Here is a 71,548-nt window from a genome sequence, read left to right as displayed (position 1 = left end):
CATGGGTTAGAAATGCTAAAAATGGCTTGAAAGTGCTTAGAGATTAGCAAAAAAGGGTTAGAAATGGCCAAAAATGGCTTCAAAATGGTTAGAGATGCACAAACTGCATAGAAAAGGACAAAAAAGTCTTAAAAATGCTTAGAGATCTGCAACAATGGGTTAGAAACGGCCAAAAATGCCATTCAAAATTGCTTAGAGATGTGCAAACATGGGTTACAAATGCCAAAAATGGCTTTAAAGTGCTTTGAGATTTGCAAAAATTGGTTAGAAATTGCCAAAATGGCTTTAAAGTGCTTAGACATTAGCAAAAAAGGGTTAGAAATTGCCAAAAATGGCTTTGAAATGGGTAGAGATGTGCAAACTGGAAAGAAAAAGCCAAAAAAGGCTTTAAAGTGCTTAGGGATTTGCAAAAATGGGTTAGAAACGGCCAAAAATGCCATTCAAAATTGCTTAGAGATGTGCAAACAAGGGTTAGAAACGTCCAAAAATGCCATTCAAAATTGCTTAGAGATGTGCAAACATGGGTTAGAAATGCTAAAAATGGCTTGAAAGTGCTTAGAGATTTGCAAAAATGGGTTAGAAATGCTAAAAATGGCTTTAAAGTGCTTAGAGATTTGCAAAAAAGGGTTAGAAATGGCCAAAAATGGCTTCAAAATGGTTAGAGATGTGCAAACTGGATAGAAAAGGCCAAAAAAGGCATAAAAGTTCGTAGAGATCTGCAAAAATGGGATAGAAACAGCGAAAAATGCAATTCAGAATTGCTTAGGGATGAGCAAACATGAGTTAGAAATGGCCAAAAATGGCTTCAAAATTGTTAGAGATGTGCAGACGGGATAGAAAAGGCCAAAAAAGGCTTAAAAGTTCGTAGAGATCGGCAAAAATGGGTTAGAAATGGCCAAAAATGTCATTCAAAATTGCTTAGAGATGAGCAAGCATGGGTTAGAAATGGCCAAAAATGGTTTAAAAGTGCTTAGAGATGTGCAAAAATGGGTTCGAAATGGCAAACATGGCTTTAAAGTGCTTAGAGATTTCCAAAAACGGGTTAGAAATGCCAAAAATGGCTTTAAAGTGCTTAGGGTTTTGCAAAAATGGTTAGAAACGGCCAAAAATGCCATTCAAAATTGCTTAGAGATGTGCAAACATGGGTTAGAAATGGACAAAAAATGGTTTAAAAGTGCTTAGAGATGTGCAAAAATGGGTTAGGAATGGCCAAAATGGCTTAAAAGTGCATAGAGATGTGCAATAACGAGTTAGAAATGCTGAAAATGGCTTTAAAGTGCTTAGGGATTTGCAAAAATGGGTTAGAAACGGCCAAAAATGCCATTCAAAATTGCTTAGAGATGTGCAAACATGGGTTAGAAACGTCCAAAAATGCCATTCAAAATTGCTTCGAGATGTGCAAACATGGGTTAGAAATGCTAAAAATGGCTTGAAAGTGCTTAGACATTAGCAAAAAAGGGTTAGAAATGGCCAAAAATGGCTTCAAAATGGTTAGAGATGCACAAACTGCATAGAAAAGGACAAAAAAGTCTTAAAAATGCTTAGAGATCTGCAACAATGGGTTAGAAACGGCCAAAAATGCCATTCAAAATTGCTTAGAGATGTGCAAACATGGGTTACAAATGCCAAAAATGGCTTTAAAGTGCTTTGAGATTTGCAAAAATTGGTTAGAAATTGCCAAAATGGCTTTAAAGTGCTTAGACATTAGCAAAAAAGGGTTAGAAATGGCCAAAAATGGCTTTGAAATGGGTAGAGATGTGCAAACTGGAAAGAAAAAGCCAAAAAAGGCTTTAAAGTGCTTAGGGATTTGCAAAAATGGGTTAGAAACGGCCAAAAATGCCATTCAAAATTGCTTAGAGATGTGCAAACAAGGGTTAGAAACGTCCAAAAATGCCATTCAAAATTGCTTAGAGATGTGCAAACATGGGTTAGAAATGCTAAAAATGGCTTGAAAGTGCTTAGAGATTTGCAAAAATGGGTTAGAAATGCTAAAAATGGCTTTAAAGTGCTTAGAGATTTGCAAAAAAGGGTTAGAAATGGCCAAAAATGGCTTCAAAATGGTTAGAGGTGTGCAAACTGGATAGAAAAGGCCAAAAAAGGCATAAAAGTTCGTAGAGATCTGCAAAAATGGGATAGAAACAGCGAAAAATGCAATTCAGAATTGCTTAGGGATGAGCAAACATGAGTTAGAAATGGCCAAAAATGGCTTCAAAATTGTTAGAGATGTGCAGACGGGATAGAAAAGGCCAAAAAAGGCTTAAAAGTTCGTAGAGATCGGCAAAATTGGTCAGAAATGGCCAAAAATGTCATTCAAAATTGCTTAGAGATGTGCAAACATGGGTTAGAAATGCTAAAAATGGCTTTAAAGTGCTTAGAGATTAGCAAAAAAGGGTTAGAAATGGCCAAAAATGGCTTCAAAATGGTTAGAGATGTGCAAACTGGAAAGAAAAAGCCAAAAAAGGCTTTAAAGTGCTTAGGGATTTGCAAAAATGGGTTAGAAACGGCCAAAAATGCCATTCAAAATTGCTTAGAGATGTGCAAACAAGGGTTAGAAACGTCCAAAAATGCCATTCAAAATTGCTTAGAGATGTGCAAACATGGGTTAGAAATGCTAAAAATGGCTTGAAAGTGCTTAGAGATTTGCAAAAATGGGTTAGAAATGCTAAAAATGGCTTTAAAGTGCTTAGAGATTTGCAAAAAAGGGTTAGAAATGGCCAAAAATGGCTTCAAAATGGTTAGAGGTGTGCAAACTGGATAGAAAAGGCCAAAAAAGGCATAACAGTTCGTAGAGATCTGCAAAAATGGGTTAGAAACAGCGAAAAATGCAATTCAGAATTGCTTAGGGATGAGCAAACATGAGTTAGAAATGGCCAAAAATGGCTTCAAAATTGTTAGAGATGTGCAGACGGGATAGAAAAGGCCAAAAAAGGCTTAAAAGTTCGTAGAGATCGGCAAAAATGGGTTAGAAATGGCCAAAAATGTCATTCAAAATTGCTTAGAGATGTGCAAACATGGGTTAGAAATGCTAAAAATGGCTTGAAAGTGCTTAGAGATTAGCAAAAAAGGGTTAGAAATGGCCAAAAATGGCTTCAAAATGGTTAGAGATGTGCAAACTGGAAAGAAAAAGCCAAAAAAGTCTTAAAAATGCTTAGAGATCTGCAACAATGGGTTAGAAACGGCCAAAAATGCCATTCAAAATTGCTTAGAGATGTGCAAACAAGGGTTAGAAACGTCCAAAAATGCCATTCAAAATTGCTTAGAGACGTGCAAACATGGGTTAGAAATGCTAAAAATGGCTTGAAAGTGCTTAGAGATTTGCAAAAAAGGGTTAGAAATGGCCAAAAATGGCTTCAAAATGGTTAGAGGTGTGCAAACTGGATAGAAAAGGCCAAAAAAGGCATAAAAGTTCGTAGAGATCTGCAAAAATGGGTTAGAAACAGCGAAAAATGCAATTCAGAATTGCTTAGGGATGAGCAAACATGAGTTAGAAATGGCCAAAAATGGCTTCAAAATTGTTAGAGATGTGCAGACGGGATAGAAAAGGCCAAAAAAGGCTTAAAAGTTCGTAGAGATCGGCAAAAATGGGTTAGAAATGGCCAAAAATGTCATTCAAAATTGCTTAGAGATGAGCAAGCATGGGTTAGAAATGGCCAAAAATGGTTTAAAAGTGCTTAGAGATGTGCAAAAATGGGTTCGAAATGCCAAACATGGCTTTAAAGTGCTTAGAGATTTCCAAAAACGGGTTAGAAATGCCAAAAATAGCTTTAAAGTGCTTAGGGATTTGCAAAAATGGTTAGAAACGGCCAAAAATGCCATTCAAAATTGCTTAGAGATGTGCAAACATGGGATAGAAATGGACAAAAAATGGTTTAAAAGTGCTTAGAGATGTGCAAAAATGGGTTAGGAATGGCCAAAATGGCTTAAAAGTGCATAGAGATGTGAAATAACGAGTTAGAAATGCTGAAAATGGCTTTAAAGTGCTTAGGGATTTGCAAAAATGGGTTAGAAACGGCCAAAAATGCCATTCAAAATTGCTTAGAGATGTGCAAACATGGGTTAGAAACGTCCAAAAATGCCATTCAAAATTGCTTAGAGATGTGCAAACATGGGTTAGAAATGCTAAAAATGGCTTGAAAGTGCTTAGAGATTTGCAAAAATGGGTTAGAAATGCTAAAAATGGCTTTAAAGTGCTTAGAGATTTGCAAAAAAGGGTTAGAAATGGCCAAAAATGGCTTCAAAATGGTTAGAGATGTGCAAACTGGATAGAAAAGGCCAAAAAAGGCATAAAAGTTCGTAGAGATCTGCAAAAATGGGATAGAAACAGCGAAAAATGCAATTCAGAATTGCTTAGGGATGAGCAAACATGAGTTAGAAATGGCCAAAAATGGCTTCAAAATTGTTAGAGATGTGCAGACGGGATAGAAAAGGCCAAAAAAGGCTTAAAAGTTCGTAGAGATCGGCAAAAATGGGTTAGAAATGGCCAAAAATGTCATTCAAAATTGCTTAGAGATGAGCAAGCATGGGTTAGAAATGGCCAAAAATGGTTTAAAAGTGCTTAGAGATGTGCAAAAATGGGTTCGAAATGCCAAACATGGCTTCAAAATGGTTAGAGATGCACAAACTGCATAGAAAAGGACAAAAAAGTCTTAAAAGTGCTTAGGGATTTGCAAAAATGGGTTAGAAACGGCCAAAAATGCCATTCAAAATTGCTTAGAGATGTGCAAACATGGGTTAGAAATGCTAAAAATGGCTTGAAAGTGCTTAGACATCAGCAAAAAAGGGTTAGAAATGGCCAAAAATGGCTTCAAAATGGTTAGAGATGTGCAAACTGGAAAGAAAAAGCCAAAAAAGGCTTTAAAGTGCTTAGGGATTTGCAAAAATGGGTTAGAAACGGCCAAAAATGCCATTCAAAATTGCTTAGAGATGTGCAAAAATGGGTTAGGAATGGCCAAAATGGCTTAAAAGTGCATAGAGATGTGCAATAATGAGTTAGAAATGCTGAAAATGGCTTTAAAGTGCTTAGGGATTTGCAAAAATGGGTTAGAAACGGCCAAAAATGCCATTCAAAATTGCTTAGAGATGTGCAAACATGGGTTAGAAACGTCCAAAAATGCCATTCAAAATTGCTTCGAGATGTGCAAACATGGGTTAGAAATGCTAAAAATGGCTTGAAAGTGCTTAGACATTAGCAAAAAAGGGTTAGAAATGGCCAAAAATGGCTTCAAAATGGTTAGAGATGCACAAACTGCATAGAAAAGGACAAAAAAGTCTTAAAAATGCTTAGAGATCTGCAACAATGGGTTAGAAACGGCCAAAAATGCCATTCAAAATTGCTTAGAGATGTGCAAACATGGGTTGGAAACGTCCAAAAATGCCATTCAAAATTGCTTCGAGATGTGCAAACATGGGTTAGAAATGCTAAAAATGGCTTGAAAGTGCTTAGAGATTAGCAAAAAAGGGTTAGAAATGGCCAAAAATGGCTTCAAAATGGTTAGAGATGCACAAACTGCATAGAAAAGGACAAAAAAGTCTTAAAAATGCTTAGAGATCTGCAACAATGGGTTAGAAACGGCCAAAAATGCCATTCAAAATTGCTTAGAGATGTGCAAACATGGGTTACAAATGCCAAAAATGGCTTTAAAGTGCTTTGAGATTTGCAAAAATTGGTTAGAAATTGCCAAAATGGCTTTAAAGTGCTTAGACATTAGCAAAAAAGGGTTAGAAATGGCCAAAAATGGCTTTGAAATGGGTAGAGATGTGCAAACTGGAAAGAAAAAGCCAAAAAAGGCTTTAAAGTGCTTAGGGATTTGCAAAAATGGGTTAGAAACGGCCAAAAATGCCATTCAAAATTTCTTAGAGATGTGCAAACAAGGGTTAGAAACGTCCAAAAATGCCATTCAAAATTGCTTAGAGATGTGCAAACATGGGTTAGAAATGCTAAAAATGGCTTGAAAGTGCTTAGAGATTTGCAAAAATGGGTTAGAAATGCTAAAAATGGCTTTAAAGTGCTTAGAGATTTGCAAAAAAGGGTTAGAAATGGCCAAAAATGGCTTCAAAATGGTTAGAGGTGTGCAAACTGGATAGAAAAGGCCAAAAAAGGCATAACAGTTCGTAGAGATCTGCAAAAATGGGTTAGAAACAGCGAAAAATGCAATTCAGAATTGCTTAGGGATGAGCAAACATGAGTTAGAAATGGCCAACAATGGCTTCAAAATTGTTAGAGATGTGCAGACGGGATAGAAAAGGCCAAAAAAGGCTTAAAAGTTCGTAGAGATCGGCAAAAATGGGTTAGAAATGGCCAAAAATGTCATTCAAAATTGCTTAGAGATGTGCAAACATGGGTTAGAAATGCTAAAAATGGCTTTAAAGTGCTTACAGATTAGCAAAAAAGGGTTAGAAATGGCCAAAAATGGCTTCAAAATGGTTAGAGATGTGCAAACTGGAAAGAAAAAGCCAAAAAAGTCTTAAAAATGCTTAGAGATCTGCAACAATGGGTTAGAAACGGCCAAAAATGCCATTCAAAATTGCTTAGAGATGTGCAAACATGGGTTACAAATGCCAAAAATGGCTTTAAAGTGCTTAGACATTAGCAAAAAAGGGTTAGAAATGGCCAAAAATGGCTTTAAAATGGGTAGAGATGTGCAAACTGGAAAGAAAAAGCCAAAAAAGGCTTTAAAGTGCTTAGGGATTTGCAAAGATGGGTTAGAAACGGCCAAAAATGCCATTCAAAATTGCTTAGAGATGTGCAAACAAGGGTTAGAAACGTCCAAAAATGCCATTCAAAATTGCTTAGAGATGTGCAAACATGGGTTAGAAATGCTAAAAATGGCTTGAAAGTGCTTAGAGATTTGCAAAAAAGGGTTAGAAATGGCCAAAAATGGCTTCAAAATGGTTAGAGATGTGCAAACTGGATAGAAAAGGCCAAAAAAGGCTTAAAAGTTCGTAGAGATCTGCAAAAATGGGTTAGAAACAGCGAAAAATGCAATTCAGAATTGCTTAGGGATGAGCAAACATGAGTTAGAAATGGCCAAAAATGGCTTCAAAATTGTTAGAGATGTGCAGACGGGATAGAAAAGGCCAAAAAAGGCTTAAAAGTTCGTAGAGATCGGCAAAAATGGGTTAGAAATGGCCAAAAATGTCATTCAAAATTGCTTAGAGATGAGCAAGCATGGGTTAGAAATGGCCAAAAATGGTTTAAAAGTGCTTAGAGATGTGCAAAAATGGGTTCGAAATGCCAAACATGGCTTTAAAGTGCTTAGAGATTTCCAAAAACGGGTTAGAAATGCCAAAAATGGCTTTAAAGTGCTTAGGGATTTGCAAAAATGGTTAGAAACGGCCAAAAATGCCATTCAAAATTGCTTAGAGATGTGCAAACATGGGTTAGAAATGGACAAAAAATGGTTTAAAAGTGCTTAGAGATGTGCAAAAATGGGTTAGGAATGGCCAAAATGGCTTAAAAGTGCATAGAGATGTGCAATAACGAGTTAGAAATGCTGAAAATGGCTTTAAAGTGCTTAGGGATTTGCAAAAATGGGTTAGAAACGGCCAAAAATGCCATTCAAAATTGCTTCGAGATGTGCAAACATGGGTTAGAAACGTCCAAAAATGGCTTGAAAGTGCTTAGACATTAGCAAAAAAGGGTTAGAAATGGCCAAAAATGGCTTCAAAATGGTTAGAGATGCACAAACTGCATAGAAAAGGACAAAAAAGTCTTAAAAATGCTTAGAGATCTGCAACAATGGGTTAGAAACGGCCAAAAATGCCATTCAAAATTGCTTAGAGATGTGCAAACATGGGTTACAAATGCCAAAAATGGCTTTAAAGTGCTTTGAGATTTGCAAAAATTGGTTAGAAATTGCCAAAATGGCTTTAAAGTGCTTAGACATTAGCAAAAAAGGGTTAGAAATGGCCAAAAATGGCTTTGAAATGGGTAGAGATGTGCAAACTGGAAAGAAAAAGCCAAAAAAGGCTTTAAAGTGCTTAGGGATTTGCAAAAATGGGTTAGAAACGGCCAAAAATGCCATTCAAAATTGCTTAGAGATGTGCAAAAATGGGTTAGGAATGGCCAAAATGGCTTAAAAGTGCATAGAGATGTGCAATAACGAGTTAGAAATGCTGAAAATGCCTTTAAAGTGCTTAGGGATTTGCAAAAATGGGTTAGAAACGGCCAAAAATGCCATTCAAAATTGCTTAGAGATGTGCAAACATGGGTTAGAAACGTCCAAAAATGCCATTCAAAATTGCTTCGAGATGTGCAAACATGGGTTAGAAATGCTAAAAATGGCTTGAAAGTGCTTAGACATTAGCAAAAAAGGGTTAGAAATGGCCAAAAATGGCTTCAAAATGGTTAGAGATGCACAAACTGCATAGAAAAGGACAAAAAAGTCTTAAAAATGCTTAGAGATCTGCAACAATGGGTTAGAAACGGCCAAAAATGCCATTCAAAATTGCTTAGAGATGTGCAAACATGGGTTGGAAACGTCCAAAAATGCCATTCAAAATTGCTTCGAGATGTGCAAACATGGGTTAGAAATGCTAAAAATGGCTTGAAAGTGCTTAGAGATTAGCAAAAAAGGGTTAGAAATGGCCAAAAATGGCTTCAAAATGGTTAGAGATGCACAAACTGCATAGAAAAGGACAAAAAAGTCTTAAAAATGCTTAGAGATCTGCAACAATGGGTTAGAAACGGCCAAAAATGCCATTCAAAATTGCTTAGAGATGTGCAAACATGGGTTACAAATGCCAAAAATGGCTTTAAAGTGCTTTGAGATTTGCAAAAATTGGTTAGAAATTGCCAAAATGGCTTTAAAGTGCTTAGACATTAGCAAAAAAGGGTTAGAAATGGCCAAAAATGGCTTTGAAATGGGTAGAGATGTGCAAACTGGAAAGAAAAAGCCAAAAAAGGCTTTAAAGTGCTTAGGGATTTGCAAAAATGGGTTAGAAACGGCCAAAAATGCCATTCAAAATTTCTTAGAGATGTGCAAACAAGGGTTAGAAACGTCCAAAAATGCCATTCAAAATTGCTTAGAGATGTGCAAACATGGGTTAGAAATGCTAAAAATGGCTTGAAAGTGCTTAGAGATTTGCAAAAATGGGTTAGAAATGCTAAAAATGGCTTTAAAGTGCTTAGAGATTTGCAAAAAAGGGTTAGAAATGGCCAAAAATGGCTTCAAAATGGTTAGAGGTGTGCAAACTGGATAGAAAAGGCCAAAAAAGGCATAACAGTTCGTAGAGATCTGCAAAAATGGGTTAGAAACAGCGAAAAATGCAATTCAGAATTGCTTAGGGATGAGCAAACATGAGTTAGAAATGGCCAACAATGGCTTCAAAATTGTTAGAGATGTGCAGACGGGATAGAAAAGGCCAAAAAAGGCTTAAAAGTTCGTAGAGATCGGCAAAAATGGGTTAGAAATGGCCAAAAATGTCATTCAAAATTGCTTAGAGATGTGCAAACATGGGTTAGAAATGCTAAAAATGGCTTTAAAGTGCTTACAGATTAGCAAAAAAGGGTTAGAAATGGCCAAAAATGGCTTCAAAATGGTTAGAGATGTGCAAACTGGAAAGAAAAAGCCAAAAAAGTCTTAAAAATGCTTAGAGATCTGCAACAATGGGTTAGAAACGGCCAAAAATGCCATTCAAAATTGCTTAGAGATGTGCAAACATGGGTTACAAATGCCAAAAATGGCTTTAAAGTGCTTAGACATTAGCAAAAAAGGGTTAGAAATGGCCAAAAATGGCTTTAAAATGGGTAGAGATGTGCAAACTGGAAAGAAAAAGCCAAAAAAGGCTTTAAAGTGCTTAGGGATTTGCAAAGATGGGTTAGAAACGGCCAAAAATGCCATTCAAAATTGCTTAGAGATGTGCAAACAAGGGTTAGAAACGTCCAAAAATGCCATTCAAAATTGCTTAGAGATGTGCAAACATGGGTTAGAAATGCTAAAAATGGCTTGAAAGTGCTTAGAGATTTGCAAAAAAGGGTTAGAAATGGCCAAAAATGGCTTCAAAATGGTTAGAGATGTGCAAACTGGATAGAAAAGGCCAAAAAAGGCTTAAAAGTTCGTAGAGATCTGCAAAAATGGGTTAGAAACAGCGAAAAATGCAATTCAGAATTGCTTAGGGATGAGCAAACATGAGTTAGAAATGGCCAAAAATGGCTTCAAAATTGTTAGAGATGTGCAGACGGGATAGAAAAGGCCAAAAAAGGCTTAAAAGTTCGTAGAGATCGGCAAAAATGGGTTAGAAATGGCCAAAAATGTCATTCAAAATTGCTTAGAGATGAGCAAGCATGGGTTAGAAATGGCCAAAAATGGTTTAAAAGTGCTTAGAGATGTGCAAAAATGGGTTCGAAATGCCAAACATGGCTTTAAAGTGCTTAGAGATTTCCAAAAACGGGTTAGAAATGCCAAAAATGGCTTTAAAGTGCTTAGGGATTTGCAAAAATGGTTAGAAACGGCCAAAAATGCCATTCAAAATTGCTTAGAGATGTGCAAACATGGGTTAGAAATGGACAAAAAATGGTTTAAAAGTGCTTAGAGATGTGCAAAAATGGGTTAGGAATGGCCAAAATGGCTTAAAAGTGCATAGAGATGTGCAATAACGAGTTAGAAATGCTGAAAATGGCTTTAAAGTGCTTAGGGATTTGCAAAAATGGGTTAGAAACGGCCAAAAATGCCATTCAAAATTGCTTCGAGATGTGCAAACATGGGTTAGAAACGTCCAAAAATGGCTTGAAAGTGCTTAGACATTAGCAAAAAAGGGTTAGAAATGGCCAAAAATGGCTTCAAAATGGTTAGAGATGCACAAACTGCATAGAAAAGGACAAAAAAGTCTTAAAAATGCTTAGAGATCTGCAACAATGGGTTAGAAACGGCCAAAAATGCCATTCAAAATTGCTTAGAGATGTGCAAACATGGGTTACAAATGCCAAAAATGGCTTTAAAGTGCTTTGAGATTTGCAAAAATTGGTTAGAAATTGCCAAAATGGCTTTAAAGTGCTTAGACATTAGCAAAAAAGGGTTAGAAATGGCCAAAAATGGCTTTGAAATGGGTAGAGATGTGCAAACTGGAAAGAAAAAGCCAAAAAAGGCTTTAAAGTGCTTAGGGATTTGCAAAAATGGGTTAGAAACGGCCAAAAATGCCATTCAAAATTGCTTAGAGATGTGCAAACAAGGGTTAGAAACGTCCAAAAATGCCATTCAAAATTGCTTAGAGATGTGCAAACATGGGTTAGAAATGCTAAAAATGGCTTGAAAGTGCTTAGAGATTTGCAAAAATGGGTTAGAAATGCTAAAAATGGCTTTAAAGTGCTTAGAGATTTGCAAAAAAGGGTTAGAAATGGCCAAAAATGGCTTCAAAATGGTTAGAGATGTGCAGACGGGATAGAAAAGGCCAAAAAAGGCTTAAAAGTTCGTAGAGATCGGCAAAAATGGGTTAGAAATGGCCAAAAATGTCATTCAAAATTGCTTAGAGATGTGCAAACATGGGTTAGAAATGGCTAAAAATGGCTTTAAAGTGCTTAGAGATTAGCAAAAAAGGGTTAGAAATGGCCAAAAATGGCTTCAAAATGGTTAGAGATGTGCAAACTGAAAGAAAAAGCCAAAAAAGTCTTAAAAATGCTTAGAGATCTGCAACAATGGTTTAGAAACGGCCAAAAATGCCATTCAAAATTGCTTAGAGATGTGCAAACATGGGTTACAAATGCCAAAAATGGCTTTAAAGTGCTTAGACATTAGCAAAAAAGGGTTAGAAATGGCCAAAAATGGCTTTAAAATGGGTAGAGATGTGCAAACTGGAAAGAAAAAGCCAAAAAAGGCTTTAAAGTGCTTAGGGATTTGCAAAAATGGGTTAGAAACGGCCAAAAATGCCATTCAAAATTGCTTAGAGATGTGCAAACAAGGGTTAGAAACGTCCAAAAATGCCATTCAAAATTGCTTAGAGATGTGCAAACATGGGTTAGAAATGCTAAAAATGGCTTGAAAGTGCTTAGAGATTTGCAAAAAAGGGTTAGAAATGGCCAAAAATGGCTTCAAAATGGTTAGAGATGTGCAAACTGGATAGAAAAGGCCAAAAAAGGCTTAAAAGTTCGTAGAGATCTGCAAAAATGGGTTAGAAACAGCGAAAAATGCAATTCAGAATTGCTTAGGGATGAGCAAACATGAGTTAGAAATGGCCAAAAATGGCTTCAAAATTGTTAGAGATGTGCAGACGGGATAGAAAAGGCCAAAAAAGGCTTAAAAGTTCGTAGAGATCGGCAAAAATGGGTTAGAAATGGCCAAAAATGTCATTCAAAATTGCTTAGAGATGAGCAAGCATGGGTTAGAAATGGCCAAAAATGGTTTAAAAGTGCTTAGAGATGTGCAAAAATGGGTTCGAAATGCCAAACATGGCTTTAAAGTGCTTAGAGATTTCCAAAAACGGGTTAGAAATGCCAAAAATGGCTTTAAAGTGCTTAGGGATTTGCAAAAATGGTTAGAAACGGCCAAAAATGCCATTCAAAATTGCTTAGAGATGTGCAAACATGGGTTAGAAATGGACAAAAAATGGTTTAAAAGTGCTTAGAGATGTGCAAAAATGGGTTAGGAATGGCCAAAATGGCTTAAAAGTGCATAGAGATGTGCAATAACGAGTTAGAAATGCTGAAAATGGCTTTAAAGTGCTTAGGGATTTGCAAAAATGGGTTAGAAACGGCCAAAAATGCCATTCAAAATTGCTTAGAGATGTGCAAACATGGGTTAGAAACGTCCAAAAATGCCATTCAAAATTGCTTCGAGATGTGCAAACATGGGTTAGAAATGCTAAAAATGGCTTGAAAGTGCTTAGACATTAGCAAAAAAAGGTTAGAAATGGCCAAAAATGGCTTCAAAATGGTTAGAGATGCACAAACTGCATAGAAAAGGACAAAAAAGTCTTAAAAATGCTTAGAGATCTGCAACAATGGGTTAGAAACGGCCAAAAATGCCATTCAAAATTGCTTAGAGATGTGCAAACATGGGTTACAAATGCCAAAAATGGCTTTAAAGTGCTTTGAGATTTGCAAAAATTGGTTAGAAATTGCCAAAATGGCTTTAAAGTGCTTAGACATTAGCAAAAAAGGGTTAGAAATGGCCAAAAATGGCTTTGAAATGGGTAGAGATGTGCAAACTGGAAAGAAAAAGCCAAAAAAGGCTTTAAAGTGCTTAGGGATTTGCAAAAATGGGTTAGAAACGGCCAAAAATGCCATTCAAAATTGCTTAGAGATGTGCAAACAAGGGTTAGAAACGTCCAAAAATGCCATTCAAAATTGCTTAGAGATGTGCAAACATGGGTTAGAAATGCTAAAAATGGCTTGAAAGTGCTTAGAGATTTGCAAAAATGGGTTAGAAATGCTAAAAATGGCTTGAAAGTGCTTAGAGATTTGCAAAAAAGGGTTAGAAATGGCCAAAAATGGCTTCAAAATGGTTAGAGATGTGCAAACTGGATAGAAAAGGCCAAAAAAGGCTTAAAAGTTCGTAAAGATCGGCAAAAATGGGTTAGAAATGGCCAAAAATGTCATTCAAAATTGCTTAGAGATGAGCAAGCATGGGTTAGAAATGGCCAAAAATGGTTTAAAAGTGCTTAGAGATGTGCAAAAATGGGTTCGAAATGCCAAACATGGCTTTAAAGTGCTTAGAGATTTCCAAAAACGGGTTAGAAATGCCAAAAATGGCTTTAAAGTGCTTAGGGATTTGCAAAAATGGTTAGAAACGGCCAAAAATGCCATTCAAAATTGCTTAGAGATGTGCAAACATGGGTTAGAAATGGACAAAAAATGGTTTAAAAGTGCTTAGAGATGTGCAAAAATGGGTTAGGAATGGCCAAAATGGCTTAAAAGTGCATAGAGATGTGCAATAACGAGTTAGAAATGCTGAAAATGGCTTTAAAGTGCTTAGGGATTTGCAAAAATGGGTTAGAAACGGCCAAAAATGCCATTCAAAATTGCTTAGAGATGTGCAAACATGGGTTAGAAACGTCCAAAAATGCCATTCAAAATTGCTTCGAGATGTGCAAACATGGGTTAGAAATGCTAAAAATGGCTTGAAAGTGCTTAGAGATTAGCAAAAAAGGGTTAGAAATGGCCAAAAATGGCTTCAAAATGGTTAGAGATGCACAAACTGCATAGAAAAGGACAAAAAAGTCTTAAAAATGCTTAGAGATCTGCAACAATGGGTTAGAAACGGCCAAAAATGCCATTCAAAATTGCTTAGAGATGTGCAAACATGGGTTACAAATGCCAAAAATGGCTTTAAAGTGCTTTGGGATTTGCAAAAATTGGTTAGAAATGGCCAAAGTGGCTTTAAAGTGCTTAGACATTAGCAAAAAAGGGTTAGAAATGCCCAAAAATGGCTTTGAAATGGGTAGAGATGTGAAAACTGGAAAGAAAAAGCCAAAAAAGGCTTTAAAGTGCTTAGGGATTTGCAAAAATGGGTTAGAAACGGCCAAAAATGCCATTCAAAATTGCTTAGAGATGTGCAAACATGGGTTAGAAACGTCCAAAAATGCCATTCAAAATTGCTTAGAGATGTGCAAACATGGGTTAGAAATGCTAAAAATGGCTTGAAAGTGCTTAGAGATTTGCAAAAATGGGTTAGAAATGCTAAAAATGGCTTGAAAGTGCTTAGAGATTTGCAAAAAAGGGTTAGAAATGGCCAAAAATGGCTTCAAAATGGTTAGAGATGTGCAAACTGGATAGAAAAGGCCAAAAAAGGCATAAAAGTTCGTAGAGATCTGCAAAAATGGGATAGAAACAGCGAAAAATGCAATTCAGAATTGCTTAGGGATGAGCAAACATGAGTTAGAAATGGCCAAAAATGGCTTCAAAATTGTTAGAGATGTGCAGACGGGATATTAAAGGCCAAAAAAGGCTTAAAAGTTCGTAGAGATCGGCAAAAATGGGTTAGAAATGGCCAAAAATGTCATTCAAAATTGCTTAGAGATGAGCAAGCATGGGTTAGAAATGGCCAAAAATGGTTTAAAAGTGCTTAGAGATGTGCAAAAATGGGTTCGAAATGCCAAACATGGCTTTAAAGTGCTTAGAGATTTCCAAAAACGGGTTAGAAATGCCAAAAATGGCTTTAAAGTGCTTAGGGATTTGCAAAAATGGTTAGAAACGGCCAAAAATGCCATTCAAAATTGCTTAGAGATGTGCAAACATGGGTTAGAAATGGACAAAAAATGGTTTAAAAGTGCTTAGAGATGTGCAAAAATGGGTTAGGAATGGCCAAAATGGCTTAAAAGTGCATAGAGATGTGCAATAACGAGTTAGAAATGCTGAAAATGGCTTTAAAGTACTTAGGGATTTGCAAAAATGGGTTAGAAACGGCCAAAAATGCCATTCAAAATTGCTTAGAGATGTGCAAACCTGGGTTAGAAACGTCCAAAAATGCCATTCAAAATTGCTTCGAGATGTGCAAACATGGGTTAGAAATGCTAAAAATGGCTTGAAAGTGCTTAGACATTAGCAAAAAAGGGTTAGAAATGGCCAAAAATGACTTCAAAATGGTTAGAGATGCACAAACTGCCTAGAAAAGGACAAAAAAGTCTTAAAAATGCTTAGAGATCTGCAAAAATGGGATAGAAACGGCCAAAAATGCCATTCAAAATTGCTTAGAGATGTGCAAACATGGGTTACAAATGCCAAAAATGGCTTTAAAGTGCTTTGGGATTTGCAAAAATTGGTTAGAAATGGCCAAAATGGCTTTAAAGTGCTTAGAGATTTGCAAAAAAGGGTTAGAAATGGCCAAAAATGGCTTCAAAATGGTTAGAGGTGTGCAAACTGGATAGAAAAGGCCAAAAAAGGCATAAAAGTTCGTAGAGATCTGCAAAAATGGGTTAGAAACAGCGAAAAATACAATTCAGAATTGCTTAGGGATGAGCAAACATGAGTTAGAAATGGCCAAAAATGGCTTCAAAATTGTTAGAGATGTGCAGACGGGATAGAAAAGGCCAAAAAAGGCTTAAAAGTTCGTAGAGATCGGCAAACATGAGTTAGAAATGGCCAAAAATGTCATTCAAAATTGCTTAGAGATGTGCAAACATGGGTTAGAAATGCTAAAAATGGCTTTAAAGTGCTCACAGATTAGCAAAAAAGGGTTAGAAATGGCCAAAAATGGCTTCAAAATGGTTAGAGATGTGCAAACTGGAAAGAAAAAGCCAAAAAAGTCTTAAAAATGCTTAGAGATCTGCAACAATGGGTTAGAAACGGCCAAAAATGCAATTCAAAATTGCTTAGAGATGTGCAAACATGGGTTACAAATGCCAAAAATGGCTTTAAAGTGCTTAGACATTAGCAAAAAAGGGTTAGAAATGGCCAAAAATGGCTTTAAAATGGTTAGAGATGTACAAACTGGAAAAAAAAAAGCCAAAAAAGGCTTTAAAGTGCTTAGGGATTTGGAAAAATGGGTTAGAAACGGCCAAAAATGCCATTCAAAATTGCTTAGAGATGTGCAAACAAGGGTTAGAAACGTCCAAAAATGCCATTCAAAATTGCTTAGAGATGTGCAAACATGGGTTAGAAATGCTAAAAATGGCTTTAAAGTGCTTAGAGATTTGCAAAAAAGGGTTAGAAATGGCCAAAAATGGCTTCAAAATTGTTAGAGATGTGCAGACGGGATAGAAAAGGCCAAAAAAGGCTTAAAAGTTCGTAGAGATCGGCAAAAATGGGTTAGAAATAGCCAAAAATGTCATTCAAAATTGCTTAGAGATGAGCAAGCATGGGTTAGAAATGGCCAAAAATGGTTTAAAAGTGCTTAGAGATGTGCAAAAATGGGTTCGAAATGCCAAACATGGCTTTAAAGTGCTTAGAGATTTCCAAAAACGGGTTAGAAATGCCAAAAATGGCTTTAAAGTGCTTAGGGATTTGCAAAAATGGTTAGAAACGGCCAAAAATGCCATTCAAAATTGCTTAGAGATGTGCAAACATGGGTCAGAAATGGACAAAAAATGGTTTAAAAGTGCTTAGAGATGTGCAAAAATGGGTTAGGAATGGCCAAAATGGCTTAAAAGTGCATAGAGATGTGCAATAACGAGTTAGAAATGCTGAAAATGGCTTTAAAGTGCTTAGGGATCTGCAACAATGGGTTAGAAACGGCCAAAAATGCCATTCAAAATTGCTTAGAGATGTGCAAACATGGGTTACAAATGCCAAATATGGCTTTAAAGTGCTTTGGGATTTGCAAAAATTGGTTAGAAATTGCCAAAATGGCTTTAAAGTGCTTAGACATTAGCAAAAAAGGGTTAGAAATGGCCAAAAATGGCTTTGAAATGGGTAGAGATGTGCAAACTGGAAAGAAAAAGCCAAAAAAGGCTTTAAAGTGCTTAGGGATTTGCAAAAATGGGTTAGAAACGGCCAAAAATGCCATTCAAAATTGCTTCGAGATGTGCAAACATGGGTTAGAAATGCTAAAAATGGCTTGAAAGTGCTTAGACATTAGCAAAAAATGGTTAGAAATGGCCAAAAATGGCTTCAAAATGGTTAGAGATGCACAAACTGCATAGAAAAGGACAAAAAAGTCTTAAAAATGCTTAGAGATCTGCAACAATGGGTTAGAAACGGCCAAAAATGCCATTCAAAATTGCTTAGAGATGTGCAAACATGGGTTACAAATGCCAAAAATGGCTTTAATGTGCTTTGGGATTTGCAAAAATTGGTTAGAAATTGCCAAAATGGCTTTAAAGTGTTTAGACATTAGCAAAAAAGGGTTAGAAATGGCCAAAAATGGCTTCAAAATGGTTAGAGATGTGCAAACTGGAAAGAAAAAGCCAAAAAAGTCTTAAAAATGCTTAGAGATCTGCAACAATGGGTTAGAAACGGCCAAAAATGCCATTCAAAATTGCTTAGAGATGTGCAAACATGGGTTAGAAATGCTAAAAATGGCTTGAAAGTGCTTAGAGATTTGCAAAAATGGGTTAGAAATGCTAAAAATGGCTTTAAAGTGCTTAGAGATTTGCAAAAAAGGGTTAGAAATGGCCAAAAATGGCTTCAAAATGGTTAGAGATGTGCAAACTGGATAGAAAAGGCCAAAAAAGGCATAAAAGTTCGTAGAGATCTGCAAAAATGGGTTAGAAACAGCGAAAAATGCAATTCAGAATTGCTTAGGGATGAGCAAACATGAGTTAGAAATGGCCAAAAATGGCTTCAAAATTGTTAGAGATGTGCAGACGGGATAGAAAAGGCCAAAAAAGGCTTAAAAGTTCGTAGAGATCGGCAAAAATGGGTTAGAAATGGCCAAAAATGTCATTCAAAATTGCTTAGAGATGAGCAAGCATGGGTTAGAAATGGCCAAAAATGGTTTAAAAGTGCTTAGAGATGTGCAAAAATGGGTTCGAAATGCCAAACATGGCTTTAAAGTGCTTAGAGATTTCCAAAAACGGGTTAGAAATGCCAAAAATGGCTTTAAAGTGCTTAGGGATTTGCAAAAATGGTTAGAAACGGCCAAAAATGCCATTCAAAATTGCTTAGAGATGTGCAAACATGGGTTAGAAATGGACAAAAAATGGTTTAAAAGTGCTTAGAGATGTGCAAAAATGGGTTAGGAATGGCCAAAATGGCTTAAAAGTGCATAGAGATGTGCAATAACGAGTTAGAAATGCTGAAAATGGCTTTAAAGTGCTTAGGGATTTGCAAAAATGGGTTAGAAACGGCCAAAAATGCCATTCAAAATTGCTTAGAGATGTGCAAACATGGGTTAGAAACGTCCAAAAATGCCATTCAAAATTGCTTCGAGATGTGCAAACATGGGTTAGAAATGCTAAAAATGGCTTGAAAGTGCTTAGACATTAGCAAAAAAGGGTTAGAAATGGCCAAAAATGGCTTCAAAATGGTTAGAGATGCACAAACTGCATAGAAAAGGACAAAAAAGTCTTAAAAATGCTTAGAGATCTGCAACAATGGGTTAGAAACGGCCAAAAATGCCATTCAAAATTGCTTCGAGATGTGCAAACATGGGTTACAAATGCCAAAAATGGCTTTAAAGTGCTTTGGGATTTGCAAAAATTGGTTAGAAATTGCCAAAATGGCTTTAAAGTGCTTAGACATTAGCAAAAAAGGGTTAGAAATGGCCAAAAATGGCTTTGAAATGGGTAGAGATGTGCAAACTGGAAAGAAAAAGCCAAAAAAGGCTTTAAAGTGCTTAGGGATTTGCAAAAATGGGTTAGAAACGGCCAAAAATGCCATTCAAAATTGCTTAGAGATGTGCAAACAAGGGTTAGAAACGTCCAAAAATGCCATTCAAAATTGCTTAGAGATTTGCAAACATGGGTTAGAAATGCTAAAAATGGCTTTAAGGTGCTTAGAGATTTGCAAAAAAGGGTTAGAAATGGCCAAAAATGGCTTCAAAATGGTTAGAGATGTGCAAACTGGATAGAAAAGGCCAAAAAAGGCATAAAAGTTCGTAGAGATCTGCAAAAATGGGTTAGAAACAGCGAAAAATGCAATTCAGAATTGCTTAGGGATGAGCAAACATGAGTTAGAAATGGCCAAAAATGGCTTCAAAATTGTTAGAGATGTGCAGACGGGATAGAAAAGGCCAAAAAAGGCTTAAAAGTTCGTAGAGATCGGCAAAAATGGGTTAGAAATGGCCAAAAATGTCATTCAAAATTGCTTAGAGATGAGCAAGCATGGGTTAGAAATGGCCAAAAATGGTTTAAAAGTGCTTAGAGATGTGCAAAAATGGGTTCGAAATGCCAAACATGGCTTTAAAGTGCTTAGAGATTTCCAAAAACGGGTTAGAAATGCCAAAAATGGCTTTAAAGTGCTTAGGGATTTGCAAAAATGGTTAGAAACGGCCAAAAATGCCATTCAAAATTGCTTAGAGATGTGCAAACATGGGTTAGAAATGGACAAAAAACGGTTTAAAAGTGCTTAGAGATGTGCAAAAATGGGTTAGGAATGGCCAAAATGGCTTAAAAGTGCATAGAGATGTGCAATAACGAGTTAGAAATGCTGAAAATGGCTTTAAAGTGCTTAGGGATTTGCAAAAATGGGTTAGAAACGGCCAAAAATGCCATTCAAAATTGCTTAGAGATGTGCAAACATGGGTTAGAAACGTCCAAAAATGCCAGTCAAAATTGCTTCGAGATGTGCAAACATGGGTTAGAAATGCTAAAAATGGCTTGAAAGTGCTTAGAGATTAGCAAAAAAGGGTTAGAAATGGCCAAAAATGGCTTCAAAATGGTTAGAGATGCACAAACTGCATAGAAAAGGACAAAAAAGTCTTAAAAATGCTTAGAGATCTGCAACAATGGGTTAGAAACGGCCAAAAATGCCATTCAAAATTGCTTAGAGATGTGCAAACATGGGTTACAAATGCCAAAAATGGCTTTAAAGTGCTTTGGGATTTGCAAAAATTGGTTAGAAATGGCCAAAATGGCTTTAAAGTGCTTAGACATTAGCAAAAAAGGGTTAGAAATGGCCAAAAATGGCTTTGAAATGGGTAGAGATGTGCAAACTGGAAAGAAAAAGCCAAAAAAGGCTTTAAAGTGCTTAGGGATTTGCAAAAATGGGTTAGAAACGGCCAAAAATGCCATTCAAAATTGCTTAGAGATGTGCAAACAAGGGTTAGAAACGTCCAAAAATGCCATTCAAAATTGCTTAGAGATGTGCAAACATGGGTTAGAAATGCTAAAAATGGCTTGAAAGTGCTTAGAGATTTGCAAAAATGGGTTAGAAATGCTAAAAATGGCTTGAAAGTGCTTAGAGATTTGCAAAAAAGGGTTAGAAATGGCCAAAAATGGCTTCAAAATGGTTAGAGATGTGCAAACTGGATAGAAAAGGCCAAAAAAGGCATAAAAGTTCGTAGAGATCTGCAAAAATGGGTTAGAAACAGCGAAAAATGCAATTCAGAATTGCTTAGGGATGAGCAAACATGAGTTAGAAATGGCCAAAAATGGCTTCAAAATTGTTAGAGATGTGCAGACGGGATAGAAAAGGCCAAAAAAGGCTTAAAAGTTCGTAGAGATCGGCAAAAATGGGTTAGAAATGGCCAAAAATGTCATTCAAAATTGCTTAGAGATGAGCAAGCATGGGTTAGAAATGGCCAAAAATGGTTTAAAAGTGCTTAGAGATGTGCAAAAATGGGTTCGAAATGCCAAACATGGCTTTAAAGTGCTTAGAGATTTCCAAAAACGGGTTAGAAATGCCAAAAATGGCTTTAAAGTGCTTAGGGATTTGCAAAAATGGTTAGAAACGGCCAAAAATGCCATTCAAAATTGCTTAGAGATGTGCAAACATGGGTTAGAAATGGACAAAAAATGGTTTAAAAGTGCTTAGAGATGTGCAAAAATGGGTTAGGAATGGCCAAAAAGGCTTAAAAGTGCATAGAGATGTGCAATAACGAGTTAGAAATGCTGAAAATGGCTTTAAAGTGCTTAGGGATTTGCAAAAATGGGTTAGAAACGGCCAAAAATGCCATTCAAAATTGCTTAGAGATGTGCAAACATGGGTTAGAAACGTCCAAAAATGCCATTCAAAATTGCTCCGAGATGTGCAAACATGGGTTAGAAATGCTAAAAATGGCTTGAAAGTGCTTAGACATTAGCAAAAAAGGGTTAGAAATGGCCAAAAATGGCTTCAAAATGGTTAGAGATGCACAAACTGCATAGAAAAGGACAAAAAAGTCTTAAAAATGCTTAGAGATCTGCAACAATGGGTTAGAAACGGCCAAAAATGCCATTCAAAATTGCTTAGAGATGTGCAAACATGGGTTACAAATGCCAAATATGGCTTTAAAGTGCTTTGGGATTTGCAAAAATTGGTTAGAAATTGCCAAAATGGCTTTAAAGTGCTTAGACATTAGCAAAAAAGGGTTAGAAATGGCCAAAAATGGCTTTAAAATGGGTAGAGATGTGCAAACTGGAAAGAAAAAGCCAAAAAAAGGCTTTAAAGTGCTTAGGGATTTGCAAAAATGGGTTAGAAACGGCCAAAAATGCCATTCAAAAATTGCTTAGAGATGTGCAAACATGGGTTAGAAACGTCCAAAAATGCCATTCAAAATTGCTTAGAGATGTGCAAACATGGGTTAGAAATGCTAAAAATGGCTTGAAAGTGCTTAGAGATTTGCAAAAATGGGTTAGAAATGCTAAAAATGGCTTTAAAGTGCTTAGAGATTTGCAAAAAAAGGTTAGAAATGGCCAAAAATGGCTTCAAAATGGTTAGAGGTGTGCAAACTGGATAGAAAAGGCCAAAAAAGGCATAAAAGTTCGTAGAGATCTGCAAAAATGGGTTAGAAACAGCGAAAAATGCAATTCAGAATTGCTTAGGGATGAGCAAACATGAGTTAGAAATGGCCAAAAATGGCTTCAAAATTGTTAGAGATGTGCAGACGGGATAGAAAAGGCCAAAAAAGGCTTAAAAGTTCGTAGAGGTCGGCAAAAATGGGTTAGAAATGGCCAAAAATGTCATTCAAAATTGCTTAGAGATGAGCAAGCATGGGTTAGAAATGGCCAAAAATGGTTTAAAAGTGCTTAGAGATGTGCAAAAATGGGTTCGAAATGCCAAACATGGCTTTAAAGTGCTTAGAGATTTCCAAAAACGGGTTAGAAATGCCAAAAATGGCTTTAAAGTGCTTAGGGATTTGCAAAAATGGTTAGAAACGGCCAAAAATGCCATTCAAAATTGCTTAGAGATGTGCAAACATGGGTTAGAAATGGACAAAAAATGGTTTAAAAGTGCTTAGAGATGTGCAAAAATGGGTTAGGAATGGCCAAAATGGCTTAAAAGTGCATAGAGATGTGCAATAACGAGTTAGAAATGCTGAAAATGGCTTTAAAGTGCTTAGGGATTTGCAAAAATGGGTTAGAAACGGCCAAAAATGCCATTCAAAATTGCTTAGAGATGTGCAAACATGGGTTAGAAACGTCCAAAAATGCCATTCAAAATTGCTTCGAGATGTGCAAACATGGGTTAGAAATGCTAAAAATGGCTTTAAAGTGCTTTGGGATTTGCAAAAAAGGGTTAGAAATGGCCAAAAATGGCTTCAAAATGGTTAGAGATGCACAAACTGCATAGAAAAGGACAAAAAAGTCTTAAAAATGCTTAGAGATCTGCAACAATGGGTTAGAAACGGCCAAAAATGCCATTCAAAATTGCTTAGAGATGTGCAAACATGGGTTACAAATGCCAAAAATGGCTTTAAAGTGCTTTGGGATTTGCAAAAATTGGTTAGAAATGGCCAAAATGGCTTTAAAGTGCTTAGACATTAGCAAAAAAGGGTTAGAAATGGCCAAAAATGGCTTTGGAATGGGTAGAGATGTGCAAACTGGAAAGAAAAAGCCAAAAAAGGCTTTAAAGTGCTTAGGGATTTGCAAAAATGGGTTAGAAACGGCCAAAAATGCCATTCAAAATTGCTTAGAGATGTGCAAACAAGGGTTAGAAACGTCCAAAAATGCCATTCAAAATTGCTTAGAGATGTGCAAACATGGGTTAGAAATGCTAAAAATGGCTTGAAAGTGCTTAGAGATTTGCAAAAATGGGTTAGAAATGCTAAAAATGGCTTGAAAGTGCTTAGAGATTTGCAAAAAAGGGTTAGAAATGGCCAAAAATGGTTTAAAAGTGCTTAGAGATGTGCAAAAATGGGTTCGAAATGCCAAACATGGCTTTAAAGTGCTTAGAGATTTCCAAAAATGGGTTAGAAATGCCAAAAATGGCTTTAAAGTGCTTAGGGATTTGCAAAAATGGTTAGAAACGGCCAAAAATGCCATTCAAAATTGCTTAGAGATGTGCAAACATGGGTTAGAAATGGACAAAAAATGGTTTAAAAGTGCTTAGAGATGTGCAAAAATGGGTTAGGAATGGCCAAAATGGCTTAAAAGTGCTTAGAGATGTGCAATAACGAGTTAGAAATGCTGAAAATGGCTTTAAAGTGCTTAGGGATTTGCAAAAATGGGTTAGAAACGGCCAAAAATGCCATTCAAAATTGCTTCGAGATGTGCAAACATGGGTTAGAAATGCTAAAAATGGCTTGAAAGTGCTTAGAGATTAGCAAAAAAGGGTTAGAAATGGCCAAAAATGGCTTCAAAATGGTTAGAGATGCACAAACTGCATAGAAAAGGACAAAAAAGTCTTAAAAATGCTTAGAGATCTGCAACAATGGGTTAGAAACGGGCAAAAATGCCATTCAAAATTGCTTAGAGATGTGCAAACATGGGTTACAAATGCCAAAAATGGCTTTAAAGTGCTTTGGGATTTGCAAAAATTGGTTAGAAATGCTAAAAATGGCTTGAAAGTGCTTAGAGATTTGCAAAAAAGGGTTAGAAATGGCCAAAAATGGCTTCAAAATGGTTAGAGATGCACAAACTGCATAGAAAAGGACAAAAAAGTCTTAAAAATGCTTAGAGATCTGCAACAATGGGTTAGAAACGGCCAAAAATGCCATTCAAAATTGCTTAGAGATGTGCAAACAAGGGTTAGAAACGGCCAAAAATGCCATTCAAAATTGCTTAGAGATGTGCAAACAAGGGTTTGAAACGTCCAAAAATGCCATTCAAAATTGCTTAGAGATGTGCAAACATGGGTTAGAAATGCTAAAAAAGGCTTTAAAGTGCTTAGAGATTTGCAAAAAAGGGTTAGAAATGGCCAAAAATGGCTTCAAAATGGTTAGAGATGTGCAAACTGGATAGAAAAGGCCAAAAAAGGCATAAAAGTTCGTAGAGATCTGCAAAAATGGGATAGAAACAGCGAAAAATGCAATTCAGAATTGCTTAGGGATGAGCAAACATGAGTTAGAAATGGCCAAAAATGGCTTCAAAATTGTTAGAGATGTGCAGACGGGATAGAAAAGGCCAAAAAAGGCTTAAAAGTTCGTAGAGATCGGCAAAAATGGGTTAGAAATGGCCAAAAATGTCATTCAAAATTGCTTAGGGATGAGCAAGCATGGGTTAGAAATGGCCAAAAATGGTTTAAAAGTGCTTAGAGATGTGCAAAAATGGGTTCGAAATGCCAAACATGGCTTTAAAGTGCTTAGAGATTTCCAAAAACGGGTTAGAAATGCCAAAAATGGCTTTAAAGTGCTTAGGGATTTGCAAAAATGGTTAGAAACGGAAAAAAAATGCCATTCAAAATTGCTTAGAGATGTGCAAACATGGGTTAGAAATGGACAAAAAACGGTTTAAAAGTGCTTAGAGATGTGCAAAAATGGGTTAGGAATGGCCAAAATGGCTTAAAAGTGCATAGAGAAGTGCAATAACGAGTTAGAAATGCTGAAAATGGCTTTAAAGTGCTTAGGGATTTGCAAAAATGGGTTAGAAACGGCCAAAAATGCCATTCAAAATTGCTTAGAGATGTGCAAACATGGGTTAGAAACGTCCAAAAATGCCATTCAAAATTGCTTCGAGATGTGCAAACATGGGTTAGAAATGCTAAAAATGGCTTGAAAGTGCTTAGAGATTAGCAAAAAAGGGTTAGAAATGGCCAAAAATGGCTTCAAAATGGTTAGAGATGCACAAACTGCATAGAAAAGGACAAAAAAGTCTTAAAAATGCTTAGAGATCTGCAACAATGGGTTAGAAACGGCCAAAAATGCCATTCAAAATTGCTTAGAGATGTGCAAACAAGGGTTAGAAACGGCCAAAAATGCCATTCAAAATTGCTTAGAGATGTGCAAACAAGGGTTAGAAACGTCCAAAAATGCCATTCAAAATTGCTTAGAGATGTGCAAACATGGGTTAGAAATGCTAAAAAAGGCTTTAAAGTGCTTAGAGATTTGCAAAAAAGGGTTAGAAATGGCCAAAAATGGCTTCAAAATGGTTAGAGATGTGCAAACTGGATAGAAAAGGCCAAAAAAGGCATAAAAGTTCGTAGAGATCTGCAAAAATGGGATAGAAACAGCGAAAAATGCAATTCAGAATTGCTTAGGGATGAGCAAACATGAGTTAGAAATGGCCAAAAATGGCTTCAAAATTGTTAGAGATGTGCAGACGGGATAGAAAAGGCCAAAAAAGGCTTAAAAGTTCGTAGAGATCGGCAAAAATGGGTTAGAAATGGCCAAAAATGTCATTCAAAATTGCTTAGAGATGAGCAAGCATGGGTTAGAAATGGCCAAAAATGGTTTAAAAGTGCTTAGAGATGTGCAAAAATGGGTTCGAAATGCCAAACATGGCTTTAAAGTGCTTAGAGATTTCCAAAAACGGGTTAGAAATGCCAAAAATGGCTTTAAAGTGCTTAGGGATTTGCAAAAATGGTTAGAAATGGCCAAAAATGCCATTCAAAATTGCTTAGAGATGTGCAAACATGGGTTAGAAATGGACAAAAAATGGTTTAAAAGTGCTTAGAGATGTGCAAAAATGGGTTAGGAATGGCCAAAATGGCTTAAAAGTGCATAGAGATGTGCAATAACGAGTTAGAAATGCTGAAAATGGCTTTAAAGTGCTTAGGGATTTGCAAAAATGGGTTAGAAACGGCCAAAAATGCCATTCAAAATTGCTTAGAGATGTGCAAACATGGGTTAGAAACGTCCAAAAATGCCAGTCAAAATTGCTTCGAGATGTGCAAACATGGGTTAGAAATGCTAAAAATGGCTTGAAAGTGCTTAGAGATTAGCAAAAAAGGGTTAGAAATGGCCAAAAATGGCTTCAAAATGGTTAGAGATGCACAAACTGCATAGAAAAGGACAAAAAAGTCTTAAAAATGCTTAGAGATCTGCAACAATGGGTTAGAAACGGCCAAAAATGCCATTCAAAATTGCTTAGAGATGTGCAAACATGGGTTACAAATGCCAAAAATGGCTTTAAAGTGCTTTGGGATTTGCAAAAATTGGTTAGAAATGGCCAAAATGGCTTTAAAGTGCTTAGACATTAGCAAAAAAGGGTTAGAAATGGCCAAAAATGGCTTTGAAATGGGTAGAGATGTGCAAACTGGAAAGAAAAAGCCAAAAAAGGCTTTAAAGTGCTTAGGGATTTGCAAAAATGGGTTAGAAACGGCCAAAAATGCCATTCAAAATTGCTTAGAGATGTGCAAACAAGGGTTAGAAACGTCCAAAAATGCCATTCAAAATTGCTTAGAGATGTGCAAACATGGGTTAGAAATGCTAAAAATGGCTTGAAAGTGCTTAGAGATTTGCAAAAATGGGTTAGAAATGCTAAAAATGGCTTGAAAGTGCTTAGAGATTTGCAAAAAAGGGTTAGAAATGGCCAAAAATGGCTTCAAAATGGTTAGAGATGTGCAAACTGGATAGAAAAGGCCAAAAAAGGCATAAAAGTTCGTAGAGATCTGCAAAAATGGGTTAGAAACAGCGAAAAATGCAATTCAGAATTGCTTAGGGATGAGCAAACATGAGTTAGAAATGGCCAAAAATGGCTTCAAAATTGTTAGAGATGTGCAGACGGGATAGAAAAGGCCAAAAAAGGCTTAAAAGTTCGTAGAGATCGGCAAAAATGGGTTAGAAATGGCCAAAAATGTCATTCAAAATTGCTTAGAGATGAGCAAGCATGGGTTAGAAATGGCCAAAAATGGTTTAAAAGTGCTTAGAGATGTGCAAAAATGGGTTCGAAATGCCAAACATGGCTTTAAAGTGCTTAGAGATTTCCAAAAACGGGTTAGAAATGCCAAAAATGGCTTTAAAGTGCTTAGGGATTTGCAAAAATGGTTAGAAACGGCCAAAAATGCCATTCAAAATTGCTTAGAGATGTGCAAACATGGGTTAGAAATGGACAAAAAATGGTTTAAAAGTGCTTAGAGATGTGCAAAAATGGGTTAGGAATGGCCAAAAAGGCTTAAAAGTGCATAGAGATGTGCAATAACGAGTTAGAAATGCTGAAAATGGCTTTAAAGTGCTTAGGGATTTGCAAAAATGGGTTAGAAACGGCCAAAAATGCCATTCAAAATTGCTTAGAGATGTGCAAACATGGGTTAGAAACGTCCAAAAATGCCATTCAAAATTGCTCCGAGATGTGCAAACATGGGTTAGAAATGCTAAAAATGGCTTGAAAGTGCTTAGACATTAGCAAAAAAGGGTTAGAAATGGCCAAAAATGGCTTCAAAATGGTTAGAGATGCACAAACTGCATAGAAAAGGACAAAAAAGTCTTAAAAATGCTTAGAGATCTGCAACAATGGGTTAGAAACGGCCAAAAATGCCATTCAAAATTGCTTAGAGATGTGCAAACATGGGTTACAAATGCCAAATATGGCTTTAAAGTGCTTTGGGATTTGCAAAAATTGGTTAGAAATTGCCAAAATGGCTTTAAAGTGCTTAGACATTAGCAAAAAAGGGTTAGAAATGGCCAAAAATGGCTTTAAAATGGGTAGAGATGTGCAAACTGGAAAGAAAAAGCCAAAAAAAGGCTTTAAAGTGCTTAGGGATTTGCAAAAATGGGTTAGAAACGGCCAAAAATGCCATTCAAAAATTGCTTAGAGATGTGCAAACATGGGTTAGAAACGTCCAAAAATGCCATTCAAAATTGCTTAGAGATGTGCAAACATGGGTTAGAAATGCTAAAAATGGCTTGAAAGTGCTTAGAGATTTGCAAAAATGGGTTAGAAATGCTAAAAATGGCTTTAAAGTGCTTAGAGATTTGCAAAAAAAGGTTAGAAATGGCCAAAAATGGCTTCAAAATGGTTAGAGGTGTGCAAACTGGATAGAAAAGGCCAAAAAAGGCATAAAAGTTCGTAGAGATCTGCAAAAATGGGTTAGAAACAGCGAAAAATGCAATTCAGAATTGCTTAGGGATGAGCAAACATGAGTTAGAAATGGCCAAAAATGGCTTCAAAATTGTTAGAGATGTGCAGACGGGATAGAAAAGGCCAAAAAAGGCTTAAAAGTTCGTAGAGGTCGGCAAAAATGGGTTAGAAATGGCCAAAAATGTCATTCAAAATTGCTTAGAGATGAGCAAGCATGGGTTAGAAATGGCCAAAAATGGTTTAAAAGTGCTTAGAGATGTGCAAAAATGGGTTCGAAATGCCAAACATGGCTTTAAAGTGCTTAGAGATTTCCAAAAACGGGTTAGAAATGCCAAAAATGGCTTTAAAGTGCTTAGGGATTTGCAAAAATGGTTAGAAACGGCCAAAAATGCCATTCAAAATTGCTTAGAGATGTGCAAACATGGGTTAGAAATGGACAAAAAATGGTTTAAAAGTGCTTAGAGATGTGCAAAAATGGGTTAGGAATGGCCAAAATGGCTTAAAAGTGCATAGAGATGTGCAATAACGAGTTAGAAATGCTGAAAATGGCTTTAAAGTGCTTAGGGATTTGCAAAAATGGGTTAGAAACGGCCAAAAATGCCATTCAAAATTGCTTAGAGATGTGCAAACATGGGTTAGAAACGTCCAAAAATGCCATTCAAAATTGCTTCGAGATGTGCAAACATGGGTTAGAAATGCTAAAAATGGCTTTAAAGTGCTTTGGGATTTGCAAAAAAGGGTTAGAAATGGCCAAAAATGGCTTCAAAATGGTTAGAGATGCACAAACTGCATAGAAAAGGACAAAAAAGTCTTAAAAATGCTTAGAGATCTGCAACAATGGGTTAGAAACGGCCAAAAATGCCATTCAAAATTGCTTAGAGATGTGCAAACATGGGTTACAAATGCCAAAAATGGCTTTAAAGTGCTTTGGGATTTGCAAAAATTGGTTAGAAATTGCCAAAATGGCTTTAAAGTGCTTAGACATTAGCAAAAAAGGGTTAGAAATGGCCAAAAATGGCTTTGGAATGGGTAGAGATGTGCAAACTGGAAAGAAAAAGCCAAAAAAGGCTTTAAAGTGCTTAGGGATTTGCAAAAATGGGTTAGAAACGGCCAAAAATGCCATTCAAAATTGCTTAGAGATGTGCAAACAAGGGTTAGAAACGTCCAAAAATGCCATTCAAAATTGCTTAGAGATGTGCAAACATGGGTTAGAAATGCTAAAAATGGCTTGAAAGTGCTTAGAGATTTGCAAAAATGGGTTAGAAATGCTAAAAATGGCTTGAAAGTGCTTAGAGATTTGCAAAAAAGGGTTAGAAATGGCCAAAAATGGCTTCAAAATGGTTAGAGATGCACAAACTGCATAGAAAAGGACAAAAAAGTCTTAAAAATGCTTAGAGATCTGCAACAATGGGTTAGAAACGGCCAAAAATGCCATTCAAAATTGCTTAGAGATTTGCAAAAATGGGTTAGAAACGGCCAAAAATGCCATTCAAAATTGCTTAGAGATGTGCAAACAAGGGTTAGAAACGTCCAAAAATGCCATTCAAAATTGCTTAGAGATGTGCAAACATGGGTTAGAAATGCTAAAAAAGGCTTTAAAGTGCTTAGAGATTTGCAAAAAAGGGTTAGAAATGGCCAAAAATGGCTTCAAAATGGTTAGAGATGTGCAAACTGGATAGAAAAGGCCAAAAAAGGCATAAAAGTTCGTAGAGATCTGCAAAAATGGGATAGAAACAGCGAAAAATGCAATTCAGAATTGCTTAGGGATGAGCAAACATGAGTTAGAAATGGCCAAAAATGGCTTCAAAATTGTTAGAGATGTGCAGACGGGATAGAAAAGGCCAAAAAAGGCTTAAAAGTTCGTAGAGATCGGCAAAAATGGGTTAGAAATGGCCAAAAATGTCATTCAAAATTGCTTAGAGATGAGCAAGCATGGGTTAGAAATGGCCAAAAATGGTTTAAAAGTGCTTAGAGATGTGCAAAAATGGGTTCGAAATGCCAAACATGGCTTTAAAGTGCTTAGAGATTTCCAAAAACGGGTTAGAAATCCCAAAAATGGCTTTAAAGTGCTTAGGGATTTGCAAAAATGGTTAGAAACGGCCAAAAATGCCATTCAAAATTGCTTAGAGATGTGCAAACATGGGTTAGAAATGGACAAAAAACGGTTTAAAAGTGCTTAGAGATGTGCAAAAATGGGTTAGGAATGGCCAAAATGGCTTAAAAGTGCATAGAGATGTGCAATAACGAGTTAGAAATGCTGAAAATGGCTTTAAAGTGCTTAGGGATTTGCAAAAATGGGTTAGAAACGGCCAAAAATGCCATTCAAAATTGCTTAGAGATGTGCAAACATGGGTTAGAAACGTCCAAAAATGCCATTCAAAATTGCTTAGAGATGTGCAAACATGGGTTAGAAATGCTAAAAATGGCTTGAAAGTGCTTAGAGATTTGCAAAAATGGGTTAGAAATGCTAAAAATGGCTTTAAAGTGCTTAGGGATTTGCAAAAAAGGGTTAGAAATGGCCAAAAATGGCTTCAAAATGGTTAGAGATGTGCAAACTGGATAGAAAAGGCCAAAAAAGGCATAAAAGTTCATAGAGATCTGCAAAAATAGGATAGAAACAGCGAAAAATGCAATTCAGAATTGCTTAGGGATGAGCAAACATGAGTTAGAAATGGCCAAAAATGGCTTCAAAATTGTTAGAGATGTGCAGACGGGATAGAAAAGGCCAAAAAAGGCTTAAAAGTTCGTAGAGATCGGCAAAAATGGGTTAGAAATGGCCAAAAATGTCATTCAAAATTGCTTAGAGATGAGCAAGCATGGGTTAGAAATGGCCAAAAATGGTTTAAAAGTGCTTAGAGATGTGCAAAAATGGGTTCGAAATGCCAAACATGGCTTTAAAGTGCTTAGAGATTTCCAAAAATGGGTTAGAAATGCCAAAAATGGCTTTAAAGTGCTTAGGGATTTGCAAAAATGGTTAGAAACGGCCAAAAATGCCATTCAAAATTGCTTAGAGATGTGCAAACATGGGTTAGAAATGGACAAAAAATGGTTTAAAAGTGCTTAGAGATGTGCAAAAATGGGTTAGGAATGGCCAAAATGGCTTAAAAGTGCATAGAGATGTGCAATAACGAGTTAGAAATGCTGAAAATGGCTTTAAAGTGCTTAGGGATTTGCAAAAATGGGTTAGAAACGGCCAAAAATGCCATTCAAAATTGCTTCGAGATGTGCAAACATGGGTTAGAAATGCTAAAAATGGCTTGAAAGTGCTTAGAGATTAGCAAAAAAGGGTTAGAAATGGCCAAAAATGGCTTCAAAATGGTTAGAGATGCACAAACTGCATAGAAAAGGACAAAAAAGTCTTAAAAATGCTTAGAGATCTGCAACAATGGGTTAGAAACGGGCAAAAATGCCATTCAAAATTGCTTAGAGATGTGCAAACATGGGTTACAAATGCCAAAAATGGCTTTAAAGTGCTTTGGGATTTGCAAAAATTGGTTAGAAATGCTAAAAATGGCTTGAAAGTGCTTAGAGATTTGCAAAAAAGGGTTAGAAATGGCCAAAAATGGCTTCAAAATGGTTAGAGATGCACAAACTGCATAGAAAAGGACAAAAAAGTCTTAAAAATGCTTAGAGATCTGCAACAATGGGTTAGAAACGGCCAAAAATGCCATTCAAAATTGCTTAGAGATGTGCAAACAAGGGTTAGAAACGGCCAAAAATGCCATTCAAAATTGCTTAGAGATGTGCAAACAAGGGTTTGAAACGTCCAAAAATGCCATTCAAAATTGCTTAGAGATGTGCAAACATGGGTTAGAAATGCTAAAAAAGGCTTTAAAGTGCTTAGAGATTTGCAAAAAAGGGTTAGAAATGGCCAAAAATGGCTTCAAAATGGTTAGAGATGTGCAAACTGGATAGAAAAGGCCAAAAAAGGCATAAAAGTTCGTAGAGATCTGCAAAAATGGGATAGAAACAGCGAAAAATGCAATTCAGAATTGCTTAGGGATGAGCAAACATGAGTTAGAAATGGCCAAAAATGGCTTCAAAATTGTTAGAGATGTGCAGACGGGATAGAAAAGGCCAAAAAAGGCTTAAAAGTTCGTAGAGATCGGCAAAAATGGGTTAGAAATGGCCAAAAATGTCATTCAAAATTGCTTAGGGATGAGCAAGCATGGGTTAGAAATGGCCAAAAATGGTTTAAAAGTGCTTAGAGATGTGCAAAAATGGGTTCGAAATGCCAAACATGGCTTTAAAGTGCTTAGAGATTTCCAAAAACGGGTTAGAAATGCCAAAAATGGCTTTAAAGTGCTTAGGGATTTGCAAAAATGGTTAGAAACGGAAAAAAAATGCCATTCAAAATTGCTTAGAGATGTGCAAACATGGGTTAGAAATGGACAAAAAACGGTTTAAAAGTGCTTAGAGATGTGCAAAAATGGGTTAGGAATGGCCAAAATGGCTTAAAAGTGCATAGAGAAGTGCAATAACGAGTTAGAAATGCTGAAAATGGCTTTAAAGTGCTTAGGGATTTGCAAAAATGGGTTAGAAACGGCCAAAAATGCCATTCAAAATTGCTTAGAGATGTGCAAACATGGGTTAGAAACGTCCAAAAATGCCATTCAAAATTGCTTCGAGATGTGCAAACATGGGTTAGAAATGCTAAAAATGGCTTGAAAGTGCTTAGAGATTAGCAAAAAAGGGTTAGAAATGGCCAAAAATGGCTTCAAAATGGTTAGAGATGCACAAACTGCATAGAAAAGGACAAAAAAGTCTTAAAAATGCTTAGAGATCTGCAACAATGGGTTAGAAACGGCCAAAAATGCCATTCAAAATTGCTTAGAGATGTGCAAACAAGGGTTAGAAACGGCCAAAAATGCCATTCAAAATTGCTTAGAGATGTGCAAACAAGGGTTAGAAACGTCCAAAAATGCCATTCAAAATTGCTTAGAGATGTGCAAACATGGGTTAGAAATGCTAAAAAAGGCTTTAAAGTGCTTAGAGATTTGCAAAAAAGGGTTAGAAATGGCCAAAAATGGCTTCAAAATGGTTAGAGATGTGCAAACTGGATAGAAAAGGCCAAAAAAGGCATAAAAGTTCGTAGAGATCTGCAAAAATGGGATAGAAACAGCGAAAAATGCAATTCAGAATTGCTTAGGGATGAGCAAACATGAGTTAGAAATGGCCAAAAATGGCTTCAAAATTGTTAGAGATGTGCAGACGGGATAGAAAAGGCCAAAAAAGGCTTAAAAGTTCGTAGAGATCGGCAAAAATGGGTTAGAAATGGCCAAAAATGTCATTCAAAATTGCTTAGAGATGAGCAAGCATGGGTTAGAAATGGCCAAAAATGGTTTAAAAGTGCTTAGAGATGTGCAAAAATGGGTTCGAAATGCCAAACATGGCTTTAAAGTGCTTAGAGATTTCCAAAAACGGGTTAGAAATGCCAAAAATGGCTTTAAAGTGCTTAGGGATTTGCAAAAATGGTTAGAAACGGCCAAAAATGCCATTCAAAATTGCTTAGAGATGTGCAAACATGGGTTAGAAATGGACAAAAAACGGTTTAAAAGTGCTTAGAGATGTGCAAAAATGGGTTAGGAATGGCCAAAATGGCTTAAAAGTGCATAGAGATGCGCAATAACGAGTTAGAAATGCTGAAAATGGCTTTAAAGTGCTTAGGGATTTGCAAAAATGGGTTAGAAACGGCCAAAAATGCCATTCAAAATTGCTTAGAGATGTGCAAACATGGGTTAGAAACGTCCAAAAATGCCATTCAAAATTGCTTAGAGATGTGCAAACATGGGTTAGAAATGCTAAAAATGGCTTGAAAGTGCTTAGAGATTTGCAAAAATGGGTTAGAAATGCTAAAAATGGCTTTGAAGTGCTTAGGGATTTGAAAAAAAGGGTTAGAAATGGCCAAAAATGGCTTCAAAATGGTTAGAGATGTGCAAACTGGATAGAAAAGGCCAAAAAAGGCATAAAAGTTCGTAGAGATCTGCAAAAATGGGATAGAAACAGCGAAAAATGCAATTCAGAATTGCTTAGGGATGAGCAAACATGAGTTAGAAATGGCCAAAAATGGCTTCAAAATTGTTAGAGATGTGCAGACGGGATAGAAAAGGCCAAAAAAGGCTTAAAAGTTCGTAGAGATCGGCAAAAATGGGTTAGAAATGGCCAAAAATGTCATTCAAAATTGCTTAGAGATGAGCAAGCATGGGTTAGAAATGGCCAAAAATGGTTTAAAAGTGCTTAGAGATGTGCAAAAATGGGTTCGAAATGCCAAACATGGCTTTCAAGTGCTTAGAGATTTCCAAAAACGGGTTAGAAATGCCAAAAATGGCTTTAAAGTGCTTAGGGATTTGCAAAAATGGTTAGAAACGGCCAAAAATGCCATTCAAAATTGCTTAGAGATGTGCAAACATGGGTTAGAAATGGACAAAAAACGGTTTAAAAGTGCTTAGAGATGTGCAAAAATGGGTTAGGAATGGCCAAAATGGCTTAAAAGTGCATAGAGATGTGCAATAACGAGTTAGAAATGCTGAAAATGGCTTTAAAGTGCTTAGGGATTTGCAAAAATGGGTTAGAAACGGCCAAAAATGCCATTCAAAATTGCTTAGAGATGTGCAAACATGGGTTAGAAACGTCCAAAAATGCCATTCAAAATTGCTTCGAGATGTGCAAACATGGGTTACAAATGCCAAAAATGGCTTTAAAGTGCTTTGGGATTTGCAAAAATTGGTTAGAAATGGCCAAAATGGCTTTAAAGTGCTTAGACATTAGCAAAAAAGGGTTAGAAATGGCCAAAAATGGCTTTGAAATGGGTAGAGATGTGCAAACTGGAAAGAAAAAGCCAAAAAAGGCTTTAAAGTGCTTAGGGATTTGCAAAAATGGGTTAGAAACGGCCAAAAATGCCATTCAAAATTGCTTAGAGATGTGCAAACATGGGTTAGAAACGGCCAAAAATGCCATTCAAAATTGCTTAGAGATGTGCAAACATGGGTTAGAAATGGACAAAAAATGGTTTAAAAGTGCTTAGAGATGTGCAAAAATGGGTTAGGAATGGCCAAAATGGCTTAAAAGTGCATAGAGATGTGCAATAACGAGTTAGAAATGCTGAAAATGGCTTTAAAGTGCTTAGGGATTTGCAAAAATGGGTTAGAAACGGCCAAAAATGCCATTCAAAATTGCTTAGAGATGTGCAAACATGGGTTAGAAACGTCCAAAAATGCCATTCAAAATTGCTTAGAGATGTGCAAACATGGGTTAGAAATGCTAAAAATGGCTTGAAAGTGCTTAGACATTAGCAAAAAAGGGTTAGAAATGGCCAAAAATGGCTTCAAAATGGTTAGAGATGCACAAACTGCATAGAAAAGGACAAAAAAGTCTTAAAAATGCTTAGAGATCTGCAACAATGGGTTAGAAACGGCCAAAAATGCCATTCAAAATTGCTTAGAGATGTGCAAACATGGGTTACAAAAGCCAAAAATGGCTTTAAAGTGCTTTGGGATTTGCAAAAAAGGGTTAGAAATGGCCAAAAATGGCTTCAAAATGGTTAGAGATGTGCAAACTGGATAGAAAAGGCCAAAAAAGGCATAAAAGTTCGTAGAGATCTGCAAAAATGTGTTAGAAATGGCCAAAAATGGTTTAAAAGTGCTTAGAGATGTGCAAAAATGGGTTCGAAATGCCAAACATGGCTTTAAAGTGCTTAGAGATTTCCAAAAACGGGTTAGAAATGCCAAAAATGGCTTTAAAGTGCTTAGGGATTTGCAAAAATGGTTAGAAACGGCCAAAAATGCCATTCAAAATTGCTTAGAGATGTGCAAACATGGGTTAGAAACGTCCAAAAATGCCATTCAAAATTGCTTCGAGATGTGCAAACATGGGTTAGAAATGCTAAAAATGGCTTGAAAGTGCTTAGACATTAGCAAAAAAGGGTTAGAAATGGCCAAAAATGGCTTCGAAATGGTTAGAGATGCACAAACTGCATAGAAAAGGACAAAAAAGTCTTAAAAATGCTTAGAGATCTGCAACAATGGGTTAGAAACGGCCAAAAATGCCATTCAAAATTGCTTAGAGATGTGCAAACATGGGTTACAAATGCCAAAAATGGCTTTAAAGTGCTTTGGGATTTGCAAAAATTGGTTAGAAATGGCCAAAATGGCTTTAAAGTGCTTAGACATTAGCAAAAAAGGGTTAGAAATGGCCAAAAATGGCTTTGAAATGGGTAGAGATGTGCAAACTGGAAAGAAAAAGCCAAAAAAGGCTTTAAAGTGCTTAGGGATTTGCAAAAATGGGTTAGAAACGGCCAAAAATGCCATTCAAAATTGCTTAGAGATGTGCAAACATGGGTTAGAAACGGCCAAAAATGCCATTCAAAATTGCTTAGAGATGTGCAAACATGGGTTAGAAATGGACAAAAAATGGTTTAAAAGTGCTTAGAGATGTGCAAAAATGGGTTAGGAATGGCCAAAATGGCTTAAAAGTGCATAGAGATGTGCAATAACGAGTTAGAAATGCTGAAAATGGCTTTAAAGTGCTTAGGGATTTGCAAAAATGGGTTAGAAACGGCCAAAAATGCCATTCAAAATTGCTTAGAGATGTGCAAACATGGGTTAGAAACGTCCAAAAATGCCATTCAAAATTGCTTAGAGATGTGCAAACATGGGTTAGAAATGCTAAAAATGGCTTGAAAGTGCTTAGACATTAGCAAAAAAGGGTTAGAAATGGCCAAAAATGGCTTCAAAATGGTTAGAGATGCACAAACTGCATAGAAAAGGACAAAAAAGTCTTAAAAATGCTTAGAGATCTGCAACAATGGGTTAGAAACGGCCAAAAATGCCATTCAAAATTGCTTAGAGATGTGCAAACATGGGTTACAAATGCCAAAAATGGCTTTAAAGTGCTTTGGGATTTGCAAAAAAGGGTTAGAAATGGCCAAAATGGCTTTAAAGTGCTTAGACATTAGCAAAAAAGGGTTAGAAATGGCCAAAAATGGCTTTGAAATGGGTAGAGATGTGCAAACTGGAAAGAAAAAGCCAAAAAAGGCTTTAAAGTGCTTAGGGATTTGCAAAAATGGGTTAGAAACGGCCAAAAATGCCATTCAAAATTGCTTAGAGATGTGCAAACATGGGTTAGAAACGGCCAAAAATGCCATTCAAAATTGCTTAGAGATGTGCAAACATGGGTTAGAAATGGACAAAAAATGGTTTAAAAGTGCTTAGAGATGTGCAAAAATGGGTTAGGAATGGCCAAAATGGCTTAAAAGTGCATAGAGATGTGCAATAACGAGTTAGAAATGCTGAAAATGGCTTTAAAGTGCTTAGGGATTTGCAAAAATGGGTTAGAAACGGCCAAAAATGCCATTCAAAATTGCTTAGAGATGTGCAAACATGGGTTAGAAACGTCCAAAAATGCCATTCAAAATTGCTTAGAGATGTGCAAACATGGGTTAGAAATGCTAAAAATGGCTTGAAAGTGCTTAGACATTAGCAAAAAAGGGTTAGAAATGGCCAAAAATGGCTTCAAAATGGTTAGAGATGCACAAACTGCATAGAAAAGGACAAAAAAGTCTTAAAAATGCTTAGAGATCTGCAACAATGGGTTAGAAACGGCCAAAAATGCCATTCAAAATTGCTTAGAGATGTGCAAACATGGGTTACAAAAGCCAAAAATGGCTTTAAAGTGCTTTGGGATTTGCAAAAAAGGGTTAGAAATGGCCAAAAATGGCTTCAAAATGGTTAGAGATGTGCAAACTGGATAGAAAAGGCCAAAAAAGGCATAAAAGTTCGTAGAGATCTGCAAAAATGGGTTAGAAATGGCCAAAAATGGTTTAAAAGTGCTTAGAGATGTGCAAAAATGGGTTCGAAATGCCAAACATGGCTTTAAAGTGCTTAGAGATTTCCAAAAACGGGTTAGAAATGCCAAAAATGGCTTTAAAGTGCTTAGGGATTTGCAAAAATGGTTAGAAACGGCCAAAAATGCCATTCAAAATTGCTTAGAGATGTGCAAACATGGGTTAGAAACGTCCAAAAATGCCATTCAAAATTGCTTCGAGATGTGCAAACATGGGTTAGAAATGCTAAAAATGGCTTGAAAGTGCTTAGACATTAGCAAAAAAGGGTTAGAAATGGCCAAAAATGGCTTCGAAATGGTTAGAGATGCACAAACTGCATAGAAAAGGACAAAAAAGTCTTAAAAATGCTTAGAGATCTGCAACAATGGGTTAGAAACGGCCAAAAATGCCATTCAAAATTGCTTAGAGATGTGCAAACATGGGTTACAAATGCCAAAAATGGCTTTAAAGTGCTTTGGGATTTGCAAAAATTGGTTAGAAATGGCCAAAGTGGCTTTAAAGTGCTTAGACATTAGCAAAAAAGAGTTAGAAATGCCCAAAAATGGCTTTGAAATGGGTAGAGATGTGCAAACTGGAAAGAAAAAGCCAAAAAAGGCTTTAAAGTGCTTAGGGATTTGCAAAAATGGGTTAGAAACGGCCAAAAATGCCATTCAAAATTGCTTAGAGATGTGCAAACATGGGTTAGAAACGGCCAAAAATGCCATTCAAAATTGCTTAGAGATGTGCAAACATGGGTTAGAAATGGACAAAAAATGGTTTAAAAGTGCTTAGAGATGTGCAAAAATGGGTTAGGAATGGCCAAAATGGCTTAAAAGTGCATAGAGATGTGCAATAACGAGTTAGAAATGCTGAAAATGGCTTTAAAGTGCTTAGGGATTTGCAAAAACGGGTTAGAAACGGCCAAAAATGCCATTCAAAATTGCTTAGAGATGTGCAAACATGGGTTAGAAACGTCCAAAAATGCCATTCAAAATTGCTTAGAGATGTGCAAACATGGGTTAGAAATGCTAAAAATGGCTTGAAAGTGCTTAGACATTAGCAAAAAAGGGTTAGAAATGGCCAAAAATGGCTTCAAAATGGTTAGAGATGCACAAACTGCATAGAAAAGGACAAAAAAGTCTTAAAAATGCTTAGAGATCTGCAACAATGGGTTAGAAACGGCCAAAAATGCCATTCAAAATTGCTTAGAGATGTGCAAACATGGGTTACAAAAGCCAAAAATGGCTTTAAAGTGCTTTGGGATTTGCAAAAAAGGGTTAGAAATGGCCAAAAATGGCTTCAAAATGGTTAGAGATGTGCAAACTGGATAGAAAAGGCCAAAAAAGGCATAAAAGTTCGTAGAGATCTGCAAAAATGGGTTAGAAATGGCCAAAAATGGTTTAAAAGTGCTTAGAGATGTGCAAAAATGGGTTCGAAATGCCAAACATGGCTTTAAAGTGCTTAGAGATTTCCAAAAACGGGTTAGAAATGCCAAAAATGGCTTTAAAGTGCTTAGGGATTTGCAAAAATGGTTAGAAACGGCCAAAAATGCCATTCAAAATTGCTTAGAGATGTGCAAACATGGGTTAGAAACGTCCAAAAATGCCATTCAAAATTGCTTCGAGATGTGCAAACATGGGTTAGAAATGCTAAAAATGGCTTGAAAGTGCTTAGACATTAGCAAAAAAGGGTTAGAAATGGCCAAAAATGGCTTCGAAATGGTTAGAGATGCACAAACTGCATAGAAAAGGACAAAAAAGTCTTAAAAATGCTTAGAGATCTGCAACAATGGGTTAGAAACGGCCAAAAATGCCATTCAAAATTGCTTAGAGATGTGCAAACATGGGTTACAAATGCCAAAAATGGCTTTAAAGTGCTTTGGGATTTGCAAAAATTGGTTAGAAATGGCCAAAGTGGCTTTAAAGTGCTTAGACATTAGCAAAAAAGAGTTAGAAATGCCCAAAAATGGCTTTGAAATGGGTAGAGATGTGCAAACTGGAAAGAAAAAGCCAAAAAAGGCTTTAAAGTGCTTAGGGATTTGCAAAAATGGGTTAGAAACGGCCAAAAATGCCATTCAAAATTGCTTAGAGATGTGCAAACATGGGTTAGAAACGGCCAAAAATGCCATTCAAAATTGCTTAGAGATGTGCAAACATGGGTTAGAAATGGACAAAAAATGGTTTAAAAGTGCTTAGAGATGTGCAAAAATGGGTTAGGAATGGCCAAAATGGCTTAAAAGTGCATAGAGATGTGCAATAACGAGTTAGAAATGCTGAAAATGGCTTTAAAGTGCTTAGGGATTTGCAAAAACGGGTTAGAAACGGCCAAAAATGCCATTCAAAATTGCTTAGAGATGTGCAAACATGGGTTAGAAACGTCCAAAAATGCCATTCAAAATTGCTTAGAGATGTGCAAACATGGGTTAGAAATGCTAAAAATGGCTTGAAAGTGCTTAGACATTAGCAAAAAAGGGTTAGAAATGGCCAAAAATGGCTTCAAAATGGTTAGAGATGCACAAACTGCATAGAAAAGGACAAAAAAGTCTTAAAAATGCTTAGAGATCTGCAACAATGGGTTAGAAACGGCCAAAAATGCCATTCAAAATTGCTTAGAGATGTGCAAACATGGGTTACAAAAGCCAAAAATGGCTTTAAAGTGCTTTGGGATTTGCAAAAAAGGGTTAGAAATGGCCAAAAATGGCTTCAAAATGGTTAGAGATGTGCAAACTGGATAGAAAAGGCCAAAAAAGGCATAAAAGTTCGTAGAGATCTGCAAAAATGGGATAGAAACAGCGAAAAATGCAATTCAGAATTGCTTAGGGATGAGCAAACATGAGTTAGAAATGGCCAAAAATGGCTTCAAAATTGTTAGAGATGTGCAGACGGGATAGAAAAGGCCAAAAAAGGCTTAAAAGTTCGTAGAGATCGGCAAAAATGGGTTAGAAATGGCCAAAAATGGTTTAAAAGTGCTTAGAGATGTGCAAAAATGGGTTCGAAATGCCAAACATGGCTTTAAAGTGCTTAGAGATTTCCAAAAACGGGTTAGAAATGCCAAAAATGGCTTTAAAGTGCTTAGGGATTTGCAAAAATGGTTAGAAACGGCCAAAAATGCCATTCAAAATTGCTTAGAGATGTGCAAACATGGGTTAGAAATGCTAAAAATGGCTTTAAAGTGCTTAGACATTAGCAAAAAAGGGTTAGAAATGGCCAAAATGGCTTAAAAGTGCATAGAGATGTGCAATAACGAGTTAGAAATGCTGAAAATGGCTTTAAAGTGCTTAGGGATTTGCAAAAATGGGTTAGAAACGGCCAAAAATGCCATTCAAAATTGCTTAGAGATGTGCAAACATGGGTTAGAAACGTCCAAAAATGCCATTCAAAATTGCTTCGAGATGTGCAAACATGGGTTAGAAATGCTAAAAATGGCTTGAAAGTGCTTAGAGATTAGCAAAAAAGGGTTAGAAATGGCCAAAAATGGCTTCAAAATGGTTAGAGATGCACAAACTGCATAGAAAAGGACAAAAAAGTCTTAAAAATGCTTAGAGATCAGCAACAATGGGTTAGAAACGGGCAAAAATGCCATTCAAAATTGCTTAGAGATGTGCAAACATGGGTTACAAATGCCAAAAATGGCTTTAAAGTGCTTTGGGATTTGCAAAAATTGGTTAGAAATGCTAAAAATGGCTTGAAAGTGCTTAGAGATTTGCAAAAAAGGGTTAGAAATGGCCAAAAATGGCTTCAAAATGGTTAGAGATGCACAAACTGCATAGAAAAGGACAAAAAAGTCTTAAAAATGCTTAGAGATCTGCAACAATGGGTTAGAAACGGCCAAAAATGCCATTCAAAATTGCTTAGAGATGTGCAAACAAGGGTTAGAAACGGCCAAAAATGCCATTCAAAATTGCTTAGAGATGTGCAAACAAGGGTTAGAAACGTCCAAAAATGCCATTCAAAATTGCTTAGAGATGTGCAAACATGGGTTAGAAATGCTAAAAAAGGCTTTAAAGTGCTTAGAGATTTGCAAAAAAGGGTTAGAAATGGCCAAAAATGGCTTCAAAATGGTTAGAGATGTGCAAACTGGATAGAAAAGGCCAAAAAAGGCATAAAAGTTCGTAGAGATCTGCAAAAATGGGATAGAAACAGCGAAAAATGCAATTCAGAATTGCTTAGGGATGAGCAAACATGAGTTAGAAATGGCCAAAAATGGCTTCAAAATTGTTAGAGATGTGCAGACGGGATAGAAAAGGCCAAAAAAGGCTTAAAAGTTCGTAGAGATCGGCAAAAATGGGTTAGAAATGGCCAAAAATGTCATTCAAAATTGCTTAGGGATGAGCAAACATGGGTTAGAAATGGCCAAAAATGGTTTAAAAGTGCTTAGAGATGTGCAAAAATGGGTTCGAAATGCCAAACATGGCTTTAAAGTGCTTAGAGATTTCCAAAAACGGGTTAGAAATGCCAAAAATGGCTTTAAAGTGCTTAGGGATTTGCAAAAATGGTTAGAAACGGCCAAAAATGCCATTCAAAATTGCTTAGAGATGTGCAAACATGGGTTAGAAATGGACAAAAAACGGTTTAAAATTGCTTAGAGATGTGCAAAAATGGGTTAGGAATGGCCAAAATGGCTTAAAAGTGCATAGAGATGTGCAATAACGAGTTAGAAATGCTGAAAATGGCTTTAAAGTGCTTAGAGATGTGCAAACATGGGTTAGAAACGTCCAAAAATGCCATTCAAAATTGCTTCGAGATGTGCAAACATGGGTTAGAAATGCTAAAAATGGCTTGAAAGTGCTTAGACATTAGCAAAAAAGGGTTAGAAATGGCCAAAAATAGCTTCAAAATGGTTAGAGATGCAAAAACTGCATAGAAAAGGACAAAAAAGTCTTAAAAATGCTTAGAGATCTGCAACAATGGGTTAGAAACGGCCAAAAATGCCATTCAAAATTGCTTAGAGATGTGCAAACATGGGTTACAAATGCCAAAAATGGCTTTAAAGTGCTTTGGGATTTGCAAAAATTGGTTAGAAATGGCCAAAATGGCTTTAAAGTGCTTAGACATTAGCAAAAAAGGGTTAGAAATGGCCAAAAATGGCTTTGAAATGGGTAGAGATGTGCAAACTGGAAAGAAAAAGCCAAAAAAGGCTTTAAAGTGCTTTGGGATTTGCAAAAATGGGTTAGAAACGGCCAAAAATGCCATTCAAAATTGCTTAGAGATGTGCAAACATGGGTTAGAAATGGACAAAAAATGGTTTAAAAGTGCTTAGAGATGTGCAAAAATGGGTTAGGAATGGCCAAAATGGCTTAAAAGTGCATAGAGATGTGCAATAATGAGTTAGAAATGCTGAAAATGGCTTTAAAGTGCTTAGGGATTTGCAAAAATGGGTTAGAAACGTCCAAAAATGCCATTCAAAATTGCTTAGAGATGTGCAAACATGGGTTACAAATGCCAAAAATGGCTTTAAAGTGCTTTGAGATTTGCAAAAATTGGTTAGAAATGGCCAAAATGGCTTTAAAGTGCTTAAACATTAGCAAAAAAGGATTAGAAAAGGCCAAAAAAGGCTTTGAAATGGGTAGAGATGTGCAAACTGGAAAGAAAAAGCCAAAAAAGGCTTTAAAGTGCTTAGGGATTTGCAAAAATGGGTTAGAAACGGCCAAAAATGCCATTCAAAATTGCTTAGAGATGTGCAAACATGGGTTAGAAACGTCCAAAAATGCCATTCAAAATTGCTTAGAGATGTGCAAACATGGGTTAGAAATGCTAAAAATGGCTTGAAAGTGCTTAGAGATTTGCAAAAATGGGTTAGAAATGCTAAAAATGGCTTTAAAGTGCTTAGAGATTTGCAAAAAAGGGTTAGAAATGGCCAAAAATGGCTTCAAAATGGTTAGAGATGTGCAAACTGGATAGAAAAGGCCAAAAAAGGCATAAAAGTTCGTAGAGATCTGCAAAAATGGGATAGAAACAGCGAAAAATGCAATTCAGAATTGCTTAGGGATGAGCAAACATGAGTTAGAAATGGCCAAAAATGGCTTCAAAATTGTTAGAGATGTGCAGACGGGATAGAAAAGGCCAAAAAAGGCTTAAAAGTTCGTAGAGTTCGGCAAAAATGGGTTAGAAATGGCCAAAAATGTCATTCAAAATTGCTTAGAGATGAGCAAGCATGGGTTAGAAATGGCCAAAAATGGTTTAAAAGTGCTTAGAGATGTGCAAAAATGGGTTCGAAATGCCAAACATGGCTTTAAAGTGCTTAGAGATTTCCAAAAACGGGTTAGAAATGCCAAAAATGGCTTTAAAGTGCTTAGGGATTTGCAAAAATGGTTAGAAACGGCCAAAAATGCCATTCAAAATTGCTTAGAGATGTGCAAACATGGGTTAGAAATGGACAAAAAATGGTTTAAAAGTGCTTAGAGATGTGCAAAAATGGGTTAGGAATGGCCAAAATGGCTTAAAAGTGCATAGAGATGTGCAATAACGAGTTAGAAATGCTGAAAATGGCTTTAAAGTGCTTAGGGATTTGCAAAAATGGGTTAGAAACGTCCAAAAATGCCATTCAAAATTGCTTCGAGATGTGCAAACATGGGTTAGAAATGCTAAAAATGGCTTGAAAGTGCTTAGACATTAGCAAAAAAGGGTTAGAAATGGCCAAAAATGGCTTCAAAATGGTTAGAGATGCACAAACTGCATAGAAAAGGACAAAAAAGTCTTAAAAATGCTTAGAGATCTGCAACAATGGGTTAGAAACGGCCAAAAATGCCATTCAAAATTGCTTAGAGATGTGCAAACATGGGTTACAAATGCCAAAAATGGCTTTAAAGTGCTTTGGGATTTGCAAAAATTGGTTAGAAATGGCCAAAATGGCTTTAAAGTGCTTAGACATTAGCAAAAAAGGGTTAGAAATGGCCAAAAATGGCTTTGAAATGGGTAGAGATGTGCAAACTGGAAAGAAAAAGCCAAAAAAGGCTTTAAAGTGCTTAGGGATTTGCAAAAATGGGTTAGAAACGGCCAAAAATGCCATTCAAAATTGCTTAGAGATGTGCAAACATGGGTTAGAAATGGACAAAAAATGGTTTAAAAGTGCTTAGAGATGTGCAAAAATGGGTTAGGAATGGCCAAAATGGCTTAAAAGTGCATAGAGATGTGCAATAACGAGTTAGAAATGCTGAAAATGGCTTTAAAGTGCTTAGGGATTTGCAAAAATGGGTTAGAAACGTCCAAAAATGCCATTCAAAATTGCTTCGAGATGTGCAAACATGGGTTAGAAATGCTAAAAATGGCTTGAAAGTGCTTAGAGATTAGCAAAAAAGGGTTAGAAATGGCCAAAAATGGCTTCAAAATGGTTAGAGATGCACAAACTGCATAGAAAAGGACAAAAAAGTCTTAAAAATGCTTAGAGATCTGCAACAATGGGTTAGAAACGGCCAAAAATGCCATTCAAAATTGCTTAGAGATGTGCAAACATGGGTTACAAATGCCAAAAATGGCTTTAAAGTGCTTTGGGATTTGCAAAAATTGGTTAGAAATGGCCAAAATGGCTTTAAAGTGCTTAGACATTAGCAAAAAAGGGTTAGAAATGGCCAAAAATGGCTTTGAAATGGGTAGAGATGTGCAAACTGGAAAGAAAAAGCCAAAAAAGGCTTTAAAGTGCTTAGGGATTTGCAAAAATGGGTTAGAAACGGCCAAAAATGCCATTCAAAATTGCTTAGAGATGTGCAAACAAGGGTTAGAAACGTCCAAAAATGCCATTCAAAATTGCTTAGAGATGTGCAAACATGGGTTAGAAATGCTAAAAATGGCTTGAAAGTGCTTAGAGATTTGCAAACATGGGTTAGAAATGCTAAAAAAGGCTTTAAAGTGCTTAGAGATTTGCAAAAAAGGGTTAGAAATGGCCAAAAATGGCTTCAAAATGGTTAGAGATGTGCAAACTGGATAGAAAAGGCCAAAAAAGGCATAAAAGTTCGTAGAGATCTGCAAAAATGGGATAGAAACAGCGAAAAATGCAATTCAGAATTGCTTAGGGATGAGCAAACATGAGTTAGAAATGGCCAAAAATGGCTTCAAAATTGTTAGAGATGTGCAGACGGGATAGAAAAGGCCAAAAAAGGCTTAAAAGTTCGTAGAGATCGGCAAAAATGGGTTAGAAATGGCCAAAAATGTCATTCAAAATTGCTTAGAGATGAGCAAAAATGGGTTAGGAATGGCCAAAAATGGTTTAAAAGTGCTTAGAGATGTGCAAAAATGGGTTCGAAATGCCAAACATGGCTTTAAAGTGCTTAGAGATTTCCAAAAACGGGTTAGAAATGCCAAAAATGGCTTTAAAGTGCTTAGGGATTTGCAAAAATGGTTAGAAACGGCCAAAAATGCCATTCAAAATTGCTTAGAGATGTGCAAACATGGGTTAGAAATGGACAAAAAACGGTTTAAAAGTGCTTAGAGATGTGCAAAAATGGGTTAGGAATGGCCAAAATGGCTTAAAAGTGCATAGAGATGTGCAATAACGAGTTAGAAATGCTGAAAATGGCTTTAAAGTGCTTAGGGATTTGCAAAAATGGGTTAGAAACGGCCAAAAATGCCATTCAAAATTGCTTAGAGATGTGCAAACATGGGTTAGAAACGTCCAAAAATGCCATTCAAAATTGCTTAGAGATGTGCAAACATGGGTTAGAAATGCTAAAAATGGCTTGAAAGTGCTTAGAGATTTGCAAAAATGGGTTAGAAATGCTAAAAATGGCTTTAAAGTGCTTAGGGATTTGCAAAAAAGGGTTAGAAATGGCCAAAAATGGCTTCAAAATGGTTAGAGATGTGCAAACTGGATAGAAAAGGCCAAAAAAGGCATAAAAGTTCGTAGAGATCTGCAAAAATGGGATAGAAACAGCGAAAAATGCAATTCAGAATTGCTTAGGGATGAGCAAACATGAGTTAGAAATGGCCAAAAATGGCTTCAAAATTGTTAGAGATGTGCAGACGGGATAGAAAAGGCCAAAAAAGGCTTAAAAGTTCGTAGAGATCGGCAAAAATGGGTTAGAAATGGCCAAAAATGTCAATCAAAATTGCTTAGAGATGAGCAAGCATGGGTTAGAAATGGCCAAAAATGGTTTAAAAGTGCTTAGAGATGTGCAAAAATGGGTTCGAAATGCCAAACATGGCTTTCAAGTGCTTAGAGATTTCCAAAAACGGGTTAGAAATGCCAAAAATGGCTTTAAAGTGCTTAGGGATTTGCAAAAATGGTTAGAAACGGCCAAAAATGCCATTCAAAATTGCTTAGAGATGTGCAAACATGGGTTAGAAATGGACAAAAAACGGTTTAAAAGTGCTTAGAGATGTGCAAAAATGGGTTAGGAATGGCCAAAATGGCTTAAAAGTGCATAGAGATGTGCAATAACGAGTTAAAAATGCTGAAAATGGCTTTAAAGTGCTTAGGGATTTGCAAAAATGGGTTAGAAACGGCCAAAAATGCCATTCAAAATTGCTTAGAGATGTGCAAACATGGGTTAGAAACGTCCAAAAATGCCATTCAAAATTGCTTCGAGATGTGCAAACATGGGTTAGAAATGCTAAAAATGGCTTGAAAGTGCTTAGACATTAGCAAAAAAGGGTTAGAAATGGCCAAAAATGGCTTCAAAATGGTTAGAGATGCACAAACTGCATAGAAAAGGACAAAAAAGTCTTAAAAATGCTTAGAGATCTGCAACAATGGGTTAGAAACGGCCAAAAATGCCATTCAAAATTGCTTAGAGATGTGCAAACATGGGTTACAAATGCCAAAAATGGCTTTAAAGTGCTTTGGGATTTGCAAAAATTGGTTAGAAATGGCCAAAATGGCTTTAAAGTGCTTAGACATTAGCAAAAAAGGGTTAGAAATGGCCAAAAATGGCTTTGAAATGGGTAGAGATGTGCAAACTGGAAAGAAAAAGCCAAAAAAGGCTTTAAAGTGCTTAGGGATTTGCAAAAATGGGTTAGAAACGGCCAAAAATGCCATTCAAAATTGCTTAGAGATGTGCAAACAAGGGTTAGAAACGTCCAAAAATGCCATTCAAAATTGCTTAGAGATGTGCAAACATGGGTTAGAAATGCTAAAAATGGCTTGAAAGTGCTTAGAGATTTGCAAAAATGGGTTAGAAATGGCCAAAAATGGCTTCAAAATGGTTAGAGATGCACAAACTGCATAGAAAAGGACAAAAAAGTCTTAAAAATGCTTAGAGATCTGCAACAATGGGTTAGAAACGGCCAAAAATGCCATTCAAAATTGCTTAGAGATGTGCAAACATGGGTTACAAATGCCAAAAATGGCTTTAAAGTGCTTTGAGATTTGAAAAATTGGTTAGAAATTGCCAAAATGGCTTTAAAGTGCTTAGACATTAGCAAAAAAGGGTTAGAAATGGCCAAAAATGGCTTTGAAATGGGTAGAGATGTGCAAACTGGAAAGAAAAAGCCAAAAAAGGCTTTAAAGTGCTTAGGGACTTGCAAAAATGGGTTAGAAACGGCCAAAAATGCCATTCAAAATTGCTTAGAGATGTGCAAACAAGGGTTAGAAACGTCCAAAAATGCCATTCAAAATTGCTTAGAGATGTGCAAACATGGGTTAGAAATGCTAAAAATGGCTTGAAAGTGCTTAGAGATTTGCAAAAAAGGGTTAGAAATGGCCAAAAATGGCTTCAAAATGGTTAGAGATGCACAAACTGCATAGAAAAGGACAAAAAAGTCTTAAAAATGCTTAGAGATCTGCAACAATGGGTTAGAAACGGCCAAAAATGCCATTCAAAATTGCTTAGAGATGTGCAAACATGGGTTACAAATGCCAAAAATGGCTTTAAAGTGCTTTGGGATTTGAAAAATTGGTTAGAAATGCTAAAAATGGCTTGAAAGTGCTTAGAGATTTGCAAAAAAGGGTTAGATATGGCCAAAAATGGCTTCAAAATGGTTAGAGATGCACAAACTGCATAGAAAAGGACAAAAAAGTCTTAAAAATGCTTAGAGATCTGCAACAATGGGTTAGAAACGGCCAAAAATGCCATTCAAAATTGCTTAGAGATGTGCAAACAAGGGTTAGAAACGGCCAAAAATGCCATTCAAAATTGCTTAGAGATGTGCAAACAAGGGTTTGAAACGTCCAAAAATGCCATTCAAAATTGCTTAGAGATGTGCAAACATGGGTTAGAAATGCTAAAAAAGGCTTTAAAGTGCTTAGAGATTTGCAAAAAAGGGTTAGAAATGGCCAAAAATGGCTTCAAAATGGTTAGAGATGTGCAAACTGGATAGAAAAGGCCAAAAAAGGCATAAAAGTTCGTAGAGATCTGCAAAAATGGGATAGAAACAGCGAAAAATGCAATTCAGAATTGCTTAGGGATGAGCAAACATGAGTTAGAAATGGCCAAAAATGGCTTCAAAATTGTTAGAGATGTGCAGACGGGATAGAAAAGGCCAAAAAAGGCTTAAAAGTTCGTAGAGATCGGCAAAAATGGGTTAGAAATGGCCAAAAATGTCATTCAAAATTGCTTAGGGATGAGCAAACATGGGTTAGAAATGGCCAAAAATGGTTTAAAAGTGCTTAGAGATGTGCAAAAATGGGTTCGAAATGCCAAACATGGCTTTAAAGTGCTTAGAGATTTCCAAAAACGGGTTAGAAATGCCAAAAATGGCTTTAAAGTGCTTAGGGATTTGCAAAAATGGTTAGAAACGGCCAAAAATGCCATTCAAAATTGCTTAGAGATGTGCAAACATGGGTTAGAAATGGACAAAAAACGGTTTAAAAGTGCTTAGAGATGTGCAAAAATGGGTTAGGAATGGCCAAAATGGCTTAAAAGTGCATAGAGATGTGCAATAACGAGTTAGAAATGCTGAAAATGGCTTTAAAGTGCTTAGGGATTTGCAAAAATGGGTTAGAAACGGCCAAAAATGCCATTCAAAATTGCTTAGAGATGTGCAAACAAGGGTTAGAAACGTCCAAAAATGCCATTCAAAATTGCTTAGAGATGTGCAAACATGGGTTAGAAATGCTAAAAATGGCTTGAAAGTGCTTAGAGATTTGCAAAAATGGGTTAGAAATGCTAAAAATGGCTTTAAAGTGCTTAGGGATTTGCAAAAAAGGGTTAGAAATGGCCAAAAATGGCTTCAAAATGGTTAGAGATGTGCAAACTGGATAGAAAAGGCCAAAAAAGGCATAAAAGTTCATAGAGATCTGCAAAAATGGGATAGAAACAGCGAAAAATGCAATTCAGAATTGCTTAGGGATGAGCAAACATGAGTTAGAAATGGCCAAAAATGGCTTCAAAATTGTTAGAGATGTGCAGACGGGATAGAAAAGGCCAAAAAAGGCTTAAAAGTTCGTAGAGATCGGCAAAAATGGGTTAGAAATGGCCAAAAATGTCATTCAAAATTGCTTAGAGATGAGCAAGCATGGGTTAGAAATGGCCAAAAATGGTTTAAAAGTGCTTAGAGATGTGCAAAAATGGGTTCGAAATGCCAAACATGGCTTTAAAGTGCTTAGAGATTTCCAAAAACGGGTTAGAAATGCCAAAAATGGCTTTAAAGTGCTTAGGGATTTGCAAAAATGGTTAGAAACGGCCAAAAATGCCATTCAAAATTGCTTAGAGATGTGCAAACATGGGTTAGAAATGGACAAAAAATGGTTTAAAAGTGCTTAGAGATGTGCAAAAATGGGTTAGGAATGGCCAAAATGGCTTAAAAGTGCATAGAGATGTGCAATAACGAGTTAGAAATGCTGAAAATGGCTTTAAAGTGCTTAGGGATTTGCAAAAATGGGTTAGAAACGGCCAAAAATGCCATTCAAAATTGCTTAGAGATGTGCAAACATGGGTTAGAAACGTCCAAAAATGCCATTCAAAATTGCTTCGAGATGTGCAAACATGGGTTAGAAATGCTAAAAATGGCTTGAAAGTGCTTAGAGATTAGCAAAAAAGGGTTAGAAATGGCCAAAAATGGCTTCAAAATGGTTAGAGATGCACAAACTGCATAGAAAAGGACAAAAAAGTCTTAAAAATGCTTAGAGATCTGCAAAAATGGGATAGAAACGGCCAAAAATGCCATTCAAAATTGCTTAGAGATGTGCAAACATGGGTTACAAATGCCAAAAATGGCTTTAAAGTGCTTTGGGATTTGCAAAAATTGGTTAGAAATGGCCAAAATGGCTTTAAAGTGCTTAGACATCAGCAAAAAAGGGTTAGAAATGGCCAAAAATGGCTTTGAAATGGGTAGAGATGTGCAAACTGGAAAGAAAAAGCCAAAAAAGGCTTTAAAGTGCTTAGGGATTTGCAAAAATGGGTTAGAAACGGCCAAAAATGCCATTCAAAATTGCTTAGAGATGTGCAAACAAGGGTTAGAAACGTCCAAAAATGCCATTCAAAATTGCTTAGAGATGTGCAAACATGGGTTAGAAATGCTAAAAAAGGCTTGAAAGTGCTTAGAGATTAGCAAAAAAGGGTTAGAAATGGCCAAAAATGGCTTCAAAATGGTTAGAGATGTGCAAACTGGATAGAAAAGGCCAAAAAAGGCATAAAAGTTCGTAGAGATCTGCAAAAATGGGATAGAAACAGCGAAAAATGCAATTCAGACTTGCTTAGGGATGAGCAAACATGAGTTAGAAATGGCCAAAAATGGCTTCAAAATTGTTAGAGATGTGCAGACGGGATAGAAAAGGCCAAAAAAGGCTTAAAAGTTCGTAGAGATCGGCAAAAATGGGTTAGAAATGGCCAAAAATGGTTTAAAAGTGCTTAGAGATGTGCAAAAATGGGTTCGAAATGCCAAACATGGCTTTAAAGTGCTTAGAGATTTCCAAAAACGGGTTAGAAATGCCAAAAATGGCTTTAAAGTGCTTAGGGATTTGCAAAAATGGTTAGAAACGGCCAAAAATGCCATTCAAAATTGCTTAGAGATGTGCAAATATGGGTTAGAAATGCTAAAAATGGCTTTAAAGTGCTTAGGGATTTGCAAAAATGGGTTAGGAATGGCCAAAATTGCTTAAAAGTGCATAGAGATGTGCAATAACGAGTTAGAAATGCTGAAAATGGCTTTAAAGTGCTTAGGGATTTGCAAAAATGGGTTAGAAACGGCCAAAAATGCCATTCAAAATTGCTTCGAGATGTGCAAACATGGGTTAGAAACGTCCAAAAATGCCATTCAAAATTGCTTCGAGATGTGCAAACATGGGTTAGAAATGCTAAAAATGGCTTGAAAGTGCTTAGACATTAGCAAAAAAGGGTTAGAAATGGCCAAAAATGGCTTCAAAATGGTTAGAGATGCACAAACTGCATAGAAAAGGACAAAAAAGTCTTAAAAATGCTTAGAGATCTGCAACAATGGGTTAGAAACGGCCAAAAATGCCATTCAAAATTGCTTAGAGATGTGCAAACATGGGTTACAAATGCCAAAAATGGCTTTAAAGTGCTTTGGGATTTGCAAAAATTGGTTAGAAATGGCCAAAATGGCTTTAAAGTGCTTAGACATTAGCAAAAAAGGGTTAGAAATGGCCAAAAATGGCTTTGAAATGGGTAGAGATGTGCAAACTGGAAAGAAAAAGCCAAAAAAGGCTTTAAAGTGCTTAGGGATTTGCAAAAATGGGTTAGAAACGGCCAAAAATGCCATTCAAAATTGCTTAGAGATGTGCAAACAAGGGTTAGAAACGTCCAAAAATGCCATTCAAAATTGCTTAGAGATGTGCAAACATGGGTTAGAAATGCTAAAAATGGCTTGAAAGTGCTTAGAGATTTGCAAAAAAGGGTTAGAAATGGCCAAAAATGGCTTCAAAATGGTTAGAGATGTGCAAACTGGATAGAAAAGGCCAAAAAAGGCATAAAAGTTCGTAGAGATCTGCAAAAATGGGATAGAAACAGCGAAAAATGCAATTCAGAATTGCTTAGGGATGAGCAAACATGAGTTAGAAATGGCCAAAAATGGCTTCAAAATTGTTAGAGATGTGCAGACGGGATAGAAAAGGCCAAAAAAGGCTTAAAAGTTCGTAGAGATCGGCAAAAATGGGTTAGAAATGGCCAAAAATGGTTTAAAAGTGCTTAGAGATGTGCAAAAATGGGTTCGAAATGCCAAACATGGCTTTAAAGTGCTTAGAGATTTCCAAAAACGGGTTAGAAATGCCAAAAATGGCTTTAAAGTGCTTAGGGATTTGCAAAAATGGTTAGAAACGGCCAAAAATGCCATTCAAAATTGCTTAGAGATGTGCAAACATGGGTTAGAAATGCTAAAAATGGCTTTAAAGTGCTTAGGGATTTGCAAAAATGGGTTAGGAATGGCCAAAATGACTTAAAAGTGCATAGAGATGTGCAATAACGAGTTAGAAATGCTGAAAATGGCTTTAAAGTGCTTAGGGATTTGCAAAAATGGGTTAGAAACGGCCAAAAATGCCATTCAAAATTGCTTAGAGATGTGCAAACATGGGTTAGAAACGTCCAAAAATGCCATTCAAAATTGCTTCGAGATGTGCAAACATGGGTTAGAAATGCTAAAAATGGCTTGAAAGTGCTTAGAGATTAGCAAAAAAGGGTTAGAAATGGCCAAAAATGGCTTCAAAATGGTTAGAGATGCACAAACTGCATAGAAAAGGACAAAAAAGTCTTAAAAATGCTTAGAGATCTGCAACAATGGGTTAGAAACAGCCAAAAATGCCATTCAAAATTGCTTAGAGATGTGCAAACATGGGTTACAAATGCCAAAAATGGCTTTAAAGTGCTTTGGGATTTGCAAAAATTGGTTAGAAATGGCCAAAATGGCTTTAAAGTGCTTAGACATTAGCAAAAAAGGGTTAGAAATGGCCAAAAATGGCTTTGAAATGGGTAGAGATGTGCAAACTGGAAAGAAAAAGCCAAAAAAGGCTTTAAAGTGCTTAGGGATTTGCAAAAATGGGTTAGAAACGGCCAAAAATGCCATTCAAAATTGCTTAGAGATGTGCAAACAAGGGTTAGAAACGGCCAAAAATGCCATTCAAAATTGCTTAGAGATGTGCAAACAAGGGTTAGAAACGGCCAAAAATGCCATTCAAAATTGCTTCGAGATGTGCAAACATGGGTTAGAAATGCTAAAAATGGCTTTAAAGTGCTTTGGGATTTGCAAAAAAGGGTTAGAAATGCTAAAAATGGCTTTAAAGTGCTTAGAGATTTGCAAAAAAAGGTTAGAAATGGCCAAAAATGGCTTCAAAATGGTTAGAGGTGTACAAACTGGATAGAAAAGGCCAAAAAAGGCATAAAAGTTCGTAGAGATCTGCAAAAATGGGTTAGAAACAGCGAAAAATGCAATTCAGAATTGCTTAGGGATGAGCAAACATGAGTTAGCAATGGCCAAAAATGGCTTCATAATTGTTAGAGATGTGCAGACGGGATATAAAAGGCCAAAAAAGGCTTAAAAGTTCGTAGAGATCGGCAAAAATGGGTTAGAAATGGCCAAAAATGTCATTCAAAATTGCTTAGAGATGTGCAAACATGGGTTAGAAATGCTAAAAATGGCTTGAAAGTGCTTAGAGATTTGCAAACATGGGTTAGAAATGCTAAAAATGGCTTTAAGGTGCTTAGAGATTTGCAAAAAAGAGTTAGAAATGGCCAAAAATGGCTTCAAAATGGTTAGAGATGTGCAAACTGGATAGAAAAGGCCAAAAAAGGCATAAAAGTTCGTAGAGATCTGCAAAAATGGGATAGAAACAGCGAAAAATGCAATTCAGAATTGCTTAGGGAAGAGCAAACATGAGTTAGAAATGGCCAAAAATGGCTTCAAAATTGTTAGAGATGTGCAGACGGGATAGAAAAGGCCAAAAAAGGCTTAAAAGTTCGTAGAGATCGGCAAAAATGGGTTAGAAATGGCCAAAAATGTCATTCAAAATTGCTTAGAGATGAGCAAGCATGGGTTAGAAATGGCCAAAAATGGTTTAAAAGTGCTTAGAGATGTGCAAAAATGGGTTCGAAATGCCAAACATGGCTTTAAAGTGCTTAGAGATATCCAAAAACGGGTTAGAAATGCCAAAAATGGCTTTAAAGTGCTTAGGGATTTGCAAAAATGGTTAGAAACGGCCAAAAATGCCATTCAAAATTGCTTAGAGATGTGCAAATATGGGTTAGAAATGCTAAAAATGGCTTTAAAGTGCTTAGGGATTTGCAAAAATGGGTTAGGAATGGCCAAAATGGCTTAAAAGTGCATAGAGATGTGCAATAACGAGTTAGAAATGCTGAAAATGGCTTTAAAGTGCTTAGGGATTTGCAAAAATGGGTTAGAAACGGCCAAAAATGCCATTCAAAATTGCTTAGAGATGTGCAAACATGGGTTAGAAACGTCCAAAAATGCCATTCAAAATTGCTTCGAGATGTGCAAACATGGGTTAGAAATGCTAAAAATGGCTTGAAAGTGCTTAGAGATTAGCAAAAAAGGGTTAGAAATGGCCAAAAATGGCTTCAAAATGGTTAGAGATGCACAAACTGCATAGAAAAGGACAAAAAAGTCTTAAAAATGCTTAGAGACCTGCAACAATGGGTTAGAAACGGCCAAAAATGCCATTCAAAATTGCTTAGAGATGTGCAAACATGGGTTACAAATGCCAAAAATGGCTTTAAAGTGCTTTGGGATTTGCAAAAATTGGTTAGAAATGGCCAAAATGGCTTTAAAGTGCTTAGACATTAGCAAAAAAGGGTTAGAAATGGCCAAAAATGGCTTTGAAATGGGTAGAGATGTGCAAACTGGAAAGAAAAAGCCAAAAAAGGCTTTAAAGTGCTTAGGGATTTGCAAAAATGGGTTAGAAACGGCCAAAAATGCCATTCAAAATTGCTTAGAGATGTGCAAACAAGGGTTAGAAACGTCCAAAAATGCCATTCAAAATTGCTTAGAGATGTGCAAACATGGGTTAGAAATGCTAAAAATGGCTTGAAAGTGCTTAGAGATTTGCAAAAATGGGTTAGAAATGCTAAAAATGGCTTTAAAGTGCTTAGAGATTTGCAAAAAAAGGTTAGAAATGGCCAAAAATGGCTTCAAAATGGTTAGAGGTGTACAAACTGGATAGAAAAGGCCAAAAAAGGCATAAAAGTTCGTAGAGATCTGCAAAAATGGGTTAGAAACAGCGAAAAATGCAATTCAGAATTGCTTAGGGATGAGCAAACATGAGTTAGCAATGGCCAAAAATGGCTTCATAATTGTTAGAGATGTGCAGACGGGATAGAAAAGGCCAAAAAAGGCTTAAAAGTTCGTAGAGATCGGCAAAAATGGGTTAGAAATGGCCAAAAATGTCATTCAAAATTGCTTAGAGATGTGCAAACATGGGTTAGAAATGCTAAAAATGGCTTGAAAGTGCTTAGAGATTTGCAAACATGGGTTAGAAAAGCTAAAAATGGCTTTAAGTTGCTTAGAGATTTGCAAAAAAGGGTTAGAAATGGCCAAAAATGGCTTCAAAATGGTTAGAGATGTGCAAACTGGATAGAAAAGGCCAAAAAAGGCATAAAAGTTCGTAGAGATCTCCAAAAATGGGATAGAAACAGCGAAAAATGCAATTCAGAATTGCTTAGGGATGAGCAAACATGAGTTAGAAATGGCCAAAAATGGCTTCAAAATTGTTAGAGATGTGCAGACGGGATAGAAAAGGCCAAAAAAGGCTTAAAAGTTCGTAGAGATCGGCAAAAATGGGTTAGAAATGGCCAAAAATGTCATTCAAAATTGCTTAGAGATGAGCAAGCATGGGTTAGAAATGGCCAAAAATGGTTTAAAAGTGCTTAGAGATGTGCAAAAATGGGTTCGAAATGCCAAACATGGCTTTAAAGTGCTTAGAGATTTCCAAAAACGGGTTAGAAATGCCAAAAATGGCTTTAAAGTGCTTAGGGATTTGCAAAAATGGTTAGAAACGGCCAAAAATGCCATTCAAAATTGCTTAGAGATGTGCAAACATGGGTTAGAAATGGACAAAAAATGGTTTAAAAGTGCTTAGAGATGTGCAAAAACGGGTTAGGAATGGCCAAAATGGCTTAAAAGTGCATAGAGATGTGCAATAACGAGTTAGAAATGCTGAAAATGGCTTTAAAGTGCTTAGTGATTTGCAAAAATGGGTTAGAAACGGCCAAAAATGCCATTCAAAATTGCTTAGAGATGTGCAAACAAGGGTTAGAAACGTCCAAAAATGCCATTCAAAATTGCTTAGAGATGTGCAAACATGGGTTAGAAATGCTAAAAATGGCTTGAAAGTGCTTAGAGATTTGCAAAAATGGGTTAGAAATGCTAAAAATGGCTTTAAAGTGCTTAGAGATTTGCAAAAAAGGGTTAGAAATGGCCAAAAATGGCTTCAAAATGGTTAGAGATGTGCAAACTGGATAGAAAAGGCCAAAAAAGGCATAAAAGTTCGTAGAGATCTGCAAAAATGGGATAGAAACAGCGAAAAATGCAATTCAGAATTGCTTAGGGATGAGCAAACATGAGTTAGAAATGGCCAAAAATGGCTTCAAAATTGTTAGAGATGTGCAGACGGGATAGAAAAGGCCAAAAAAGGCTTAAAAGTTCGTAGAGATCGGCAAAAATGGGTTAGAAATGGCCAAAAATGTCATTCAAAATTGCTTAGAGATGAGCAAGCATGGGTTAGAAATGGCCAAAAATGGTTTAAAAGTGCTTAGAGATGTGCAAAAATGGGTTCGAAATGCCAAACATGGCTTTAAAGTGCTTAGAGATTTCCAAAAACGGGTTAGAAATGCCAAAAATGGCTTTAAAGTGCTTAGGGATTTGCAAAAATGGTTAGAAACGGCCAAAAATGCCATTCAAAATTGCTTAGAGATGTGCAAACATGGGTTAGAAATGGACAAAAAACGGTTTAAAAGTGCTTAGAGATGTGCAAAAATGGGTTAGGAATGGCCAAAATGGCTTAAAAGTGCATAGAGATGTGCAATAACGAGTTAGAAATGCTGAAAATGGCTTTAAAGTGCTTAGGGATTTGCAAAAATGGGTTAGAAACGGCCAAAAATGCCATTCAAAATTGCTTAGAGATGTGCAAACATGGGTTAGAAACGTCCAAAAATGCCATTCAAAATTGCTTCGAGATGTGCAAACATGGGTTAGAAATGCTAAAAATGGCTTGAAAGTGCTTAGAGATTAGCAAAAAAGGGTTAGAAATGGCCAAAAATGGCTTCAAAATGGTTAGAGATGCACAAACTGCATAGAAAAGGACAAAAAAGTCTTAAAAATGCTTAGAGATCTGCAACAATGGGTTAGAAACGGCCAAAAATGCCATTCAAAATTGCTTAGAGATGTGCAAACATGGGTTACAAATGCCAAAAATGGCTTTAAAGTGCTTTGGGATTTGCAAAAATTGGTTAGAAATGGCCAAAATGGCTTTAAAGTGCTTAGACATTAGCAAAAAAGGGTTAGAAATGGCCAAAAATGGCTTTGAAATGGGTAGAGATGTGCAAATTGGAAAGAAAAAGCCAAAAAAGGCTTTAAAGTGCTTAGGGATTTGCAAAAATGGGTTAGAAACGGCCAAAAATGCCATTCAAAATTGCTTAGAGATGTGCAAACAAGGGTTAGAAACGTCCAAAAATGCCATTCAAAATTGCTTAGAGATGTGCAAACATGGGTTAGAAATGCTAAAAATGGCTTGAAAGTGCTTAGAGATTTGCAAAAAAGGGTTAGAAATGGCCAAAAATGGCTTCAAAATGGTTAGAGATGTGCAAACTGGATAGAAAAGGCCAAAAAAGGCATAAAAGTTCGTAGAGATCTGCAAAAATGGGATAGAAACAGCGAAAAATGCAATTCAGAATTGCTTAGGGATGAGCAAACATGAGTTAGAAATGGCCAAAAATGGCTTCAAAATTGTTAGAGATGTGCAGACGGGATAGAAAAGGCCAAAAAAGGCTTAAAAGTTCGTAGAGATCGGCAAAAATGGGTTAGAAATGGCCAAAAATGGTTTAAAAGTGCTTAGAGATGTGCAAAAATGGGTTCGAAATGCCAAACATGGCTTTAAAGTGCTTAGAGATTTCCAAAAACGGGTTAGAAATGCCAAAAATGGCTTTAAAGTGCTTAGGGATTTGCAAAAATGGTTAGAAACGGCCAAAAATGCCATTCAAAATTGCTTAGAGATGTGCAAACATGGGTTAGAAATGGACAAAAAATGGTTTAAAAGTGCTTAGAGATGTGCAAAAAAGGGTTAGAAATGGCCAAAAATGGCTTCAAAATGGTTAGAGATGCACAAACTGCATAGAAAAGGACAAAAAAGTCTTAAAAATGCTTAGAGATCTGCAACAATGGGTTAGAAACGGCCAAAAATGCCATTCAAAATTGCTTAGAGATGTGCAAACATGGGTTACAAATGCCAAAAATGGCTTTAAAGTGCTTTGGGATTTGCAAAAATTGGTTAGAAATGGCCAAAATGGCTTTAAAGTGCTTAGACTTTAGCAAAAAAGGGTTAGAAATGGCCAAAAATGGCTTTGAAATGGGTAGAGATGTGCAAACTGGAAAGAAAAAGCCAAAAAAGGCTTTAAAGTGCTTAGGGATTTGCAAAAATGGGTTAGAAACGGCCAAAAATGCCATTCAAAATTGCTTAGAGATGTGCAAACATGGGTTAGAAACGTCCAAAAATGCCATTCAAAATTGCTTAGAGATGTGCAAACATGGGTTAGAAATGCTAAAAATGGCTTGAAAGTGCTTAGAGATTAGCAAAAAAGGGTTAGAAATGGCCAAAAATGGCTTCAAAATGGTTAGAGATGCACAAACTGCATAGAAAAGGACAAAAAAGTCTTAAAAATGCTTAGAGATCTGCAAAAATGGGATAGAAACGGCCAAAAATGCCATTCAAAATTGCTTAGAGATGTGCAAACATGGGTTACAAATGCCAAAAATGGCTTTAAAGTGCTTTGGGATTTGCAAAAATTGGTTAGAAATGGCCAAAATGGCTTTAAAGTGCTTAGACATTAGCAAAAAAGGGTTAGAAATGGCCAAAAATGGCTTTGAAATGGGTAGAGATGTGCAAACTGGAAAGAAAAAGCCAAAAAAGGCTTTAAAGTGCTTAGGGATTTGCAAAAATGGGTTAGAAACGGCCAAAAATGCCATTCAAAATTGCTTAGAGATGTGCAAACAAGGGTTAGAAACGTCCAAAAATGCCATTCAAAATTGCTTAGAGATGTGCAAACATGGGTTAGAAATGCTAAAAATGGCTTGAAAGTGCTTAGAGATTTGCAAAAATGGGTTAGAAATGCTAAAAATGGCTTTAAAGTGCTTAGAGATTTGCAAAAAAGGGTTAGAAATGGCCAAAAATGGCTTCAAAATGGTTAGAGATGTGCAAACTGCATAGAAAAGGACAAAAAAGTCTTAAAAATGCTTAGAGATCTGCAACAATGGGTTAGAAACGGCCAAAAATGCCATTCAAAATTGCTTAGAGATGTGCAAACAAGGGTTACAAATGCCAAAAATGGCTTTAAAGTGCTTTGGGATTTGCAAAAATTGGTTAGAAATGGCCAAAATGGCTTTAAAGTGCTTAGACATTAGCAAAAAAGGGTTAGAAATGGCCAAAAATGGCTTTGAAATGGGTAGAGATGTGCAAACTGGAAAGAAAAAGCCAAAAAAGGCTTTAAAGTGCTTAGGGATTTGCAAAAATGGGTTAGAAAAGGCCAAAAAAGGCATAAAAGTTCGTAGAGATCTGCAAAAATGGGATAGAAACAGCGAAAAATGCGATTCAGAATTGCATAGGGATGAGCAAACATGAGTTAGAAATGGCCAAAAATGGCTTCAAAATTGTTAGAGATGTGCAGACGGGATAGAAAAGGCCAAAAAAGGCTTAAAAGTTCGTAGAGATCGGCAAAAATGGGTTAGAAATGGCCAAAAATGTCATTCAAAATTGCTTAGAGATGAGCAAGCATGGGTTAGAAATGGCCAAAAATGGTTTAAAAGTGCTTAGAGATGTGCAAAAATGGGTTAGAAATGCCAAAAATGGCTTTAAAGTGCTTAGGGATTTGCAAAAATGGTTAGAAACGGCCAAAAATGCCATTCAAAATTGCTTAGAGATGTGCAAACATGGGTTAGAAATGGACAAAAAATGGTTTAAAAGTGCTTAGAGATGTGCAAAAATGGGTTAGGAATGGCCAAAATGGCTTAAAAGTGCATAGAGATGTGCAATAACGAGTTAGAAATGCTGAAAATGGCTTTAAAGTGCTTAGGGATTTGCAAAAATGGGTTAGAAACGGCCAAAAATGCCATTCAAAATTGCTCAGAGATGTGCAAACATGGGTTGGAAACGTCCAAAAATGCCATTCAAAATTGCTTCGAGATGTGCAAACATGGGTTAGAAATGCTAAAAATGGCTTGAAAGTGCTTAGACATTAGCAAAAAAGGGTTAGAAATGGCCAAAAATGGCTTCAAAATGGTTAGAGATGCACAAACTGCATAGAAAAGGACAAAAAAGTCTTAAAAATGCTTAGAGATCTGCAACAATGGGTTAGAAACGGCCAAAAATGCCATTCAAAATTGCTTAGAGATGTGCAAACATGGGTTACAAATGCCAAAAATGGCTTTAAAGTGCTTTGGGATTTGCAAAAATTGGTTAGAAATGGCCAAAATGGCTTTAAAGTGCTTAGACATTAGCAAAAAAGGGTTAGAAATGGCCAAAAATGGCTTTGAAATGGGTAGAGATGTGCAAACTGGAAAGAAAAAGCCAAAAAAGGCTTTAAAGTGCTTAGGGATTTGCAAAAATGGGTTAGAAACGGCCAAAAATGCCATTCAAAATTGCTTAGAGATGTGCAAACAAGGGTTAGAAACGTCCAAAAATGCCATTCAAAATTGCTTAGAGATGTGCAAACATGGGTTAGAAATGCTAAAAATGGCTTGAAAGTGCTTAGACATTAGCAAAAATGGGTTAGAAATGCTAAAAATGGCTTTAAAGTGCTTAGAGATTTGCAAAAAAGGGTTAGAAATGGCCAAAAATGGCTTCAAAATGGTTAGAGATGCACAAACTGCATAGAAAAGGACAAAAAAGTCTTAAAAATGCTTAGAGATCTGCAACAATGGGTTAGAAACGGCCAAAAATGCCATTCAAAATTGCTTAGAGATGTGCAAACAAGGGTTAGAAATGGCCAAAAATGCCATTCAAAATTGCTTAGAGATGTGCAAACATGGGTTAGAAACGTCCAAAAATGTCATTCAAAATTGCTTAGAGATGTGCAAACATGGGTTAGAAATGCTAAAAATGGCTTTAAAGTGCTTAGAGATTTCCAAAAACGGGTTAGAAATGGCCAAAAATGGCTTCAAAATGGTTAGAGATGTGCAAACTGGATAGAAAAGGCCAAAAAAGTCCTAAAAATGCTTAGAGATCTGCAACAATGGGTTAGAAACGGCCAAAAATGCCATACAAAATTGCTTAGAGATGTGCAAACATGGGTTAGAAATGGACAAAAAATGGTTTAAAAGTGCTTAGAGATGTGCAAATATGGGTTAGGAATGGCCAAAATGGCTTAAAAGTGCATAGAGATGTGCAATAACGAGTTAGAAATGCTGAAAATGGCATTAAAGTGCTTAGGGATTTGCAAAAATGGGTTAGAAACGGCCAAAAATGCCATTCAAAATTGCTTAGAGATGTGCAAACAAGGGTTAGAAACGTCCAAAAATGCCATTCAAAATTGCTTAGAGATGTGCAAACATGGGTTAGAAATGCTAAAAATGGCTTGAAAGTGCTTAGAGATTTGCAAAAATGGGTTAGAAATGCTAAAAATGGCTTTAAAGTGCTTAGAGATTTGCAAAAAAGGGTTAGAAATGGCCAAAAATGGCTTCAAAATGGTTAGAGATGTGCAAACTGGATAGAAAAGGCCAAAAAAGGCATAGAAGTTCGTAGAGATCTGCAAAAATGGGATAGAAACAGCGAAAAATGCAATTCAGAATTGCTTAGGGATGAGCAAACATGAGTTAGAAATGGCCAAAAATGGCTTCAAAATTGTTAGAGATGTGCAGACGGGATAGAAAAGGCCAAAAAAGGCTTAAAAGTTCGTAGAGATCGGCAAAAATGGGTTAGAAATGGCCAAAAATGGTTTAAAAGTGCTTAGAGATGTGCAAAAATGGGTTCGAAATGCAAAACATGGCTTTAAAGTGCTTAGAGATTTCCAAAAACGGGTTAGAAATGCCAAAAATGGCTTTAAAGTGCTTAGGGATTTGCAAAAATGGTTAGAAACGGCCAAAAATGCCATTCAAAATTGCTTAGAGATGTGCAAACATGGGTTAGAAATGGACAAAAAATGGTTTAAAAGTGCTTAGAGATGTGCAAAAAAGGGTTAGAAATGGCCAAAAATGGCTTCAAAATGGTTAGAGATGCACAAACTGCATAGAAAAGGACAAAAAAGTCTTAAAAATGCTTAGAGATCTGCAACAATGGGTTAGAAACGGCCAAAAATGCCATTCAAAATTGCTTAGAGATGTGCAAACATGGGTTACAAATGCCAAAAATGGCTTTAAAGTGCTTTGGGATTTGCAAAAATTGGTTAGAAATGGCCAAAATGGCTTTAAAGTGCTTAGACATTAGCAAAAAAGGGTTAGAAATGGCCAAAAATGGCTTTGAAATGGGTAGAGATGTGCAAGCTGGAAAGAAAAAGCCAAAAAAGGCTTTAAAGTGCTTAGGGATTTGCAAAAATGGGTTAGAAACGGCCAAAAATGCCATTCAAAATTGCTTAGAGATGTGCAAACATGGGTTAGAAACGTCCAAAAATGCCATTCAAAATTGCTTCGAGATGTGCAAACATGGGTTAGAAATGCTAAAAATGGCTTGAAAGTGCTTAGACATTAGCAAAAAAGGGTTAGAAATGGCCAAAAATGGCTTCAAAATGGTTAGAGATGCACAAACTGCATAGAAAAGGACAAAAAAGTCTTAAAAATGCTTAGAGATCTGCAAAAATGGGATAGAAACGGCCAAAAATGCCATTCAAAATTGCTTAGAGATGTGCAAACATGGGTTACAAATGCCAAAAATGGCTTTAAAGTGCTTTGGGATTTGCAAAAATTGGTTAGAAATGGCCAAAATGGCTTTAAAGTGCTTAGACATTAGCAAAAAAGGGTTAGAAATGGCCAAAAATGGCTTTGAAATGGGTAGAGATGTGCAAACTGGAAAGAAAAAGCCAAAAAAGGCTTTAAAGTGCTTAGGGATTTGCAAAAATGGGTTAGAAACGGCCAAAAATGCCATTCAAAATTGCTTAGAGATGTGCAAACAAGGGTTAGAAACGTCCAAAAATGCCATTCAAAATTGCTTAGAGATGTGCAAACATGGGTTAGAAATGCTAAAAATGGCTTTAAAGTGCTTAGAGATTTGCAAAAAAGGGTTAGAAATGGCCAAAAATGGCTTCAAAATGGTTAGAGATGCACAAACTGCATAGAAAAGGACAAAAAAGTCTTAAAAATGCTTAGAGATCTGCAACAATGGGTTAGAAACGGCCAAAAATGCCATTCAAAATTGCTTAGAGATGTGCAAACAAGGGTTAGAAACGTCCAAAAATGCCATTCAAAATTGCTTAGAGATGTGCAAACATGGGTTAGAAATGCTAAAAATGGCTTGAAAGTGCTTAGAGATTTGCAAAAATGGGTTAGAAATGCTAAAAATGGCTTTAAAGTGCTTAGAGATTTGCAAAAAAGGGTTAGAAATGGCCAAAAATGGCTTCAAAATGGTTAGAGGTGTGCAAACTGGATAGAAAAGGCCAAAAAAGGCATAAAAGTTCGTAGAGATCTGCAAAAATGGGCTAGAAACAGCGAAAAATGCAATTCAGAATTGCTTAGGGATGAGCAAACATGAGTTAGAAATGGCCAAAAATGGCTTCAAAATTGTTAGAGATGTGCAGATGGGATAGAAAAGGCCAAAAAAGGCTTAAAAGTTCTTAGAGATCGGCAAAAATGGGTTAGAAATGGCCAAAAATGTCATTCAAAATTGCTTAGAGATGAGCAAGCATGGGTTAGAAATGGCCAAAAATGATTTAAAAGTGCTTAGAGATGTGCAAAAATGGGTTCGAAATGCCAAACATGGCTTTAAAGTGCTTAGAGATTTCCAAAAACGGGTCAGAAATGCCAAAAATGGCTTTAAAGTGCTTAGGGATTTGCAAAAATGGTTAGAAACGGCCAAAAATGCCATTCAAAATTGCTTAGAGATGTGCAAACAAGGGTTAGAAACGTCCAAAAATGCCATTCAAAATTGCTTCGAGATGTGCAATCATGGGTTAGAAATGCTAAAAATGGCTTGAAAGTGCTTAGAGATTAGCAAAAAAGGGTTAGAAATGGCCAAAAATGGCTTCAAAATGGTTAGAGATGCACAAACTGCATAGAAAAGGACAAAAAAGTCTTAAAAATGCTTAGAGATCTGCAACAATGGGTTAGAAACGGCCAAAAATGCCATTCAAAATTGCTTAGAGATGTGCAAACATGGGTTACAAATGCCAAAAATGGCTTTAAAGTGCTTTGGGATTTGCAAAAATTGGTTAGAAATTGCCAAAATGGCTTTAAAGTGCTTAGACATTAGCAAAAAAGGGTTAGAAATGGCCAAAAATGGCTTTGAAATGGGTAGAGATGTGCAAACTGGAAAGAAAAAGCCAAAAAAGGCTTTAAAGTGCTTAGGGATTTGCAAAAATGGGTTAGAAACGGCCAAAAATGCCATTCAAAATTGCTTAGAGATGTGCAAACAAGGGTTAGAAACGTCCAAAAATGCCATTCAAAATTGCTTAGAGATGTGCAAACATGGGTTAGAAATGCTAAAAATGGCTTGAAAGTGCTTAGAGATTTGCAAAAATGGTTTAGAAATGCTAAAAATGGCTTTAAAGTGCTTAGAGATTTGCAAAAAAGGGTTAGAAATGGCCAAAAATGGCTTCAAAATGGTTAGAGATGCACAAACTGCATAGAAAAGGACAAAAAAGTCTTAAAAATGCTTAGAGATCTGCAACAATGGGTTAGAAACGGCCAAAAATGCCATTCAAAATTGCTTAGAGATGTGCAAACAAGGGTTAGAAATGGCCAAAAATGCCATTCAAAATTGCATAGAGATGTGCAAACATGGGTTAGAAACGTCCAAAAATGTCATTCAAAATTGCTTAGAGATGTGCAAACATGGGTTAGAAATGCTAAAAATGGCTTTAAAGTGCTTAGAGATTTCCAAAAACGGGTTAGAAATGGCCAAAAATGGCTTCAAAATGGTTAGAGATGTGCAAACTGGATAGAAAAGGCCAAAAAAGTCTTAAAAATGCTTAGAGATCTGCAACAATGGGTTAGAAACGGCCAAAAATGCCATACAAAATTGCTTAGAGATGTGCAAACATGGGTTAGAAATGGACAAAAAATGGTTTAAAAGTGCTTAGAGATGTGCAAATATGGGTTAGGAATGGCCAAAATGGCTTAAAAGTGCATAGAGATGTGCAATAACGAGTTAGAAATGCTGAAAATGGCATTAAAGTGCTTAGGGATTTGCAAAAATGGGTTAGAAACGGCCAAAAATGCCATTCAAAATTGCTTAGAGATGTGCAAACAAGGGTTAGAAACGTCCAAAAATGCCATTCAAAATTGCTTAGAGATGTGCAAACATGGGTTAGAAATGCTAAAAATGGCTTGAAAGTGCTTAGAGATTTGCAAAAATGGGTTAGAAATGCTAAAAATGGCTTTAAAGTGCTTAGAGATTTGCAAAAAAGGGTTAGAAATGGCCAAAAATGGCTTCAAAATGGTTAGAGATGTGCAAACTGGATAGAAAAGGCCAAAAAATGCATAGAAGTTCGTAGAGATCTGCAAAAATGGGATAGAAACAGCGAAAAATGCAATTCAGAATTGCTTAGGGATGAGCAAACATGAGTTAGAAATGGCCAAAAATGGCTTCAAAATTGTTAGAGATGTGCAGACGGGATAGAAAAGGCCAAAAAAGGCTTAAAAGTTCGTAGAGATCGGCAAAAATGGGTTAGAAATGGCCAAAAATGGTTTAAAAGTGCTTAGAGATGTGCAAAAATGGGTTCGAAATGCCAAACATGGCTTTAAAGTGCTTAGAGATTTCCAAAAACGGGTTAGAAATGCCAAAAATGGCTTTAAAGTGCTTAGGGATTTGCAAAAATGGTTAGAAACGGCCAAAAATGCCATTCAAAATTGCTTAGAGATGTGCAAACATGGGTTAGAAATGCTAAAAATGGCTTTAAAGTGCTTAGGGATTTGCAAAAATGGGTTAGGAATGGCCAAAATGGCTTAAAAGTGCATAGAGATGTGCAATAACGAGTTAGAAATGCTGAAAATGGCTTTAAAGTGCTTAGGGATTTGCAAAAATGGGTAAGAAACGGCCAAAAATGCCATTCAAAATTGCTTCGAGATGTGCAAACATGGGTTAGAAATGCTAAAAATGGCTTGAAAGTGCTTAGAGATTAGCAAAAAAGGGTTAGAAATGGCCAAAAATGGCTTCAAAATGGTTAGAGATGCACAAACTGCATAGAAAAGGACAAAAAAGTCTTAAAAATGCTTAGAGATCTGCAACAATGGGTTAGAAACGGCCAAAAATGCCATTCAAAATTGCTTAGAGATGTGCAAACATGGGTTACAAATGCCAAAAATGGCTTTAAAGTGCTTTGGGATTTGCAAAAATTGGTTAGAAATGGCCAAAATGGCTTTAAAGTGCTTAGACATTAGCAAAAAAGGGTTAGAAATGGCCAAAAATGGCTTTGAAATGGGTAGAGATGTGCAAACTGGAAAGAAAAAGCCAAAAAAGGCTTTAAAGTGCTTAGGGATTTGCAAAAATGGGTTAGAAACGGCCAAAAATGCCATTCAAAATTGCTTAGAGATGTGCAAACAAGGGTTAGAAACGTCCAAAAATGCCATTCAAAATTGCTTAGAGATGTGCAAACATGGGTTAGAAATGCTAAAAATGGCTTGAAAGTGCTTAGAGATTTGCAAAAATGGGTTAGAAATGCTAAAAATGGCTTTAAAGTGCTTAGAGATTTGCAAAAAAGGGTTAGAAATGGCCAAAAATGGCTTCAAAATGGTTAGAGATGTGCAAACTGGATAGAAAAGGCCAAAAAAGGCATAGAAGTTCGTAGAGATCTGCAAAAATGGGATAGAAACAGCGAAAAATGCAATTCAGAATTGCTTAGGGATGAGCAAACATGAGTTAGAAATGGCCAAAAATGGCTTCAAAATTGTTAGAGATGTGCAGACGGGATAGAAAAGGCCAAAAAAGGCTTAAAAGTTCGTAGAGATCGGCAAAAATGGGTTAGAAATGGCCAAAAATGGTTTAAAAGTGCTTAGAGATGTGCAAAAATGGGTTCGAAATGCCAAACATGGCTTTAAAGTGCTTAGAGATTTCCAAAAACGGGTTAGAAATGCCAAAAATGGCTTTAAAGTGCTTAGGGATTTGCAAAAATGGTTAGAAACGGCCAAAAATGCCATTCAAAATTGCTTAGAGATGTGCAAACATGGGTTAGAAATGCTAAAAATGGCTTTAAAGTGCTTAGGGATTTGCAAAAATGGGTTAGGAATGGCCAAAATGGCTTAAAAGTGCATAGAGATGTGCAATAACGAGTTAGAAATGCTGAAAATGGCTTTAAAGTGCTTAGGGATTTGCAAAAATGGGTTAGAAACGGCCAAAAATGCCATTCAAAATTGCTTCGAGATGTGCAAACATGGGTTAGAAATGCTAAAAATGGCTTGAAAGTGCTTAGAGATTAGCAAAAAAGGGTTAGAAATGGCCAAAAATGGCTTCAAAATGGTTAGAGATGCACAAACTGCATAGAAAAGGACAAAAAAGTCTTAAAAATGCTTAGAGATCTGCAACAATGGGTTAGAAACGGCCAAAAATGCCATTCAAAATTGCTTAGAGATGTGCAAACATGGGTTACAAATGCCAAAAATGGCTTTAAAGTGCTTTGGGATTTGCAAAAATTGGTTAGAAATGGCCAAAATGGCTTTAAAGTGCTTAGACATTAGCAAAAAAGGGTTAGAAATGGCCAAAAATGGCTTTGAAATGGGTAGAGATGTGCAAACTGGAAAGAAAAAGCCAAAAAAGGCTTTAAAGTGCTTAGGGATTTGCAAAAATGGGTTAGAAACGGCCAAAAATGCCATTCAAAATTGCTTAGAGATGTGCAAACAAGGGTTAGAAACGTCCAAAAATGCCATTCAAAATTGCTTCGAGATGTGCAAACATGGGTTAGAAATGCTAAAAATGGCTTGAAAGTGCTTAGAGATTTGCAAACATGGGTTAGAAATGCTAAAAATGGCTTTAAAGTGCTTAGAGATTTGCAAAAAAGGGTTAGAAATGGCCAAAAATGGCTTCAAAATGGTTAGAGATGTGCAAACTGGATAGAAAAGGCCAAAAAAGGCATAAAAGTTCGTAGAGATCTGCAAAAATGGGATAGAAACAGCGAAAAATGCAATTCAGAATTGCTTAGGGATGAGCAAACATGAGTTAGAAATGGCCAAAAATGGCTTCAAAATTGTTAGAGATGTGCAGACGGGATAGAAAAGGCCAAAAAAGGCTTAAAAGTTCGTAGAGATCGGCAAAAATGGGTTAGAAATGGCCAAAAATGTCATTCAAAATTGCTTAGAGATGTGCAAACATGGGTTAGAAATGCTAAAAATGGCTTGAAAGTGCTTAGAGATTTGCAAACATGGGTTAGAAATGCTAAAAATGGCTTTAAAGTGCTTAGAGATTTGAAAAAAGGGTTAGAAATGGCCAAAAATGGCTTCAAAATGGTTAGAGATGTGCAAACTGGATAGAAAAGGCCAAAAAAGGCATAAAAGTTCGTAGAGATCTGCAAAAATGGGATAGAAACAGCGAAAAATGCAATTCAGAATTGCTTAGGGATGAGCAAACATGAGTTAGAAATGGCCAAAAATGGCTTCAAAATGGTTAGAGATGCACAAACTGCATAGAAAAGGACAAAAAAGTCTTAAAAATGCTTAGAGATCTGCAACAATGGGTTAGAAACGGCCAAAAATGCCATTCAAAATTGCTTAGAGATGTGCAAACATGGGTTACAAATGCCAAAAATGGCTTTAAAGTGCTTTGGGATTTGCAAAAATTGGTTAGAAATGGCCAAAATGGCTTTAAAGTGCTTAGACATTAGCAAAAAAGGGTTAGAAATGGCCAAAAATGGCTTTGAAATGGGTAGAGATGTGCAAACTGGAAAGAAAAAGCCAAAAAAGGCTTTAAAGTGCTTAGGGATTTGCAAACAAGGGTTAGAAACGTCCAAAAATGCCATTCAAAATTGCTTAGAGATGTGCAAACAAGGGTTTGAAACGTCCAAAAATGCCATTCAAAATTGCTTAGAGATGTGCAAAAATGGGTTAGAAATGCTAAAAATGGCTTTAAAGTGCTTAGAGATTTGCAAAAAAGGGTTAGAAATGGCCAAAAATGGCTTCAAAATGGTTAGAGATGTGCAAACTGGATAGAAAAGGCCAAAAAAGGCATAAAAGTTCGTAGAGATCTGCAAAAATGGGTTAGAAACAGCGAAAAATGCAATTCAGAATTGCTTAGGGATGAGCAAACATGAGTTAGAAATGGCCAAAAATGGCTTCAAAATTGTTAGAGATGTGCAGACGGGATAGAAAAGGCCAAAAAAGGCTTAAAAGTTCGTAGAGATCGGCAAAAATGGGTTAGAAATGGCCAAAAATGTCATTCAAAATTGCTTAGAGATGAGCAAGCATGGGTTAGAAATGGCCAAAAATGGTTTAAAAGTGCTTAGAGATGTGCAAAAATGGGTTCGAAATGCCAAACATGGCTTTAAAGTGCTTAGAGATTTCCAAAAACGGGTTAGAAATGCCAAAAATGGCTTTAAAGTGCTTAGGGATTTGCAAAAATGGTTAGAAACGGCCAAAAATGCCATTCAAAATTGCTTAGAGATGTGCAAACATGGGTTAGAAATGGACCAAAAATGGTTTAAAAGTGCTTAGAGATGTGCAAAAATGGGTTAGGAATGGCCAAAATGGCTTAAAAGTGCATAGAGATGTGCAATAACGAGTTAGAAATGCTGAAAATGGCTTTAAAGTGCTTAGGGATTTGCAAAAATGGGTTAGAAACGGCCAAAAATGCCATTCAAAATTGCTTAGAGATGTGCAAACATGGGTTAGAAACGTCCAAAAATGCCATTCAAAATTGCTTCGAGATGTGCAAACATGGGTTAGAAATGCTAAAAATGGCTTGAAAGTGCTTAGAGATTAGCAAAAAAGG

This window comes from Lathamus discolor, chromosome W (genome assembly GCF_037157495.1).
Source record: "Lathamus discolor isolate bLatDis1 chromosome W, bLatDis1.hap1, whole genome shotgun sequence".
Classification (NCBI taxonomy): Eukaryota; Metazoa; Chordata; class Aves; order Psittaciformes; family Psittacidae; genus Lathamus; species Lathamus discolor.
Note: the sequence above shows the minus strand (reverse complement) of the source record.